The sequence below is a fragment of the Myodes glareolus genome, chromosome 20 (genome assembly GCF_982192425.1).
Source record: "Myodes glareolus chromosome 20, mMyoGla1.1, whole genome shotgun sequence".
NCBI classification, from domain to species: domain Eukaryota; kingdom Metazoa; phylum Chordata; class Mammalia; order Rodentia; family Cricetidae; genus Myodes; species Myodes glareolus.
In genome coordinates, this window is record NC_142045.1 from 61,101,135 (window position 1) to 61,173,223 (window position 72,089).

The 72,089-nt window shown below is 42.7% G+C and overlaps 1 long non-coding RNA gene across 1 annotated transcript; it reads left to right on the top strand.

The window, feature by feature from the left end:
• The first annotated feature begins 1,071 nt into the window (after positions 1-1,071).
• Positions 1,072-46,911, top strand: LOC146890008 (uncharacterized). The gene is made up of 3 exons (XR_014999234.2): positions 1,072-1,241; positions 18,220-18,424; positions 45,254-46,911. It is a non-coding gene; the product is annotated as an uncharacterized LOC146890008 (long non-coding RNA).
• Positions 46,912-72,089: the final 25,178 nt, after the last annotated feature.

The window sequence follows — 72,089 nt, forward strand, 5'->3', positions numbered from 1 at the left end:
TGTATGAGACAGCTAGACTTCAGGACTTCAGTGTGGTGTTTCAATATGCAAAGGATAGAAGATGGGGCCAGCCAAGAAACCACAAGAAAGAATCAAGCATGGTGATTCATGTATGTTATCCCAGCATTTGTTAGGTGGTGATTCATGTATGTAACCCCATCATGTGTCAGGTGGTGATTCATGTATGTAACCCCAGCATGTGTCAGGTGGAGGTAGGAAGTTCAGGCATCTTCCTGGAGCACATAAACATTTGAGGCCAGCCTGGGTTACATGAGACAGAGTTCCAACCAACCAGCCAGCCAGTCAGGCAGCCAGCCAACTAACAACCAACCAAAATATTGGCAAAACAGTGTTTGGGATGGTATAGACAGGAAGCGAGGAGGCGACCCAGTAGAGGGCCCAGGATGTAGCTCAGTAGAGTGTTTGTGTAACATGGCACAAAGATCTGAGTTCCATTCCTAGCACTTTTAAAATCTGTCTATGGTGGCACAGATCTCTGCTCCCAGCACTTGGGAGGTGGAGGCAGAAGGATTAGGAATTGGAGGTTATCTCCAGCTGCCTAGAGGGTACAATAAGGTCAGTCCAAGTTACTACGTGACAGCCTGTCTCAACAACAAACAAACACAGACACAAAATGGGGTAGAGAGCAGTACACCAGATGCTTGTTTATCTTTGAAGCTGATGATAAATCATTTAGGACAAGTATAAATCCATTCTGGGATTCCCTTGGGTGGAAGTCCTTCGTAATCTTTGAAGTTCCAATCGAATGTTTGAAGGCAAACACCTGATGAGTTATACAGAGGAGAAAAGGGGAGACTGGAAGGAAGACAGTGTGTCTAGACAACTTGTTTTCTTAATATCTGAGAAATCTCTGATGTATCCGCCTTTCTGAGGCAACATATTCCAATGACATGAGGAACTAACGTACGAATGCTCTTAGTCCAAGCTTGTTTCGCTGGCTGCACAAGTCTTTGCAAAGAGCTTGTCGTGTGCCTGTTATGGAACAGAAAGTAGCCTATGAGCTCTTCAATGAGCAAGCCTGACAAGATTGCTGCCTCCCTGCAGGTCACATGGGCAAGACAGAGAAACCCTGCAGCTGATTACCGCTTGCAATGAGGGGCATGGTGTGGGCCACACATTTGTAGGATATGGAAGAAAGTAAGCAGAGACATGGAGCAGTGGATGCCCGCTACTGCCCTTGAGAGGTACACGGGAGCTGCCACCTGAAGTGTATTTTGTAGGTGAGTGTGACCCCTCTCCACTTGCCCACTGAAACTCTAGTGCAATGGCACTTGACAGTGAAGACTTTGAGGGGTAATTAGGACATGAGGAATAGGCTTGGTCCTTTATAAGAAAAGACACAAGGAAGATAATTTCTGTCTCCTGTACACAAGAATGCAACAAGACTACATACACCTACAGACCAGGAGGACGGTCTTAGCAGAAACCTAATCAATTGGTCCTTTCCAACCTCCAGAATGGAAAGACATGTTTAACCCTCCCCAGTTGCCTTTTCAAAAGCCCATGCCAGGCCCAGTGTGTGTGTGTGTGTGTGTGTGTGTGTGTGTGTGTGTGTGTGTGTGTGTGTACACCTACCAGAATGTGTGTGGAAGCCTGAGGTTAGAAAACCCGAAGAACTCAGTTCTCTCTCTCTCTCTACTGCATGTGTCCCAGGAATAAAGCTCAGAGCAGCAGACTTAGCAGCAGGCATCAGGCATCTTTATTGAGGATCTAACTTGCTCTGTTACTTAGTTTTGAGTCAGGCTTTACATTGTAGCCCAGGCTGGCCTCACAACCATCTGAGTCCTGGGATTACTGGCCTGCATAGCCATGTTGGGCTTCTTTTTCTCTGCTTAGTGACTGGAGGCTTGAATTCCTTTTGAACTCACCTTTATTTCCTTGGCTCAGCAGGGGCAGTTTGTGAAGATAGAGGGGGTAGGCAGAGAGCTGTTCCTGATTGAGGCTGTCACCCAGGAGGAAAAACTGCTTTTGATGGGTTGAGATGTGATGCTGGATGCCAGAGAGGTGAGTTTGCGAGCCTGTTCTAGCAGGCAGCCATGTGGAACAGCTTCCACTCTATTCCTGGTGACTGCAGACTGCCCTGTGTTTTTAGGGCTAGAAGGGAGCCATGATAAGGCAGGGTGGAAACCTGACTCACTGGCATACAGTTACAGGCTTTTGTCTTTGATTTTGACTTGGAAGTGACTCATGGGTTGGAAAAAAACCTTTTGGAAGCAAATGTGAGGGAATGAAAGGCAGTCTGCCTTGACTGGATTTTATCCTAAGACAGCGTGTGGGCCTGCTCGCCCAAAAACTCGCGGAAACTTGAGCTGCTTCAGCCTTCCTCCTACCTCAGCATGGGAGTCACTCATTTTCTTCAAGATTTTTATAAAATGTAATTTAGAGGGAGATATAATCTTTCTTTCTCTACATTTCCACTAGGGCAGGACAGATGTGCTTCTAGAAGCCAGAAGCAAATGCCACACTCTTCTTTTACGTTAACCAAGTCTTTGATTCCAATAGGCATCGGGCCGCTTCCTTGCTGTTCAGACTTGCCCTGCTGTCTGCAGTGGATTCACTGAGCATCTGGTGGTGAGGACCGAGTCTGCGACACCAACGCCAGGGAACACAATGCAGAGCAGTGGGGCTCAGATGAGGTCTGGAGAGCTAGTTCTGAATTCCTCTGAGATCTTGGGCAACTTGGATTAAGAAATGCAGTTTGGCTTTGGGGGCTGGAGGTGGAAGTAACACAGAATAAGCTAAACAATAAGAAGAATTTTTTGTAAAAAGAAAAAAAATACTAGGCCGTCCCAAGGAATATGAGGCAGGCAAGGCTGTACCAGAGGTCCTGCTGGCTTCTCTGTTCTTGTTTCATTCTCTGCCCATCTCTGTCTTCACACTTGCTCGTCTTTTCTGCACTAGGCGAGGAAATGGGGTCACATAGAACTTTATAATTTTTTTTTTCAGTTTATCCCTGGGGAGAAATGGTCTTGTACACTTTCAATTTCAAGTTCCCAAGAAGGCTTGTGATTGGGTTAAAATGTGTCACCACTAGGATCCTGCACTAATTCTCTGGGGCAAGGTAGGAGAGTCGGGTGAGTTGGGGCACAGAGTGGTCAGTACCTCGTGAACTAAGGATTCTTCCAGGAACCCTGTGGGTGTGGGGAGATAAGAAGGGATTGCAGCTTCAACTGGGACTTAAGAAACCGAGGGTCTGTAGACTGTTTTCAGAACCAGCGACAAGATGTTTGACTGGACAAAAGCAATGATCCCCAAAGAGTTGCCCATTGGGAGAAAAAAAGCCTTTTGGAAAATCTAGATGCTGAGAGGACAGAGGCTGTCCCACAAACAGGTTGAGCACTCAGTCCAAGTTGAGAAAACTGAGGAGTACCTGTGTCTCCGGAGACATTAGCTTTCTTTCACCTCTGTTCAGGCCTGGCCTGAGTTAAGCTCGGCTTCTGGTAGCATTTGTACAGGCCTGGGGCAGGGGAAGGGCTATGGGCTGCTCCTCCCCTGGTGCCACTAGCAAAGCTGGGTAGGCTGGATGTGTGAGAGTGCCGAAAGAAAGCCAGGGCTGTACGAGGAGATGCCAGCTAGGTGGCACAGGCCCCGCCCTAGTTTGGAGCACAGGGCTGGGGTCTAGATCTTTCAATGCAAATCCTGTTAAGGGTAACCACGCCGACTGCGCACCTTGCCTTGAAGACGGCTCAGTGCCCGGTGGTCAGTTTGCAGGGGTAGCTTACACTGTGCACCTCTAAGGAAACAAGCAAACCATGACCCACAAATGTCACCAGCGCTGAGGTGCAGCTTCCTAGAGGCTCTCTATAGAGGGGAAGTCACCGGGGAAAGGGACACTGGGCTTTGCAGTCCGTGAGGATTGAATCCTCTGTGTGTGTGTGTGTGTGTGTGTGTGTGTGTGTGTGTGTGTGTGTGTGTTGGGGTGGGGGAGGGGCTGGGAGGCTGGGGACAAGGCCTTCCCAACCCCCACCCACCTTGGTGACTGCTGCTGGCTTTATAACCTGCTCTGCCACGTTGTAGGGACTTGGAGGTGGGTGTTGGCACCAGTTATATTAGCCATAGGAATTTTTGGTCGAACATAAGTCTTCCCCACTCCCCTCGGTCTCGTCCTCCACTCCCACCCCCTCTCCCCGCCAGCCCAGACCCCTCTTGACTCGGTGGCAGCGACCCTGCTGCGGCTGAAATCCAGCCTGGCCAGGCAGCCGCCACGGCTCCCCTCCCCCGCCGGCCTGCGAGCCCATTTTCGCTTGGCCGGTCCCCGCGCCGCCGGATGGATGGCGCCCCACCCCCCGCTCCTCTGCTCAGTCATTCAGACTTGGAAAGTCAATAACACGCTGACATCATCAGGAGTTTGTGTATTATTACAGGGCTACTTTCCAGAATACCTGGCATTATCTAAGAGAGGAGCACTCGATTGCACCAGCAAGGCCCAGAGCTGAGCCCGAAGCCTAGGGGAGGCGCGGCTGCTGCGGCCAGGCCCTTCTCTCCACCGGGAGTACCTCCAGGGCACCAATTAGGAACAGATGGTGGCTTCTGCTCTAAAAGCAGACGCACTTTATATATCGATGCAGATTCATTTTGGCTTGGGGGTGTACTCATCAGTCACCCTCGTGTGACCTCCATTTCTTCTGAATGCATACATGCCCTGACTTTTGCTCCTTAAAGAGCATTTTCAGTGATTCTCACAAAGGCAAAAAGAAAGGCATCTGTTCTAACCGGAAGCCAAAGTGAGCCTCCTTTGAGGCTTGGTTGTTACGTAATCGCCATCGCGGGGTAATCAGGACTTTGCTTTACCTCCAAGGCTGAACAGGCAGTTTTGGTGCCTGAGTTTCTCTTCAAGCTTCCTGCCGGGCAAACACAGAAAAACATGGCCCAGATTTATGGTGCAAACTGCTTTACAAGCAAATTGTCTTAATATTCTGTTTCGATTCTGGAAGAGGGGAAGTAGATGAATTTGGTGTTAATTTACCTCACTTTATCTTACTGCTCTGGAGTTTCCTTTACCTAGATTGAGTTTTTAAAAATTACTTTATGCATTTTATCAGTCTTTTCCCTCCCCCTTGCTGTCAACGGTACACGAAGTAGCTTTGATACTAATTAATTGTATAGCTTGCTGCCATTTTGCTCTGAGGACACGTTCATATGTTAAAGACAATCCACCTAATAACTCTCACAATATGGTGCCTTTTCTGCTTGGCCAAACAGGCCATTTATTTACAGACACGGGACAGGTCTCCTTTAAATTTTATCCAGTATTTTTAATTGGAAGAAATGGCAGCTAGTACTAATCTGGAGAACCACGGTAAAGGGCCTCCTTGGCCTCATCTTACCCCTCTTGCTCTGGCTGGGAGCCGCCTGACTTAAAAGTCCTTAAGTGCTCCCCAGGAGGAAGCAGAGCAGACAGCCTCTCAAGGAGAAATGTTTTCGCTCCCTGCAGTCAGTCATTTCAGTAGGTTAGGGAAACTTTCCTCTAGATGGTGTGACAGAGAAAGTCTCTTGTCTGAAGCTGTCGGTCCCTGAAAATCCAGCCACAGCTGGGGTGTGTACACTGAGTCAGAGCTAGAACCTCCAAGATGGCGGCGCCCTGACTGCCCCAGATGGATTTGAAGTGGTGAGAAGTGCAAAAAAGGAAATTAAAGGGTCAGAAAGTTAAAACAGGAGACTGTTTGAGACCATTAGCCAGCTGAAAAGCAAGGTCTGTTTTCCCATTAAAATCTGCTTTGAATGTTGCTAGGAACAATATTCTTGTGTGTGTGCATGCAGATCCAGTTAGAGTTCCTTAGGTGACTTCCACTTTTTGTTTGAGGTGGGGTTTTCTCATCTCCCCTCCCCCCTTTAGTATTTGTTTATGTGTATGGGCATTTCTCTGTGTGGATGTATGCAAGTGCCTATTGTGGTGAGAAGAGGCCGCTGATCCCCTGGAGCTGGAGTTTCCCTTGGATGGGAGCACCCAGACATAGGTACTCAGAACTGATCTCCAGTACTCTGCAAAAGCAGCAAGGTCTGTTAAGTCCCAGCTGCTGCCCTGTGGCCTACTTCTTGAAGCAGTCTAGGTTAACTGGCCAGAGTTCCAGTCATCTGCCTGCTTTTACCTCCCATTTTGCCGTCTTGCAGATTCTGTGGTCATGCCTGGCTTTCTATGTAGGGTCTAGGCAATCAAACGCAGGTCCCCACACCTGTGAGGCAAGTGCAGTACAGTCTGAGCCAACTACTCAACCCCTGAGATCCCTAATATTATGGTTTCGGTCTCTTTAAGAGACAAACCACGTCCACTCCCTCCCCCATCCGCTGAGCCAGGCTGATCTTCAGCTTCTGGCCTGAGTTCTCTCTCTCTCTCTCTCTCTCTCTCTCTCTCTCTCTCTCTCTCTCTCTCTCTCTCTTTCTCTCTTTCTCTCTCTCTCTCCTTCAGTCTTCCTCTGGGAGAGGCAGTTTCTCTTTTGCCTCTCTTCCCACTTCTCCGCCCCCTGATCCCCTCCTCCCCCTTCCTCTTCTTCTCCTTCCCCCTCCCCTCTTCTAAGCAATAAATATCCAATTCTGAGCCATACGATGTGTCTGCACACGTGGTTCCCACCCGCTTGCCCGCCTACCCGCCTGCCGCTGGGAACCTGCACCTTCCGGGGACTCACTGCCTGCTCAGGCCTGGCTGGGCCCTGCCCACCGCCAGCATTTTTAACACCTTTACCTAGAAATACTTCATGTTAAATTAGCAACCAACCATGCTTAAGCTTTATTTCTCTCGAGAATATGATTTGGGAAGCTCACAAACAAGATTGTTAAAGTCAGTGAGACAGCTGAGTGGAACAGGTGAGTTTTGTCCCACGTGGAAGGAGAAAACTGACTCCCCGGAGTCGTTCTTACATACACATGTGCACCCTGGCCTGTGATCCCATTGCACACATCGTGTAAATGTGTGAGATGTGGATCAATCTTAAATGATGGATCAATTTTAAAAATTGATCTTTATTTTTACGTGCATTGGTGTTTTGCCTATGTGTAAGCCTGTGTAAGGCTGTTGGGTCCCCTAGAACTGAAGTTTCAGACAGTTGTGAGCTGACATGTGGGTCCTGGGAATTGAATCTGGGTCCTCTGAATAGCAGTCAGTGCTCTTAACCACTGAGCCATCTCTCCAGCCCCCAATAATATATTTTTTAAGTAAAAAAGATTTTAATTTTGTTTGCAGTGGAGATATCATACCTTCTCGAAACCCTTAACCAGCGACTTTCCTTATCAATTGTAGTCCAGTCATAAGCTGCCCAGGGACAATCCTGCAATCCCATCTACATTCCCTAGCAACCGTTTAAAAATAAAATGTTAAAAACTACTCTTTGGAATATATCTGTATGTATGTATGTATGTATATACATATCCCCATGTACATATATGTCTATATGTATGTATATACACACACATACACATATATGTCTATAACTTTCCCAAAGACAATGAAGTGGGTTTTTTGAGGTGCCCATACCATTAAGCAAGCTCTGTTGTTCTGTTGTGCCCTGCCCCACAAGTGCCTGTCTTCTCTGTTGTTAAAAAATTTCCAACTCCGCTTCATACTGGCTCCTCTTGAAAATATTTTTCTGCATCAAAGTCAAGGATCTAGTTTTACCTGAGTCTAGGTCCCTAAAAGAGTAAACTACCAGAGTCTACTGTAGCTGCTGCCAGTGAGGCGGGTGCATGCGCTCACCTTCAGCCAACTTTGGACTAGTTATTTAGGGTTCCTGTAGCTTAACAGAGAGCAATGCTGACCTTGGTGCCAAACTTCTTTGGTCTCCAAGGTGAAGAGTGTCCTAAACCTCTACCAGGTGTGTCCAAACGTGTGCCATTATAATAGGCTGTTGTCATCGACAAAGTCTACGCTCTAGAACACAGACCCAAATTATAAATAAGTAAATCAATACATCGATCAAAGTAAGTTCATGGTTTTGTGTTGGGCTGCCTTCTCTGCTATCCTTGGCCACATGTGGCCCCCTTGGAGTGGGTTGGTCGCTTCTAATAGCATGACTGCTTGCTAGCTCAGCTGACCCCCGATCTTTGCTTCAGCCGCTTCTGTCTGAAAATGGCTGATCAAAGACTGACTGCTGAACAAGGATATCCTGCCTCCATCTGGTCCCAAGTGCCGATCTTCTGTGCCCTGCTATCATCTTCTTGTCCTGGATTTTTGCCTATGCAGAGGGACACAAGCTGGAAGCTGCGTTGGGCAGAACCTAATGGAGGAGGCCACTCCTCCCATTGCTCTGCTCAGAGCATCCACGGTCAGGAGTGAAACTCTGGTGTTTCTCTCTTTCTTTTGGAAAACAGAGTTTGCCCTCTGAGCCTTTACTGCCAAATATTTGCCAGTTGGTGTACTTTGGAGTACTGGGTGTACTTTGATTCACAGAATTTTTCTCTTTTAGATGGGCCAGGTGCAGAGTCCTGTAACCTTTGCTTTGAAAGAAATAGTATTGAAATCCACCCCTAGCTTTGAGAAAGACCATGGCAATCTTGATTCTTCACCCAAATTTGAGATTGGGTCTCACTGTGTTGTTTCAGCTGGTCTCGAACATCTTTGTTCAAGCACTCCCCACACCATAGTTTCCCCATTAGATGAGACTACAGATGTGTACCCCCATACCCAGGTGAGATACCAGGATATCCACAGACATTGTCACTGTATGCTTTATGGATAATGAAAAGGTGTGTAAGCCAGGCTTGGAAAGACAAAGCCTGCATCTTCTCTCTCATGCAGAGCCTGGCTTTTAGCTATTGTATGTGTATAAGCAGACAAGTGTGAGTAGAAGCCAGGAAACAGTAAATGGGCCCACAAGCTGGAGGAAGAAAGAAGATCCAAAGGAGAGGGGAAGGAGGGCATAGAACACATGTGAGGTGGGAGTGGAAAGGGACTACAGGGTACAAGCCATGGTGGGGGTCAGGAACAAAACCAATTCAAGCTAATTAAGTCTGAAAGCGCCATAAGGAAACTTGTTATTTTGTATGCTAAGTTAATACATAAATTACCAAATGCATAAACTGTGGGCAAGAGTTTCAATCCATTTCTCACTGATATTTTTAGTTAAAAATTAGAGAAACAAATTAGAAAAATAGAAATAGGATGTGTTGGTGCTTAACAATAGACCCAACAGGCAGGAGGCCGAAACAAGTGGATATTGAGTTGGAGGTCTTTATGTAGGAATAATTAAATATTAGAAAACAGGTAGAGTGGAACTTTTAGTAGACTTCAAAAATCAGATTCAGAAAATTTCTGTGTTGAGCTGTTACTATTTCAAAATTTTCTTGGCTGCTATGCACACATCAAGTTGTGGAATGCATCAAATAGTTTTTGAATGCAGGATTTTAGCTTTGAATAGAAGTTGTGGAGACATGACAAACTGGAGGGTCAAGGGAATGAATTTAGCCCTTCCTGGTATTTAGGGGTCTGCCTGATCAATTTTGTTTAGATTTACAAAACAAGTAACAATAACAACAGAAATTCAAACTAGAATCCAGAGTTTTCATTTCTTAGTAAAGAAAAAAACAAAACAAAACACAGTTTTTTTTTCTATAACAGAAAAAGCTTCAGGTAATAGAAACCATGGTGACCACTGGGTTGAACTGAGAAGATATGCCCCTTTCAAAGTCAGTGCCAGCCTCTGAGGCCGCAGGTGAAGCCTTGCCCTAATAAGCAGGCTCATTCTCTTTCTTCTCTGATGATTGCAAGCTCTCAAATCTGTGCACGCTTTTCCGGCGAGCCCTTGGAGATGAGAGCTTCCTCGGTGTTTTTCTTCTTTTCACAGGGAAATGTAGTTCTGTATAGGCCAGAGAAACCTTCCCATGTCAGCGTAGGTCTAGGACCACAGGCGGCCTGTGACTGTCAGGGAGCCCTGAAAACTAGCTTGACAAATGAATTTGACATTTTATCTCCATAAGTGTTAGCAGCTCTAGTTGCATGTAATATGCTAATGGGTGGATTTTAAAATCCATTTCTTGGGTTGGATGTAGCTTAGTTGGTACAGTGCTTGCCTAACTGTGTGCAATGTGCTGGATTTGATTTGTAGCACCTCATACAACTGGATAGCGAGGACAAGAGTCACACCTGTCATCTAAGTGCTAGGGAGATGGAGACAAAAGGTGTGAGGCCCAAAATGTGGGCCCATTCCACCTTTTCTGAAGGTTAAAGAGTTTGAGGTTGATCAAAGTTGTTGACAACAACTGTGGTTATACACTCTGACCTAGGATATGGTTACCTGGTGTTTTGGACATCAAGATGGCTCATAGAGGTAGATTCACTTCACTCTGACCAAAGATCAGAGAATTCAAGCATACTTCTGCTCCTTTATTTGAAGTAGAAGGTTTGACCTACAGAGTGGCTGGCTTCAGAATACTTGGTCTAGGGTAGACTTGTTGCCTAAACAACAGAATTCTTTTATCATGAATTAATGGCTTGACGTCTCAAAGCATTGAAGCAAGTAACTGTTCCAGTTGTTCTTTGTATCATGTTAAAGCAGTGTTTTTGCCTTCTTCCTCCTTTTGTATTGGGAATAAAAATGTATGGAAAATTAAACACAGGTGAACTCAGAACTCAGAATTCAGCATTCAGTATTTGCTGAGTTGCCCTCCTGATACTATCTTATGTTTCTGTGATTCTTTCTTATCTCTGTTCCTCCTACTTAACTTTTCTAATCGTCATGACTAGCTCTTTGTAGAATGAAAGCTATGTTGTTGAGGTGTAGCTCAGTGGTAGAGCATTAACCTTGCACATACAAGTTTGATCCCCAGTAAGAGGAAAGGACAGTTACTTCTTGACATACCAAATAGAAGTTGTCTCATAGGATATTACAAAATTACAGTGTATTACAAAAATTGACATCATAGAATAAAATTGTTCTATCATTTTTAAAAAAGTGTCTAACAAGGCTAAAAAAAATTACAGCACTCTAATACTAGTCCCTAGTCACTTGAAATTTCAAGAAGAAATGTGTCTCTAACATCACTCCCCTCCATGAATTTACGTAACATGTTCATAAATCATTGAGAAAATAGGCATGGAATTTAATTTAAAAACCATGTATGATTTATTTGTTTCTAAGTTTTATTATAATCAACAATGTATATATCCTTATCTATATATATTGTGTGTGCGTGTGTGTGTGCGCGAGAGAGTGCATTTTCAGGTGTGTGAGAGCCCGTGCCAGGGTGGAGCTATGGAAGTCAGACGGCACTGGTTCTCACGTACTCGTTGAGTTCTAGCATCACTGAACCCGAAGCTCGGTAGTGAGCTCCTTTCCCGCTCCTCTGGTCCTGGTGTTACAGGTGTGTGTCACTGTGTTCCGCTCCTCTGTGGGTGCTGGGATCTGAACTCAGGTCATTATGCTTGTGCAGAAGTTACTTTACTGACTGAGCCATCTCCCAACAATGTGTATCTTAATGAGGGGATGTGACTTTTAACTTCTCTAGCCATGGATGACTACTATACTACCTACCACTTGGATGAGCAGGCTTGGCATCAATCCTAGTTATAATTTTTCCCCACACGTGCACTTAAGTGTGTACACACATACATACATCTAAGAAATAGTGATGGAAATAGTATTTTTAATAGCAATATTATCTCAAGATTCTTCAAATGCCTTTTGAATTGTTTGCCAAAAACCTCAGGGCTTGTTAAAAATCAACTGTGGTTAGCTCTTCTTCATTCACTTTTGTGGAGAGCAGAGAAATAAGAAACACCTGCTCATCAAATGTATTTATTTTAAATCTTATATGTTCTTTGCTTCCTCAATACCTATGATTTAATTTGACCTTTACAGGTGCTTTGTCAATGCTCAGAACTGGGCCACTAGAATGAGTGTGAGGGTTTGATTTCTTCAGTATAGTAGGGGACAAGAGATATAGAGATCACCTTGACACACAGAACTCAAGAGGTTTGAGGAAACGGATTTCCTTAAAATGACCTTGTGCCCCTTAGAAAGCCTTTATGTGGACACAGGGTGTATGCACTCCCCAATTTGAAGGTGGCTGCCCTGGAAAGAGGTCCAGTTCCTTGCAGCAGAAGGAAAATAATTGCATATTGTGGTACACTGTCCTCTGGGCAGAATAGTTATGATGGTCTTAATCAGAGCAGCTTCCATTATTACAAAACCTCTCTCAAGATCGAATGTTGACCTTCCCTCATTTAGAAGGAGGAGATCAGCCAACAAGGGTCATTATTGGTTACAGTCTCCCGCTAATACATCCCTTCCAGACGGATGGCATTCTGCTCATCTGCACAAGGTTTGGGGACGTACTAGAGTGTGGAAAGTTAGCTGGGGGTGGGTGGGACTCCATCCATGCAACTATGGGAATGTTGTTATCGGTGCTGGGGCCTTCACCATGCTCTGGTTAATAATCCTCCATGTATGTGATATGTATGTGTGAGCCTCCTGTAGGTAATCCTTCACCATGCTCTGGTAAGTAATCCTCCATGTTTATGTGATATATATGTGTGAGTAATCCTCCATGTGTATGTGATATATGTGTGTGAGATGTTTTCATGTGTGATATATATGTGTGAGATGCTTGCATGTATGAAATATGTGTGTGAGATGCTTGCATGTATGTGCATTTGAAAGCTGAAACAAGATGTTCGGAATCATCTATCATTCTCTGCCTTATGCCTTTGAGTCAGGACTTCTCTCCAGATCTCTTTCATGCCGCACAGCTCTAGAGTTATAGACACATGTGAGTCCCACCATTGCATGGGTATTGGGATATAATTCAGGTCTTTATAGTTGTACACACTAAGCCATGTTTCTATCTCGCTCCCCACATTTTTTAAAAGATATCCTCTTTAAAGCAGTTTTTAATCATTTGGTTTATCAGTTTACTTATTGCATGTGTGTGTGTGCCCATACACACACGCGCCAAGGTTCTTATGTGGAAGTCAGAGGAAATCTTTTGGGCGGTGATTCTCAACCTTTCTAATGCTGCTACCCATTAATAAACTTCCTTTTGTTATGGTTGATCCCCAGCCATAAAATTAATTTCATTGCTACTTCATAACTGTAATTTTGCCTTTGTTATGAATTGTAATGTAAATATCTGGTATGCAGGATACCTGCTATGGAATTCCCAAAGGGGTCACGACCCATAGGTCGATAACCACTGCTTTTTGGAGTCAGTTCACTCTTCATCATGTCTTGGAGATAAAATCCAGGTTGCCAGGCTTGGTGGTAAATGTCTGTTTTATCAATTGAGCCATTTTTTCAGCACCCAAATAAAACAGACAAATTTTAATAACCTAGCATGTGTGAAGTCTTTCACAAGCATTATTTCTATAAATCTCTGCAATTCTCATGTACAGTAGATATTTACTATGCTTGTGTGCTTGTGTCTCTTCTCCCCCAACTCATATGGTAACCCTGATGAACTCCATACACAATGGGATTGAAAGGTGGGACATTCAGAAGATGGCTAAATGTCATGAGGTCACCATCCTGACTGTGGGATTAATGCTTTTATAAAAGAAACTCAAAGAGGTTTTACATTTTAAATGATCTCCTTTTTGGAGGTGAGGCACGTGCCATGCTGCATGTGTGGGCAGACGATGACTGTGCAGCCAGGTCCCTCAGCTCCTCAGGCTTGCAAGGCAAGCTCCATCACCTACTTAACTATCTCACCGCCCCACGCCAAGGGACCTTTTTAACCCCTCTGTTTTGTAGAAAGTTACCACCTACGAAGAGTGGACTTCTAGATCTTGAACTTTACAGAACCATGAACAATGCATTTCTATTATTTGCAAATCATGAAATTCAAGTTTGTTTGGCTTTGTTTCTGTGTTTTCTAACATGAGATTACCATCCCACTTTTCAAACAAAGAAAGCCTCAGAGGGCAGGAGAGCTGAATGCTGCTAATATCTTTCACCTGTCCAGGCCAACCGACTGTTGCAACACTCGTGACTCTATCCTGGTTTCCTTAGGAAAAAGGGTTGTAAGTTGGTGTACACAGATCTGCTTTAATATTTTTAATGCAAATACATGTAAAAAGCTTTTTTTTTTTCCTATGTAACCTTAAGGTTTCACAATGACCTTCTAGTTATCAGTAATACTCATCTGGATTTGCTAGCTGTTCTTTAGCAAGCGGCTGGAGACTAATAGTTATCCAAACTATTTATGTTAATATTTTTAATACATTTAGGTTTGCTCTGTGTTTTCCAAAGCATTTAAGGAGATTTTTATTTTAACACAATTGACTTTCAACATCACAAGACCTATGGGATGAGAGTATGAGTCTGACTGAGTAGTCAGTGAAGTAGTAGAAAATAGAGTACACAAAACTCTTTAAGATATTAGGAAGGGCTTAAAATATTGGGAGGGACCTGGGTGGTGGGTGGCGCACGCCTTTAATCCCAGGACTCATGAGGTAGAGGCAGGCGGATCTCTGAGTTTGAGGTCAGCTTGATCTACAAGAGCTAGTTCCAGGACAGGCTCCAAAGGTACAGGCTCCCTGTCTCAAAAAATTAATAATAATAATAATAATAATAATAATAATAATATTGGGAATGGCTGACGGTAGCACACACCTATACACAGCCTAGCACAAGAAAGGCTGTGTCAGGAGGATCACAATTCAAGGTTAGCCTTAGCTACATTAAAATAAATAAAGAAATACTTTGCCTACTCTGGCAGAAAAGTATAGGTGGATGGTCATATTACTCAATAAGGCCAGCAAATGTGGAAGAAAAGACAAGCTTTGGTGAATGTCTCACAGAGCTTCAGGGACAGCCACAAGTGATGGATCCTGATGCAGACCCAAGTTCTGAAACCTGAAGGAAAAATTGGCCTGTGACAGTCCATTATGGAATCAAGCCCTGCGACTTCAGTTTATCCCTAGGATCCACTTAAAAAGCCAGACTTGACTGCACGGGTCTCTTACTCCAACACTGGGACCAGAGATAGGTGGGTTCAGAGAGCTCCCTGGTGAGTCAATATGAAGTTTCTGGATCAATGAGAGACCCTGTCTCAAAGGCAATACGGCAGGGATTGACAGGTGAAGACATTTGATGTCTGGCCCTGGGCTCTGTATGTATCCACATGGTTTTGTACACTACACGGTAATTTTGCTATGAGTTGAGAACTGTCACTCTAGTGACTTCCCGAAAGTGTGGTTAGCCCCGAGCCTGGCTGGGATGGTGTGTTCTGCTCTGTGCCTGGCAGGCAGCATTGTCTCACATGTCTCACATGGAGGAACTGATCTTTCCTCCATGCCTTAAGCCCCTCCCACCTTGTGTCACTGTACTTAGGTGTTTGGGACCATTATTTGGCAACATAAGAATTACTTGAAAACAAGTATTGTGAAACCTAACAGTGATCTACTAACTACAAAGAGAGTCATATGTAAGTAGGTAAAATATACAGGGTAGACATGCTGCCTAAAGGGTTGATTCACATCCTGGATGGCGGGCGGGGATGGGAGGGTTTCAGGTCTCACCATTTTATTTAGAATGATTGTCGATTTAAAACATATGAATTAGTTATTTCTGGAATTTTTGTTGTAATGATTTTAGATCACAAACCGTGGAAAGAAAGCAAAACCTTGGTTAAGGAAGGGTTATTATCTGTGTCTGGAGGAGATTAGGGCAAGGGTGGGAGGATAGAAACCTAACAAGGAACAGATTTGAAGTGAATTCAACTCAGGGTCAGACAAACACAGAAACAGCACTAGAGCTTGATATAACAAACACTATTCAGGGATGGATCTCAGGTGGGAGAATTGTTGCCCAGCCTGCACCGGGCCGCAAGTTTGAGCCCCATCACTATATAAACCAGGCATAGTGGTACATCCCTGAAGCCCCAGCACTTGGGAACACTTGAAGGTGAAGGCAGAAAAATTGGAGTTCAAGGTCATCCTAACTACGTAGCAGGTCTGAGGTCAGCCTAGGCTACAGGAAACTATGGCAAAAGCAAACATTTTAAAAAAAGGTATCATCTACTCACCTTTCACAGCCTTAGAGTTTCTGAAGATAAGTTCTTTTAACTACATCTCTTTTCTGGCATTTACCTTAAATTTGCTATTAATACTATTCCTTTAAAAATTATGAATCAATTAATCTCAGCACTTGATGTGGGAGTCCCCTCTATGTGTTGCTTGTATTGGTTAGTGAATAAAGAAACTGCCTTGGCCTGGTAGGGCAAAACTTAGGTAGGCAGAGAAGACAGAACTGAATTCTGGGAGGAGGAATGGACCCACTGACAAAGATAGACGTGCTGAGACATTGCTGGTAGGCCATGACCTCGTGGGGATACACAGATTAATAGAAATGGGTTAAATCGATATGTAAGAGTTAGCCAATGAGAAGTTAGAACTAATTGGCCAAGCAGTGATTTAATGAATACAATTTCTCTGTGGTTATTTCAAGGCTAAGCTAGCTGGATGGCAGAGATGAACAAACAGTCCTATCTCCTTGCAACACACACTCAGGAGGCAGAGGCAGGCAGATCTCTGAGTTCCAGGCCAGCCTGGTCTACAAAGTGAGATCCAGGACAGCCAGGGTGACACAGAGAAACTTTATCTTGAAAAAGAAAAGAAAAGAAAAGAAAACAGAACCCAACCAACGAACCAACCAACCAAACAAACAAAAACAAAGATGAATCAAATCAAAGTTGAAGCTATTAGTGCTTTGTGATAGCAGATGGAGGATATTATTCTCTGCTGCCTTCTCTCAAAGTTTGGTCGTGATGCCTGTTGTTTTTTAGTTAAACCAGTGTAAACTGGAAGTCTTGCCCTAACTGAATCCTGCCCTCACTTACCCAGTGAAGAACATCTCTAGAGGGCTGGTTTTGTTCTTCACTGGCATGCACAAGATTCATGGTCCTGCTTCTGCCAGCACCCCCTTCGCCCCACACCTGTTGAAGAACTCTCCATTCTTTAAAATCCACATCAATTCTTTCTTTATCCATATATCTCAGCTGCTCCAGTGTCCTTTGGTATCTCTCTTCCAGGCTCCTTGATTCTGCATCACACAATTTAGCACTTAATTATGAAGCTTATTGTTTGTTCTCAAGCCTACTCCCTTTCCCCGTAGCTGATCATGGTACCTCTTGCGAGGCTAGTTTTTAGCAAATGTTTATTGAGCTGGATCAGTCTTCTCTGTAGTTGTCTGGGATTTGCTTTTCTGCCTCACTAAATTATAAACTTCACACGGTCTTGTACTTTCTCAGAATGTAGAGCACAGTAGGAATTCAATACTAAATGATCACTGGTTAATTCTACTTCTACTCTGTACACATCACCTGGTAAAACTTTTCCTGCACTTACAAGGAGATAGAAGAAGTGGGTGGAAATGTGCTATTTAAATCACTCCAGGTTATATAATATGTTTATTTTCATACCCGTTTTTGTGAGCGGGACTCTTTCTCCCACTCATTGCCTATCCTCCCAAAGATATTGGTAGACATGGCTTCACTTACTAGGAAGTTTTTGTGTGCAGAAAAAATTATTCAACTTTCAAAAATAACAATTAATTAATAAATCTACAAATGTAGTTCTTTTTAAAAGCAAATTCTGTTTGCAAATCTTGTTTTCATTTGTAAAACCAGCAAATTTAACATTTTTAAAGGAGATATTGACCAATCCAATTTTGATCTTTTTTTTTTCCCAGAAATAACTACACTGGAACATTTAAAATTCTTATTCTCTCTGACTCTACTTTGAGATAGACTCTCACACCACAGTCTTGGCTTACCTGGAACTTACCATATAGCCAGGCTGACCTAGAATTTGCACCAATCTGCTTGCTTCCACTTCTCAAGTGCCAGTTTTACAAGTATATACAATTCCACCTAGTTTAAAATTTCATTCATGCTCTTTTAAGAAAATATATTATCTTTAATATCTGTCTTTCTGCATGCAGGTGTGATCAAATGCTTGTGGATGACCTTGGGGTACTAGGTATTCACATCTCATGGACTTGGTGTCTCAGGCTATTGTAAGCCACTCAGTATGGATGCTCGGAACTAAACTCAGGTTCTCTAGAAGATTAATGGATGTTTTTAACTGCTGAACCATCTCTTCAGCCCTATGTCTTTAAAATTTAAGACAGGCTAGCTTCAAATTTTCCATGTTTTCATTTGTCAGTTGCTTATGGATTAGATATTGTTGATGTATTTATTGCATGTATATAGTTATTGTACTTACTGTATATAGTTTTTCATATATTATGAACTGTTTTTTTAAAATTTTAGACAAGAAGGGAGGAATATGGTGATATCTTGCTTGTGCGCTAATAAAGCTTGCCTGAAGATCAGAGGATGGAGCTATCCACTAGTTAACCATTGAGGTCTGGAGGTCTGTACAGACAGACAGGAAATGCCATGGCTGGGCAGAGAAAGGAATATATGGCAAGAAGAGAGAAGGTTCAGTCCTTTTTTTGGCTGAAGAGTTATCAAGGTAAGAGTTGATTGTGGTTTTCTCCTTTGTCTCTCTGATTTTTCAGCATTTACCCCTATACCTGGCTCTGGGTTTTATTATTAAGACCAATCAGAACTTGTGTAACAGTGGTCTTGAACTCTTATCCTGAAAACTACCTTCACAGTGTCAGGATTATTGACTTGTGCCATTGTGTTGACACGGTACTGGGGATCAATGCAAGAGTTACAGGCTAGATTGCAGGCTAGAATCTACCAACCGAGCTACATTCCCAACCCTCATTTATAATTTAAATACTATTGACTTTCCTTTTATAGACCATAAGGCTTTATTTTGGCTAGCAAAACCTTTCCTAAGTACTTAGATATCTGTTGTAAATCCAACAAACCATATTTATAGATCAAAACATTTTATGTATGAATGAAAATGTCATAATAAAGCCCATTATTAAAACTAATACATATTAATTGAAAAGCAAACATGAAACCTGTGATATCTTACCTCAAGAGATATGTTCAATGTGCCACTGAGACTATTCATACCTGAAGCTGGCTTCCTTGTAACAGTGAAGCTTCTTAATCCAATTGAAAATATATATTTGAGTGACTCAGAGTCATGATTTAGTATATAACATTGGAGCATATAACATATTTTTAGTATATAATGTATCCCACAGTAGGGTGCCATGCCAACCTAAGGGAAGGGCTTACACAGCAACAGAGCTTGACTGACTTATTGATTTGACTTCTGAGATATGTCAATTTTTTTTACTTTCTTTTTCCTTCTCCTTTCTCTCTCTTTTCCTCTCAAAGTCTCAAGATATTGGAATATTAAGACCTTAAATCTAATGTATTTGCACATAAATCTAATAACACCCTTTGAATGGGAGAGAAGCATTCTTCTCGGACATTTCTTTCTTTTTCTTAAAAACAAAGCCAAGTTATCAGTCTACCTTTTAGCTGCAACTGTTACTGTGACCACAACATAGCCTATGCTTGAGGTGAGTTGGCCACAGGTTGAGAAATGAAATCCAGAAGCAGGCACTCTGTACAAATTTCTGTCTCCTACCCTGCTAGATCTGCAGTGTTACATAAGAGAAGAGAGCACTGGCCATCATTATCAGCACATAGCTACAGTTGCCTTTGGTGACTATTAGCATGGACACAGCCATGCTTATTTGAAAGTTTGGCTACAGGTCAGGAAGGAGTTGGTGTTCATAGTATGGAGTTCATGCCTGCCTTGCTTATGGGATCTACTTTAGAGCCCAATACAATTCACTGTAGGTTATTTATAAATATAAATGAAAATAACATAAATTTAAATGGGTTGATGGATGGACAACCAACTTCTCTAGGTTGGCCCTATCTTGTGCATTTGAGGGACATGTGTAAGATCTGACCCTATAGCTGCTGTTACATGTGGAGCTAGATATCCATGAAACCCAAAATTCATTAGGACAGCAATAGAAGCTGACTCACTTAGCAAAGTATTGAGATGACTTTAATAAACACTCTACAGTGATAACAACAAAACCATGGGACCTTGCTTCTATGAGCAGAGAAATATTTTCTGATGTCCTTGATGTGATGAGTATGATGTGGAAATTTTGATCATTGTCTGGTGTTTTCTTATGGAATATATAGCCAACAACAGTGAAGAAAGCTTCCTGCCAGTGAAAACAGGCAGGCACACTGTACTGTTCTTCCTTGAAGCCACTGAGATAGCAAGTGTTGATTTCATATTTTCTTAAATGCTGCTCCAAGTACTACTGATGCCAGACTGACTGAGAAGATAAATGCTCTCCAATAGTTGGGCAGATATCTCTGTCCTAATTATGGTGTCTCTCACTGTGTATCAATGGTAGAGGACAACTGACCAACAAGAAGCAAATATATGAAATGAAGCCCTTTTTAATCCACTGGTGAAGATGGACTCTGTGAGGACTCAGGAAATGCATGGTGTTACCCAAGTGAGAAATTAGCAATTCAGGAGGACAGGGTGTTAGGAGCATCTGAGATCTTAATCAGGACGATGACACTGGAGCTGTAGGGTTGGGCCTGAGAAGGCTGTGGGAGGACCAAATGACAGGAAAGTTGTCACAGAAGGTACAGAGAGGGTTTCTGAGAGTAAGGGGACTTACTTTTGCAAAGAAGAATTAAACATTAATGTTGAGGACATTTGCAAAACTTGGGTTGTAAATCATAAAAGATCAAATCAATAACCTTTTATTTGAGGTAGGGTCTTAGGTCTTAGGCAACCTGGGTTAGCTTGGAACTTGGTATATAGATGAGGATGACCCTAACTTTCTGATTTGATCCTCTGGTCTTATCTCTTAAGTGTGGGATTATAGGAATGAGTCACCACACCTGCTTATTGTGGCGCTGGGATGAAAGACAGATCTTTGAAATGTTAGGCATATTCTCTCTACCAACTATGCTATATCCTTAGCCCGACTCTCCTTAAATTTATTCTCTCTACCAACTCTGCTATATCCTTAGCCTGACTCTCCTTAAGTTTATTTGTTTGGTTTTTTATTTTTTATATACCCATTTTTTTGGTAGAACACTGGGACACCTTCTGTATTTCTTTTTTTATAATATTTTTGAAGTGCTAAGGATAGAACCCAGGTCCTTGTTCCAGCTGACAGGAGTCCGCCACTGAAGCTCATCCCCAGCCTCCAGAGTTCACACTCTTGTCTCTTCTAGATGGGCATGATGAGAAAAGAAGGAGACTATGAGTCTACAAGGTCATCTTTCTCCAGGGCACAGACCAGGAAAGGCAGGAGCAGCCTTGGTGTTCACTCCTCATCAGACAGCTTTCAGTCTAATCCTGAAAACCAAGTCCTAGGATGCAGGAACTGTGACACTCCCCACAGCTTTCCACAGCACAGAGATTTCTTGAAGTGAGTTCTTTCTTACTAGACAGCCCCAAAACAGTGAGATGATAAAGTAGACAACAAGAGAAAACAGAATTTGGTTCTAGAAGGATGCAATGGGGAGAAAAATATCCCTTCCCCAACCCTGAGCTTTAATCAACCCTGTTGATGCTGCATCCCAAACAAGCCCACACTTCACTGCTTAATTAAATCATTTTAATTTAATGAATATAAGTGGCAAGATAAATGGGCTTAGCAATGAGTCAGGAGCCATCAGATCCCAGTGGCTGCAGAGCAAGCTCTGCCATGCCGGGACACGTAAACTTTTCCGCTGCTCTTCAAGCGACGCCCTGTGCGCACTCTGGCCTCTGTTGAGGTTTGAGTAGGCGACTTTCCCTGGCAGGCTCCCAAAGGAGTTCGACCTCCTACACACCTTCACCTTTTGCCTGATGAAAGCCAGATCCCAGAAACCTGAGAGGGCCAGGGAACAGAGCCCAGGGTGCACTATGTTCTCCAGGACATTCCCCTGCTGATCTGGGTTTTGGTGGTAGCAGGTTATTGAAGAAGGTGGGTCCCAGGTTCTTTGATCTTGGTAGCCATAGAAGAGAAAAGTTCCCAGTGCTCTTCTGTGTTGTAACACGAGATCAAAGGTGAGTTGTGGGTTGGAGACATGGTTTAGTCATTAAAATGCTTTTGGCCCAAACATGAGAACCTGAGTGTATCTATCTCCCTGCACCCACCTAAAAAATTCTACACTTGTAATTCCAGCATTCAGGAAATGGAGACAGGAGGCTCCCTAGAGCCTGATGTCCAGTCAACCTAGCTGAATTGTCAAGCCCAGGCGTCAATGAGAGAAACTGTCTCATAAAATCCAAGTGGGGCGCTGATGGGGCTCAGAGATGTTAAAAACACTAGCTGCAGGCCTGACCACCTAACTTTAAACCATGGGACCTGCATAAAGGTGGAAAGAGAGCATCTACTCTGCCTTTTGTCTTCTGATTTCCATAGGCGCTATGACACACATGTGCCCCTCCACACACAGACAATATAATAAAAATAAATTAAAACACACACAAGACAGATGGTTCCTGAGGAACAACACAGTGTGACCTCTGACTGATACATGCACAATCAGTCCTACACATCTGTCCTGAAAGAATGAGTATCTCCTAGGAGAGGTTAGAAGTGGTGGGAAGTAAGATCAGTTTCCTCAATATGGAAGGACTTGCTTGACTTTTTAGATGCCTCTGTGGCAGGGGATTCCCATCTGTCACAGAGCAGGAAAGTCCCTTCTCACTGTGTGACTTTCAGAGTGTGAGACTATTTATCTCCACACTCTTGTGGTAGTGGGGGTTGGGGGATTCGTTTTAAATCCCCTTGATACTAATGGAATAATAGCAGGGAAAATTGCTTTGGAGCAATGTTGCTAAGAGAGTATTTATACTGTGGTGGATTTTGTCCTTACCGTGGATACTGAGCCTCTGCAGGTGGAAGCTCTGGCTTACTTCAAAGGAAGTTTCACGGCAATTTGACCCCCAAACATCTTCTACCTCCTGTCCCATTCCACCCAGAAATCATCTCTTCCTTTTTTGGTGTGCATGTGCACATGTGTATTTAGGTGTTTATGTGTATGGAGGCCAAAGGACAACCAGGGGTATCATCCCCTCTAGCATCAGCCACCTTTTGTGTGTGTGTGTGTGTGTGTGTGTGTGTGCGTGCGCGCATGAGTGTACATCTTTGTGGGAATGTGTACATGCCCATGTGGAGGCCGGAGACTGATGAAGGTATCTTCTTCAATCATTTGCCACATTATTTTTGAAGTAGGATTTATCATTCGCCCTGGAGCTCACAGAATGGGTAGACATACTGGACGGCAAGCCCATGTCTCTACCTCCCCAGCCTTGGAATTATAGGCACATACCATGAATTCAGTTCTTCCCATGGGTTCTGCAGATCCAATCTCAGGTCTTCACGATTGCAGGTCAGGCATTTTGCTCCCCAACTAGGATATGCTGGTGACCAGGGCATTCCAAGGATTTGCCTGTTTCTGCCTTCCCAGAGCTGGAACTACCCATGAACCCAACAGCAGCAGCATGGCACTGACATCTTACTCCTCCACCTCTGCTGTGCTTATGTAGATACAGCCCTTGAGCGTTCCTGTAGGATACTGTCACTCATGTTAAAGCAATTTTGTTGCTAACTAAGGCAGATTCAAGAAAGTGCTTCAAATTTCATATGCAACCCAGAGGACAGTCAGAACCCCAACTTGTATAAAGTTTGCTGCTGGGAGACAAGAAATGGGGCTGTGAGCACAAGCATTTGGCACGAGAAGGGCCTATTGCCTTTGATTTAGTATAGGGCTGCCAAGAGACAATGATGCCTCAACAGGGGGGTGGAAAGTGTTTGCCATTAGATAGTAATTTGAGGCAAGGCACACAGATTTTGATGCCATTGGTATGTTAGATAATTGGATCCAAGAGCATTCATAATACCCTCGAGAGAAGGTGGAGAGTGATGGCTCTCAGCTTTGACAGAAGAGAAGAAACTTTGGGGGAAACATAAAAACATGATGCCCAGGACCTCTACCTCCTTAGATTTTGATTATAAGAAAGCTTCCAATGAAAGTCAGCCATGGTTTTACTCAGCTGTGAATCCTGTGAACTGCTGTACAAAGCTGACAGGCAAGATATGCATTTGAAACATGGTGCTTAAGATAACAAGCCCACTGCACCAGTGGAACCTAGCTGGCAATGCAAATCGGGTCAAGCACTGTGACTGCATAGGTCATAGGCCTGATGCAGGCTTACTTCTACTGTTTGCTAAGTGACTGTGATGTCATCTGCCCTCTAAATATTTATGTTTGTACCCATAATCACTGCTGTTAGCTTTGATCAGGGAAATTTCTCTTTGCAGTGGGTAGCAGTTAATACAGAGATTAGTAACTAGTCAATGTGCTATGAACAAGTGACTGTTGGGTGTTCAGCCCTAAATGGGACATCTATGTCACCCCCACAGGACTCAGGGAACATTACAGAAGAGTCCAGAACCAGTGCACGAGCTGGAGGGCAGGAAGAAGGGCTATGAAATGCTATTCTGGACAGGACATGGCTGTCGCACCTAGAACTCACTGCAGCAGTGGCAATCTGCACAGGACTGCATAGCAACACACCATCATGGATGAGGGAGGGCCTCCTAAGGCTCCGCCCCTTCCAGAGGAGTCTTAGGCTGTCATAGGGGAACACTAGTAGGCTGCCCCACTTATGTGAATACCACCAGTGTCCTGTAGATAACCCTAATTAAATACACACACACACACACACACACACACACATGCACGCATGCACACATTCACACAACATGTTTACCTAGACACACATCTTAGGAAAGTAGGAAGGGGACTTAGAAAGAAGAAGGAATTGGGAAGGGGAAGAGGATAAGTAGGGGGAATTTGATCAAAGGCCACTGAATGCTTGTATGCAATCGCCAACAGTAAGATAGGACTCTTTCTTTTCCTTCCCATTTTCTTCACTTTGCTTTTCTTCTTTCCTTCCTTTTTCCCTTTTATTTTTTCTTTTTTGATATGGGATCTTATGTATCTAAATCTTAAATTGGCTGTGTAGCTTGAATTCTTGATTCTCCTGCCTCTACTTCTCATAGACTGAAATTGCAGGCATGTGCCACCACACCTAGAATAGTCTTCTTTTGCTAGAATTTTGTTGAATTTTATCATGTCTTTTAGTGGTTGCAGTTATTGAACTGGTCATAATATTTCCCCTTTATATCTGTTATTGCAGTGATTTATGGTGCATTTTCCTACTATTATCTCTGCGTTCCTCTAACAGCTACATCTCCATCACAGAATATTTGACTTTGCTAGAATGTATTGATCTACTATTTATTTGTATTGCAGCAGAGTCCACTATGGCCTAGGCTGTCATGGAATTGATAATCCTCCTTCCTAGGTCTCCCGGGTGCTGGAGTTAGACCTGTGCACCACCGTATGACTTTGTTTCTGATTTTAACTTCTTTCTTCATCAGCAAGGATGGCCTGCAGATTGTCCTCTGGAGCCTTCACTGTGCTGTCTGTGTAAAACCATGTAAGGAATCAAGTTCTCCTCCTCCTCTTCTTCCTCCTCCTCCTCCTCCTTCTCCTCCTCTTCCCTTTCCTCTTTATCCCCACCCTTCTCATCTTTCTCCTCCTTGGGTTCTTTTCTTAGCAAAGTGTGTTAAATTGTTTTAATTGAAAATAGATTCTTCTCTCATACAATACATCCCAACCACACTTCCCCTCCCGTTGTTCTTCCCAGATCCCCCCACCCCCGTCTCCCCCAGATCCACTCTCACTCCTTTTTTATTTAGAAATGAGCAATGACCTCCCAGAGACAACACCCAAACAGAACAAAACAAGATACAATAAGACAAGGCAAAAATGTTACATCCAGGCTGAACGAGGCAACCCTATGGGTGGAAAAGAGTCCCCAAAACAGGCAAAAGAGTCAGAGACACACCTGCTCTCACTGTTAAAGTCCCACAAAACACCAAGCTAACAACTATAGCATATATACAGAACACCCGTGTAGCACAAATAGTAAAAACCCAGAGACAGATACTGGGGTTCAACCTGAAGACCAGAAAAGCAAAGCAGTCAGCCGCTGACTCTTAATTCTACTTCAGTTCAAAAATGGCGATCCTGTTTCCAGTAATCCTCAGAATGAGACTGAGACCAAAACCTGTCTCCTGTTTTATAGTCCTCTCTAGTGCTGAGATTAAAGGTGTGCACCACTACTGCCCGATTTCTATGGCAAACTGGTGTGGCAACTGGGATCAAAGGTGTGTGCCGCCACTGCTTGGTCGGTGTGAGTGATTGTTGCAGCTGTTTTACTCTCTGATCTTCAGGTAATATTTATTTATTAAAACACAAATGGAATATCACTATACACCTGGTGAAGATCCATGCAGGTCTCATGCTTGCTGCTTTAGTCTTTGTGAGCCCATGTGAGCCCTGCTCAGTTTATTCAGTGGGCCAGGTTCTCCTAGTGTCTTCCAGCGTTCTGACTCTTATAATCTTTCCTCTCCCTCTTTCATGGGGTTCCCCAAGCTCCAAAGGGAGGACTTGATGGAGACCTCCAATTTAGAGTGTTTCTGAATAATGCCTGGCTGAGGGTCTTTGCACTTGCTCCAATCTGCTGCTGGAGGAAGCTTCTCAGGTGATGACTGGACAAGGCACTGATATGAGTATAGCAGAATAACATTAGGAATTATTTAATCAATTATTATTATTATGTTTATCAGTCATGTTTGGTTCTACCCTAAATATCAGGACCATCCAGTCTCTGGTTCTTGGTCATTCCTGGCAGCGTTGAGCATGGGCTTCCTTTTGTGGCATGGGCTTCCTTTTGTGGCATGGGTCTTGAGTTAAACCAGATATTGTTTATTCACTTCTATAAGTTCTGCACCATCATTGCATGGACACATCTTGCAGACAATACAGATTGTAGGTGGAGGATTTTGTGGCTGGGTTAATGTTCAAATTTCTTTTTCCATAGCCTACAGAGTATCTTCTTAAGCCAAAGAGACTAGAACACAGGGGTGTAGTCTCCATGCAGGTACCAGCTTGAATTCTCTACATTCAATGAGCTGTGTGGGATGTTGTTCTTGGCAATGGGACACCACTGGTCAGTTTCTGGAGACAAACCAACTGTTCAAGCATCAGCCTTGGTTGTTTGGGGATCTCTACAGGATCTCCTTTGCAAACAACTAAACTAAATGCACCCAAGTCCACACCACTGGAAGCCTTGCCTGACTACAAAAGATGGTCAGTTCAGACTCTATATTCTCTCTTACTAGGAATCCTCACTGGGATCACCCTCAACTATTCCAGGAAGTTTCTACTGTCCTAGGTTTCCATCCATCTCTCATCACACTTTCTCCTTCCATCTCATCTCCCCCAAGCCTGATCCCTCTCATTTCTACTCCCAAAGCACACAAAATCTATTCTATTTCCCCTTTCTAAGGAATTCTACTGCTCCCCCTTAGGGACCTCCTCTTTACCTAACCCCTCTGGGTCTCTGGATTGTAGGTTGATTATTACTTAACATCTAATAACCGCTTATAAGTGAGTATATATCTTATTTGTCTTTCTGGGTCTGGATTGCATCACTCAGGACAATTTTTTCTAGTTCCATCAATTTGCCTGCAAAATTTTATAATGTCATTTTTTTAAACAGCCGAGTAATACTCCATTGTGTAAATGCACTGCATTTTCTTTATCCATTCTTTTGCTGTGGGACATCAAGGTTATTTCCAGTTTCTGGTTATTGTGAATAAAGCCATAATGAACATGGTTGAGCAAGTGTCCTTGTAGTAGGATAGATTGTCCTTTGAGTATATGCTGAAGAGTAGTGTAGCTGGGTCTTGAGGTAGGTTGTTTCCCAATTTTCTGAAATGTTGTGGAATATTTGTTTACATTGTGTGAAGATGTGTCACTGTGATTGGTTTAATAAAGAGCTAAATGGACAATAGTTAGGCAGGAAGAAGGTAGGTGGTACTTCTCAGGAGAGAGAAAGAAAAAGAAAGGTGGAGTCACCAACCAGATGCAGGGCAAGTAAGACATATAGAAGAAGAGGTCAGGGGAAGTAAGACATGCAGAAGGAGAGGTAACAGCCCTGAGTCATGTGGGAGCATATAGACTAATAGAAATGGGTTAATTTAAGTTATAAGAACTAGTTACAAACAAGCCTAAGATAAGACCAAACTTTCATAATTAATAAGCAGAGAATAACCTTGAATGCATGAGAATAGGATGCAAGATTCTGAACAGAACACTGATAAAAAGTCCTGAAGATATGAGTGATATAAGGGACATACCTAAACATAATAAAGGAAATTTACAGCAAGTCTATAGCCAGCATCAAATTGTTCACTTTTCTGACATCTGTTCAATATAGCACTTGAAGTTTTAGTTGGAACAATAAGACAACTGAAAAATCAAAGGGATACAAATTGGAAAGGAAGAAGTCGAGGAACTATTATTTTTAGATAATATGATAGTATACATAAGTGATCCAAAAGATTCCACCAGGGAACTCCTACAGCTGCTAAACACTTTAAGTATAGTGCCTAGACACAAGATTAACTAAAGAAAAAGTCAGTAGCCCTCTTATATAAAAATGTCAAATGAACTGAGAACGAAACCATGAAAATAGCACCCTTCACAGTAGCCTCAAATAATCTTGGAGTAATATCTTGGAGTAATTCTAACCAAACAAATGAGAAACCTGTTGATAAAAACTTCAACGTTTTTAAGAAGGACAGTGAAGAAGACATCAACCTTATCTTGTTCTTGATTTTTGTAAAATTGATTTGAGTTCTTATGCTGGCATTTGGGCATCTGTGTTTGGGGAGAGTATAGTTCTACATGCTGATTTCTGGGTTTGTCTTTTTTGTGTGGGTATTTTGCTTCTTGGTTTCTGTTTCCTTTCTAGATTTTCAGAGAGTGTGTTTGTGGAATAGTATTTTTGTATACTGTGCAGATGTGTCTTTTTAAAGGCACTTTCTGATTGATTTATTAAGGAACTAAATAGCCAGAAGGAACTTTGCTTTATTTATTAAGGAACTAAATAGGCAGAAGGTATATGTGGGACTTCCAGGCACAGAGAGGATTCTGGGAAGAAGAGAGGCAGAGTTGCCAGCCAGATACAGAAGAAACAAAACATCCAGTAGGAGAGATAACAGCCATAAGCCATGGGCAAAATGTAGACTAATAGAAATGGATTAATTTAAGTTATAAGACCTAGTTAGAAACAAGCCTAAGATATAGACCAAGATTTTGTATGTAATAAGAAGTCTCCACATGGTTATTTGGGAACTGGCAGGTGGGACAGAAAAATCTGCCTACATGTATTTGCTGTGTTACCTGTTTTCCTAGTTTGCTAGACTGGTGTATTCATGGGGAGTACTTCTGAAGTTGGAGGCTGAGGGAAGAGGAAGCCAGTGGTGGGTGGTCTGTGGGATCTTCAAGAAGCCTAGACAGGGAACTGAGGAAGCTGCAGCTGGTGTGCCATTACAGCACTAAGGACAACCCTGAGAATTGGGAAACAAAGAGAGAGGAGAAGGTCCAAGGGCAGCTCACCTGTTCTTCTGGGAAGGCATGGCCTATGGTTGAGAAGGGCGTGTTGCTTGAGTTGGGAGATGGGAAACCAGCAGAATTTTTCAACAAAGCCATTTAAGTCTGATGTTTTTATTGTAGAAATGTTGACTGTTTCAAAATAGGGATTTAAATTTTTTAATAATTATAATATTATTCAGGGTTTGTATATTTGTTGAAAACAGTTTTAGAGAGTTGTATTTTTCTAGTTTCCAACTTGTTACTTCTTTATTAATTTCAGATGTTTTCCAGTCAAATTTGTCTTCCTCTCTCTCTCCCTCCCTTCCCTCTGCCCCTTTCTCTATCCATCTGTCTCTGTCTTTTTCTTAGACAGGTTCTTATGTAGGCCAGGTTGGCCTCAGACTTTCAATGCAGGCAAGGTGACTTTGATCTTTGGATCTCGCTGCCTATACCTTCCAAGTGCTGCGATTATAGGCATGGGCCATAGAAACCAGCATCTCCACTCTGTCCACTTCTTTCTCTGAGCACACTGCGACTGACTGCCCCTTTCACTGAAGTTGCTTTGACAAGTTACTAACGGATCCCTATGGTGTTAGCTCAAAAGAATTGCACCTTTTCCCTTAACTTTCTGGAACTTCGTGTTTTATTGTGACCGTTTTCCTAGGTTCTCCACCCTGAGACTCCTTCTGTGATCATATACCATATTCTCACTATAAACCTCACCTCTGCTCTTCTTTCTCTGTAGTCAGAAGTTTTTCTGTACTGATCCCCCACTCCTCCATCCTGACAACGGCTTCCAAATTACCAACAGAGACATAATATTATTTATAAATGTTTGGCCAATAGCTCAGACTTTTACTAGTGAATTCTTCCATTATAATTGACCCATATTTCTATTTATGATTGGCCAAGTAGCTCATGGCTTATGAGCTTATTTTCTACATGTCCTGCTTGTTGACTGGCATCTCTCTGACTCTGTCCTTTTTCTTCCCATCATTCTCCCAGTTTGCTTGTCCCACCTATAATTCCTGCCTGCCTACTGGCTGATCAGCATTTTTAAAACCAATTTAAGTGACAAATCTTTGCAGTGTAGAAGAAGATTATTCCACAGCATTTCTCTTTCTCTCTGGTGGTGTCAGTGTAGGCAGACATTTGTAAGTTTTCTCTCTATTCTTTTGTGCTTTTCTTCTATGTGGTTTCCTCAGATAATCTCATCTATTCTTAGAATTTAAACTTTGAGACTGGAGAAATTGCTCAATAGGTAAAAGAGTATGCTATCCAAACATAAACACTTTAACTTGAATTCCTAGAATCTATGTGAAGACCCAGGCGAGGCCACGAGGGTCTGTATTCCAAAAGATACTGGGGACCAGATACAGGAAAATCACTGGAGCTTGTTGGTTTCCAGCCTCTCTAGGTTCAGGGAGATATCCTGTCTCAAGGGAATAATATGAGGAATGATGTAGGACACCTGAAGTCATTTTCTGGGCTACACACATGCACACTTGTGCACACACACATGAGCACACACACGTGCACACACACATGAGCACACACAGCCACGTATATACAAATATGTCTTTTACACCACACACATTCTCACTGGGTCTCTGTCATTTTCTCCCACACATAGATTCAAACTTAACTCAGAGGAAGATTGGGTTTATGGTGTCCAAAGTGTATATAATATTGGAGTTTCTCTCTTTAAAGAAAAGTGTTCAAAATTCTACATAGAGTTTCAACTTGGACATAAAAGGTCTGGAATGCAAAGTTCACTAAAATGGTTTATCTCTCATAAAAAGTTCTTTTCTAGACTTAAGATTTGTAAGTTAAATTTATGAATTGAATTTTTCTGGCTCACAGTGGGATTTACCACGTCTTGTAATATGGAAGCTTTAAAACTTTGCACATGCATATACCAATACTTTTAGGAGTACACAAAGGAAGGTGGAAATTTTCATGTTAACCTGTGCCCCATAGAAAGCCAGTCTGGACTATATAATAACACAATTTTATATAAAACCAAACCAAACCAAACCAAATAATAGTGAACAAACAAAGCATGGCCACAATTATTTGACATTTCTCCTTCTGAGAGGCATCAACTGTGACCCTGTTTCTGAGTCTGAGCTTTATGGCTGCCTGCCTGATGGAATCTCCCAGAAGTACTCGGGTGCCGTGTAGTTTGTACTGTTGGAAGGAAGTAGGTTGTACTGTTGTAGAGTCTGTACTTTTGGTCCCAGATACCCTGCTGGGGAAAAGGCAAGCAGCCACATGGGAAGTCCACATAAGTTGTTCCAGCTAACGGCCCACCATAGGTTGGCACTAGTACCAGCTTGTGTTCTTGTGAGCAGGCTGGCGACGGAGAAGCCTTGTCCTTCCAGTCCAATGAGCTGCGTTGACAGCACAGAGAACAGATGTGGGAGTCACCCATGACCCTGTACTTAGTTCACATTAGGTAACTATGGTTACTATTTTCAAACCTTGAGTTTGAGGGTTATTTCTTACGCAGCACTCAATAGGTAGAACACACAGTCACCTTGTCTTACTTTTTCTCCTGAAGTTAATCTAATTTGTGATAATACCAGTATCATTGTCACCCACACATAGGTAAGACGTTCTGATTTTCCCTTATTCTTTTTATCTTCTTTATCTTTCAAGATAGGGCATCAAGTAGCCCATGATAGCCTCAAATCTTCCATATTTAGTCAAGTATGACTTTGAACTTCTGATCTTCTTGTCTCTGCCTCCTAAGTGCTGGGGTTACAGGTGTTGCACCATTCTTGACTTTATTACCTTGATATTTTAAAATTCTCTTATTCATGATTCTGGGAGGAAGAGGAGAAAGGGAGGGTTGGTTGTTTCTGATTCCCTAGAAAGAAACATGGGGTCAGGAGAGAGAGCACATATTTTTTAAAGGACTTAAGCTATGAGGCTTGTGAAGGTTTGGTTTAGGCAGAGCTGTCCTTCAAGCTGATGAGAAGGAGAGCAGGCCTGGGAGGCCTTCTGCTCCATAAAGGGATCCTGTTGTGGTCTAGGGATATAGTTTATTTGGTAGAGCACTTGTTTAGTGTAACCCAGGGTTACCCCTGAAATCCAAGTCCAATCCCCTGTCCTTCATAAAACTGGATGGGTAGTCCACATCTGTAATCCTAGCACTGCAGAGGTGAAGGCAGGAGGACCAGGAGTTCAAATTTATGCCTGACTACCTAGGGAGTTTAAGGTTAGCTTGGAATACAAGAGATCCTGTCTCAAAAACCCGAGTCAAACAAACAAAAGGCTCCTCCTAAAGGATCTTACTGTTAGCAGGTTGGGTTGAGAGTGAGAAGAATCAGTAGATGCAGCCCTGAGTTCAACATTGATCTATTTCCCTCACACTCCTAGATGCAGTAGATGGTGATGCAAGAGGAAGAGCAGGTCAGGTGACTGCTTAGTTTGCTTTTAACATTACCTCTACTAAACCATGAAAGATGGATGCATCCCGAGATTTCTCATGCAAGTAACTTGTTGATGCCTAGTTCTTTGGGACATGGGGGGAAACCCCAAAGTTTTAGGACTAATTTGGTGATTCCTCTCAAGTCTCTTTTAGGTTAATTTGAATGTATTAAATTAAATACATTTAATTTAATTTAATACTAAATTAAATACATTTAATTTAATAATTTAATACTAAGTGAAATTCGAATGTATAGGAGTCTCCCTAGCTTGTGAGCTCTGGTCTACTGGCCGTTATTACTTATCTCTATTTAGGTTTTCTACCATCTAATTATACAGTATGACTTACACTTGGATTACACGAACAGGGTGAGGCTTCCTCAATTTCATCTGGTGATTTCAACAGTCTACCTCACTGTTTGTTAATTCAGTCTACGGTTGCTAACTCCTTTGCCAAAGGTTAATTTTAAGGTTAATCTATTATCATCTTGGGCTTTTGGCCAAAATTACAGCCTTGTAAGGATTTATTTTTGCAGACAATGGGCTTCTTGGATCCAAATAGTGTGAGTAACTTATGAGGTGGTCCCAGGAGCCTTTGTAACTATGATGTGTTCTTCCAAAAACACTCAGTGGAGATAGCTCTCTTGATAAAAGTGCTTACCTTCAGAACACAAAGAGCTGAGTTTGTTTCCTAAAGCCCACGTGAAAAAACTGGGTATGCTGGCTTGACGTCTGTAAATCCAGGCAAGCAGGTACCTATTCAGGCAGCCTATCCTATCTGGTGATTCCAGCCTGGTGAGAGGCCTTGTCTCAAAAACAGGTAGATAGTGCCTTAAGGTTGACATCTGAGCATGTACTCTGGCCTCCAGACACATGTGCATACATGAACACCCTGCATAGTGCACCCCATATATGAACATATGCACACATTCATATATGTACACACAGCTTATAACATGAAGCTTCTTCTGCAGACATTTTGATGGTAGAGCATTTGTAATTCCCCAGGGCACACAGAGAAAGGGCCCTGGCAGAAGTGTAGAGCAGTGGTTCTGTAGGGTTCGTCAGTCCAGTTCTCAGTGTCAGGGGAAACTTGTACCTTTTTTTTTTTCATAACTTCCCACAATGTATTTTCCTTGTATGAAAAGTGAGTATTCTTTTTGTTTGGGCTAGAGGATGCCAGGAATGTCCTTAATCCAGACAAGACTGATGGGGGGAAAAATCTATTATCACTTGTAGAAGGTATCCTGGTCTGGCATTACAAGATCTAGAAAAGAATTTCTCCAAAATATGTACTCAAGTGGCTAATGTTAGCTCCATTTTATAAATCAGGAAGGGGATTTCTGTGAAGAGATGAAGCAGAGCCTGAATCCTGATTGTAAAAAGTCTGTCTAAGATGACTGAGAAAAAGTTATGTAATTAATTGGGAATGTGAGGTAGACATATTTCCTGCCTTAGCAAATACAGAACTAGACTCAAACACAGGCTTTAGGGGGTAAAAATGCTCTTGTTTTATTGCCTATTAACTATTGTTTTCTAATGAGAGACAGCAATAAAGGATGTGGATTTGGGTCAGTGGGAAGATGGGGAGGATATGGGAAGACTTGGAAGAGGGGAAATTATAACTAGAATATATTATATGAAAAAATCTATTTTTAATAAAAATTGTAGACAAATATTCAGCACACATCTTTCTTTCTGTTGTTAACTGGTACAGCTGGGGAGCTTATTAAATACTCATCATGGATTATCTGTCATATGCATAAACTTTTGCTAAAATGGAGTTGCTGTTACCCAGTCATAACAAAGTAACGTAAAGGTTTCTCGCTGTCTGTTTGGGGAGTGTGCCTTACACAGGTTTGAAGAAACAGCTTGTGAATTGGTGCCTCTTGGAAACCCTTCCTGAAAGTACCATTATTCATCTGCTTCTCGAAATTTCTGTCTATAAACCATCCATTACAGACATATCATTGACCATGTTGACTTGTTAATATATATACCAGTTGCCTTCTGTGAGACTGAGGCTGTGAACCTCAGGCCACAGGACCTGGCTCCCTTCCCACCTAATTTTCCAGTGGCCATGTCAGCCTGGCTCTTAGTAGCAGCTCAATACAGTTTGCTCAGTGTGTGAATTACTCTATACACCAGCGTTCCAGATAAAGTAGGGCTTTTCTTAAAGGCCATTTGTACTTTTAACAGACACAATTAGCTGAGTATCTGCTTCACATGTATAATTTAACCTCTCTGCAAACCAATGAGAGTAATTTCATGGCTCATTCATTGATAAAACAGCTCAGAGATGTTAGATTGGAAAGTGAGCATCCCTGAGCTAGTGACTAACATGCAGCAGGCACTGGGGTCTAGTCTGCCACACTCTGCAGTTCTGTGTATTCACCAAGTTCATTGAGTCCTATGTATCAGGAGGACCTGTATCTTATATGATCATTATCGGTTATCTTCTTTATATTTTTTCCACAGCAATATATACTAGGGCCTTTTAGCACCCCAATGCCCAGTTGCCACCTTACATGTACAGAGAGCTACTTTTACATATCTGGATGCATACAATCTTTTAGTGTTTAGTTGGAGAGTAAACTCGTCTGTGCTGTGGATTGTATGTGAAGTGTTCCACACAGGCTCATGTGCTCAAACATTTGTTCCCTGGCTATGGTTTGAGAACATTTAGGAGGTGAAGATTCTCTTGAGGAAATGAGAAAGGCGTGGGAAGGGGACCTTGAAATTGTATACATATGTATATATATACTTCCTGTCCTCTCTCTGCTTCCTAAGTAGAGAGTCCATGTGCCCTGCTGCTTCATACTTCCCTGTCACAACTGTCTCAAACTGTAAGACTAAACAAACCCTTATATCCTTAAGTTGATTTTGTCTGCTATTGTGCCATGGCAACGAGACACGTGACTAATAGAAAATGTTTCCAGGACACTTAGCACCCAAAATACTTTTAAGCACTCTCCAGAGGAGAGCACACCACACCCACAGCCTCTGAAATGACATTGAACTTTGAGACTTGAAGGTTGAGATAGTTCCGGAACAGTCCATGAGCCTGGTTTTTGTGATAGGCAGGTAGACCTGGGTATGTTTATTCTGACAAATGGTGAATCATGTGTAGTAAGGCCTCAGTTTCTCAGTATTTACAGACCCATGGCACACAGGATGACCCACACAGGCAAGAGTATCTGCATACAAACTTGCCCATGGGGAGGGACAGTATCCTAGAGAGGTCACCAGCTCCACTCAAGTTGAGTGTTCTTCAGGCTAGAGAGGCCAACTTTCTTTGCTACTTGTCTACTTTATGTAGAGATCATAACACTACCTTGCTAAGTGTTTATTGAAGAAGAAGCATCCATTGTCATTGAAACCAGCAAAAACTCTATGCCAAGAAAATAGATATTGCCATAGAAACGTAGATCACTCTAGATATAAAATTAAGTTAGATTATGCCCACCAAGTTTGATGGAGAAGTCAGCCTTGGGAATACAAAATCAGGATAAGCATCTCGACATCCTAGGCTAGAGAAGTAGAGTAGTCAGTGAAGCGCTTGCTATGTAAGTGTGAGAACCTGAATTTGATCCTTAGAACCCACATAACAGAGCCATACTGTAGGAAGATAAGACCTACAAGGTCAAGAGATGAGCCAATTTGGAGTCTGCCTGAGGGCCTAACACAGGTGCTGTCAGAAGTCCTGATCATGCCAAATCAATGAGGGGTGACCATGCAATGTCAATGGATCTTAACGCAGCCTGGGTGCTGGGAGATGGGTTTATAAGGCTCTCCCCATTGCTAGATAAATGAGTCTTCTGTTTGCCTTTTACCTGACCCTGCACCTTCTCACCTCCTCCCCCGAGGGAGACGTTAGGACCCGGAAACACCAGACCAGATGAAGTGGCTCACAACTATAGTTCCAGTACTGGGGAGGTGGATTAGGTATGTCTGTAAGGAAAAAAGTTTTGCTTGTTTCAGAGGGTACTCAGCCATGCCAAACTACGTAAGAAAGCATACCCAGTGGATTCTCACAGGGTTTTTATTTCTAATGCAAAGGGGTCCCTTGCCTCATTTTGAATGGTCAGAGCTTGGCCTCACATTCTTACATGACTGGCAGATTTAAAGCAATGCAATTAATAAGCAGAATGCAAGTTTGAGCATCAAGTACAAGCTTGAGCACATATTTTTATTTCAAGGATTGAATTGTTGAACCTGTAAGAATTTGAATTTCTGCCAAGTGGCTTCTTTAGACTTGTTTTTATTGTTTATTTTTTAAAATGAAGATTTGTCTTACTTAACCATTTGGTAGAAAGAACAATACATTTCTTTTACATTTCCCACACTGTGTGTGAGGTTCAGCTTGCAGGCTGGAATTCCACAACATCTTAAAGGGAACCAGAAACCTGTCTCAAGATAGGAGAGGAAATAAGAGAGCATTGATTTCCCTTAAACCTGACATAAAATGTCATTTTCCTTATCAAACCCATTAATCCATTTATCTCAAGCAATTCCAGGTACCTGACACCTGGAGGAAGGGGCCAGTGTGCTTTCCTGGGAACGCTGAGGCCATGGCTGCTGTATGACATTCCTAGTAAGACACTATTTGGGTTTCGAGCAGGTAATTATAGAAATAATATGGAAATAAAGACAAGATGTTTTTCAGAACTCTTGATAGTGTCATGTCCTAAAGAAGAATTACTCAAGTGAGGTGCTTCAGGCAGGTATCACAGCACCCAAAAAGTTAAACAGGAAAGTCAGAAGTTCAAGGTCATTGTCAGCTACCTTGTGAGTTTGAGGTAAGCATGGGCCATCTCAACGGAAAGAAAGATAAACAAAGAAAGAAAGATAAAGAACTAAAGAACAAAATAAAGAGAGTCAGGAGAAAAAAGATAAAGAATTTTCTAAAACATTTTGTCTTTATTATTGCTATGCATGTATGTTTACTTGTGGGTGTGTGCACTCGAGTGCCGGCACTCAAGCAGATCAAAGGCCTGTTTCCTGGAGCAGTATTACGGGAGGTGGTGAGCCACCCAGTTTGCAATGGGCGCTAGGAACTGAGCTTGAGTCCTCTAGAAGGGAAGCACATCCTCTCAACCACCAAGCAATCTCTCCAGGACCCCAAAAGAATTCTTAATATTTTGGTGACTACATTTATGGATCAGTAAAAATAAGCTCATGCTATGAATATTGTTTAAAAGCATATGCTCATTTATAAATATATTGGCCACAATTCTGTTGTGTGATATTTTGATTATGTTCTGACAAATAAAGCTTGCTTGTAGTCAGAGGGTGGAGCTAGCCATTAGCTGACCACAGAGGTTTGGAGGGCAGCAGACAGAGGGGAGACAGGAAATAATAAGGCAGGGCTGAGAGTGGATCCTGGCTCTTTTGGATCAAGGAACCATAGAGGTAGGGAGCAACTCCGGTGGTTCCCTGTTCTCAGATCTTTCAGGTTTCTATCCAATATCTGATTCCCAATTTTTTATTGATAAGATTAATTAGAATAATGCTTCATAATTCTTCCTATTTTGTAAGATTGTATGTATGTTTGTATATATGTATGTGTCTGTGCTCATGAGTGTGCAACAGTTTGTATATGGAGAACAGAGGGTAACTGCAGCATAAATAAGAAAAAGCTAGAGACATATTGGGGTTCAACCTGAAGATCAGAAAAGCAAAGCAACCAAGCCCCGTGAGAACTCTTACCTCTAAGAAATTCTCAGACTGAAAGAGAATGAGTTCCTGTCTCATCCCAGCTTATATTCCTCTCTAGTGCTGGGATTAAGGTTGAAGGTCACCACCAACCATCTGCATCTGTTTCTTCATTAATCTTCCGTAGCCCAAAGTGGCCTTGAACTCTGTCTCCCACATCCTGGGTTTAGTGGTGTGCAGCATCACTGCCTGGCCTACAGTGGCTTAGTTTTACCTTCTGGTCTTCAGGCAAGCTTTATTTCTAAAACATAAATAAAATATCACTATAGGTGACTTCTGGGAGTCAGTTCTCTCCTTCCACGCAGTGAGTCCTGGAGATGGAAGTCAGTATCAAGGTTGGTCACAAGTGTCTTTACCTGCTGAGTCATCTCACCAGCCTAAATTGTTCTATTTATTTCATTAACACACTGCCAAAATTGGGAAGGCACCATTGTATCAAAGCACAATTTAAGATAATTTAAAATGTTTATGGTATTTCATTCTTTGGGGATATCATAAGTTATTTAACCTATGCTTGGTCTCTAGAAATATAAGATTTCCCTCCTTTAAATATCAGGGAACACATATTGCTTCATATGTCCCTAACTTACCTCCTTAGGATTAGTAACTAAAATTTTAAATGCTGTTTATATAAGATGAACTCTAAAAATATATTAATTTCTACTGCAATGGTTGCATTTTTAATTTACAATTTTTTCTATAATGTAATAATTAATACTTCTTTAAATTATCTCATGTAGAAGAATTTTGACTTTTGCCATTTGTCTTTGAAACATGTGTGCGTGCATATATACACACAGTTGTTCTCATTCACAGAGTCTCTATTTACAGTTGGCTACTCACTAGAATTTTTTGTAACTCCATAATCAATTTTTTTTAAAACAGAATCTTTTCCAGCCTACACTTGTTGATTATTTGGGGGTATGTGCAGAGCTGCAAAAGATTTAAGTCATTTGATGTGCATGTTTCCAGGTGAGATAGACCACACAGACTTTACCTTCTCATTTTATCCCTCAGATTAAACAGAGGACATCTCCTTATAGTATATTTTGTGTCACAGTCTTTCATTTTCTTTTCTTTTCTTTTTTGTCTTTTTAAAACGTAATTCTTTATTGATTCTTTAGGAATTTCACATCATGTACCCTAATCCCATAACCTCCCAGTCCTTTCACATCTGCCCCTTACCCCTGCAGCATGCTCCCCCCAAATTAATTAAAAACAAACCAAACAAACCAAACCCCATCTCACTCCTGTCTTTCCAACACTTCTCCATTTTAGTGACATTGGGAGCTTTGGTGTGTCACACATTATACCCTTTTGTTCAGTCAGCTACACTGCAAAAAGTGTCACTGGTCTGGCACACCATCATCACTGGATCCTCTCTGAAACTCCTTTCAGATACCCTGCTGTTGCTCTGAGTGGGGGAGATCCTGTTGTTTTCATTCTGTAGGACCAGCTTCATGCACTCCAGCAGGTCATAAATGAGGTAGATGTTGGGGTGGGTCAACCAAGGACTATGATGTGGGTCTGCGTGGTAGCTTAGCTGGTTGGTTTTAGTCACTGGGACTGAGCCCTTAGGCAGGGACAGAGCCAACCCTCTAAGCCTTTTGTCATGGGATGGGTCCAGGTCTCCTGTTTCAGTGTCCAGAAAGGGTCAGAGCCAGCTATCCTAGGGCCAGCGAGGGGTGGGGCCGCCTCAGCATGACCCTTGATTTTCAGTATGCATTGTTCTTATTACATGGGCCCCCGACATCACCATGGACCCCAGTTGCAGCAAGAACACAGACCCAGACATGCCCTGGTCAGCAGTTTGACCCAGATGACACTATGGCCCCTGATGGCAGCACAAAACACCCAGATCAGTATAGCCCTGGTGGCAGCAAGGCTCTTGGACACCAAAATGGTCTTAGGTGGCTCTCCAGACCCTGGGCATGTGATCAGCCGCCAGGGGCAATAGGAAACATGGACATCAATCCAGATCCTGGCTGCTGCTGGGTCTCAGATCCAGATATGTCCCATTGCAGCTGCCTGGGCCCAGACATGAGCATAGCACCTTGTGATAGTGTTGGCCATCCAGATTATCACAGCCCAGATTGCAATATAAGCCTCAGGCATGAATAAGGACTCAGGTGTCTGACCAGACCCTGTTATCCACACACCTTCAGTGGTTACTGAAGCCATGCACATCAGCATAGACCCTGGCTGTGGCAGGGCCATACACATTCTTACATTTTTGAGGCTTTGTTGCTGACTTCGTTGATGAAGATAGTTCCTAAATATAGCAAAGAAGTGCTGTCTGGTGACTCTTCTTATGGTTAGAAAACCTTTGGTAAGTCTTGAGTTACAGCTGTTGGTCAAGTATACCATATTTATGAGTTCATCAAACACATTAAATAAGGTATCTATCTGTAAGCAGAGACAAGGATAAGAAGAACATATATTGATTAGTTGACAAAATGTTGGAATCAGGAGCTTGTGAGAACCAAGCCCTCCATCCTCTCAGGAGTTCTGGTTTAGGATCGGCTAATCCCCTGACTGTACAAAAGTGAGGAGGAGCCGAGGAGCAGCACGCAGTCTGTCTCCTGACTAAGATGTAATGAGAGCAGCAGCTTCCTGTTCTTATGCCATGACTTGCTCAACATGATGGGCTGTGTCCCCTGCAACTCTGGGCCAAGACAAACCCTTCCTTCCTTAAACTACACCTTGTCAGGTATTTGGTCACAGCAACAACAAAGTAACCATTACAACCGTTTACTTAAAAAGTCCCTTTTGGGATTGTGAGATCGTTCAGCTAGTAAGGCTCTGGCCACCAATGCTGACAAATAGTTTGATTCCCAGGACCAACATGAAAGGAAAATCTGAACCCCACAAATTGTTCTCTGGCCTTGACTAGCACAATGTGCTGTAGGAGAATGTGAATAAAGAAGTCCCACACAGTTCAGAATTGAGTATAGAAGGGACTCACAGATCACAGTCCTCTGCACAAACAGGGACAGGAACTAAATCTAGCATCCAGGCAAGAGAGGAGAGAGAGAGAGAGAGAGAGAGAGAGAGAGAGAGAGAGAGAGAGAGAGAGAGAGAGAGAGGGCATGTGAGTGCACACTATTTTGGTACCCAAGGCCTTGCCCAACCTCGTCCAGCTTCTCAAAGGTCATTGGCTAAAGGAGGTTTCCCAGCAATGTGACATTCTTCCCCAACCCCATACAAAAAAAAAGAAAGAAAGAAATGTTAACAATAAAAATAAAAAAGTTTCTTTTCATATTAGCAAGTATGGTTTCTATTGGTTATGTTGGTTCTTCCTTTGATCTTCTCTGCTTATCATTATGGGGCATTGATGCTACCCTGAATAAATCCCTCTATTTCTAAACAGGATGTTGCATGCAGGCCCTCTCTGCTTTTAGGTGTCTGGCACAATAACAGTTTTCAGTGTTTCTAGTGGCTGTGTTCTCTGGTCACACAGGAACCTAGCTCTGCATTCTCCTGGGAGCAGGGGTTCAGCACTAGCTAACTCAGTATTCACCCCTGAGTTTGTCAATGCAAAGCAGCGACAGCTCACCCTGACTTGTTAGCAGGCAGGATTTCTAATCTTGACTCTAGAACTGGCTTGATACTTAACTTGATTTCACATGACCACAGTCCCAAAATTTTCCTGTTGCTTCTTTTTTCTTGCATATATGTATCCTTTAGATAGCAACGCTTGGTTCCGACTGCAGTTAACATGAAGTAAGCGTGCATTAGGCACTGCACTACAGACGGGCTTCCTCAGGCCCCACCTCCAGCTGCTGTCACCCATCCTTTTCTATGCACTGGGGCACAGATTAAACCCTGGGCTGCTCAGAGTCCCCTGGCCTTGGAGATCCCTTGGTCTCTTAGTCTCTAACCCCACTCACGTCTATTAAGGAACTTGTGGTCAAAGGACAGTGAAGGGCTTGGGAGATGGCTCATTTGGGAATGTGCTCATTTTGTCACACAACATCTGAGGGCCTAACTTTGGATCCTCAATAACCATGTAAAAAGCCAGGCACAGCAGTGTTAGACTAAAATCCCAGGACTGGGGAGGTAGAGACAGGCTGATTCCTGGAGCTGACTGGCCAGCCAGTCTAGCGGAACTGGTGAGCTCCAGGTTTAGTTTCAAACCCTGTCCCAAAAAGTAAGGTGGAGAGCAACTGAGTGAGATACTGCCTGCCATTGGCTTCTGTGCATCTGTGCACACACGGATGTGTCACACACACACTCCCCCACAGAGAACACAATTAATAAGATTCTTATTTACTATTTCATTATCTTTAATTCTCGGAGTGCCTTTTGGGGTCCTCCTGCCTATTTCCCTTCTCTTCATAGATGCTCTGGAATTACAGATGCCTTGTTACTGCGTTAGGCTTTACATCAGTTCTGGAGTTCAAACTGAGGCCCCCATCCCTGTGAGTCAAATGCTTTGTGTGCTGAGCCACCTTCATTGGCCTTATAATTAGTACACCTTCTGTAGGAGGACAGAATGTTACCATAGGAAGAGTCTTAGACTTAGACGTGAATAGAAAGTATTCTTTCCCTCTCTGGACAGTCCTCTATTTTAGTCCCTTCATGCATAAAATAGTCATAATAATAATTATCCTCTGAAAAAGTGAGACAATATTTATAACCTTGGAGCTGAGGGAGGGATGGTGTCTGTTGGGTAAACGTGCTCTCTTTTCTCTTTCCTTGGCTTCTGCACTCAGCAAGATTGCATCCATAAGCTCTTACATGTTCATATTAAACATGTTCAAATCATTCTCCCTATATCATTAATAAATGATCCTGTTTCGTTCTGTTCTATACATCCCTGGGAAGGGTCAATACATCAGGACCACACCCAGGAGACCATACTTTTTCTGGGGTCCTGTTAAATGCTGTGTTCCTAACCTCCTAGTCACAGAAGGTGTGTGACCTCATGCTTCTGGATCTCTGTAACTTTGTTCTAGGCTCTCATCTGGCCTGGATCACCCTTTCTACTTCTTGACCCAAGCTCTGCACTTGGGAAACAGCCTTCAGGGTTCTGCTTTAGTAGTATCTTTGGGGCACTGCCTTTCCTTTCTCCCCTCAGATTCGCTTGCTCCGTGTGACCTGGTGCTCTATCTGTGAGCCTTACGTGGAACCCAGGCAGTGCGCTGTGATGTCTGCACTTAATACCGTCTTGCACTTATTACCGTCTTTCCCGTCCGTGCTCTAAAAGCAGAGGAGCACTTGGCATTGAGCAGGTGTTTAATAAATGACCACTGAAGGCATGAGTGAGAGGTTAATGAGTGGTGAAAGACAGCGTGGTCATGGGAGAGAGCGTTTCCATAGCAACCGGCCCACACAGTGACTTCAGCGTGGCTCTGGGCTCACACACAGAATATTTACTCAGGGTGTGAGCACCTGTCTCCGAGGAATTCAGTAATCATTTGGATGACCAACTTTGAAGATTGCTTAGGATGTTTGTTAGAGAACTAAGTGTTTCAGCCAGAGTGTCAAGTAGTTACTTGTTTTCATCAATGTTTGGATGATGTACATTTGACAGGGGTAGATGGGTGGGTGTGACCTCATGTGCACGGTTTTCATGTGTCAGATTTTCCACAATTATTAACTATTAATGATTGCAATTAGAGACAACAATATTGCTTTGAAAATTAAGACTCTGTGTGTGTCAAGGTCATAAAAAACCAGAATTGTCTCAGACAGACATGGGGGACTGCGGGAGTTGAAGCCCAAAGCAACATCTCATGGTATGGACCCTGGAACAGAAAGAGAGCAGGATGGTGAATGAAAATTGAGCAGAGCTCACACAAACTCTGGAGTTCTATTACTAATAACCCAATGATGCCAGTTTTCTAATTTTGACAGTTGTACCATGTCAATAAGTTGCAAAAGGAGGAGGAAGATAAGGAATGTATGCGTACTTCCTGATTTACCATTTTGACTTTTCTATAAATCTACAATTACTCTAAATGCTTTATCTCTTTAAAAATATTTTTATTATTTGAAAACTTCATACATTTATACAGTGTATTTTGGTCAAAGCCATCTACCACTGCCTCCTTCCAACTAATTTCTTCCTCATTTCCCTCCTAACTTCATGTCTTCTTTCTTTATTGCTATTAATAAGCCCCTGAGTTCAACTAATACTACCCCTCTGTGTAAAGATGGGTGTGGAGCCATCCACAGGAGCATTAGCAAACTGTTGTTGGTCATGTTTCTCTTCATTTCTTCTAAGCCTGTCATTAAGTGATGGAGAAAGCTTCAGTGGTAGACAGGGAAGAGGAGCCTTTGTAGCCAGCTTCATACTGGGAACTCTGGTGCCTTATAAATTCAGCCAAACATAGCAAAAGCTATCTAAGGGAAAAGTTAGGAACAGACAAACAAACAAGACAAAAATAGAAAGGAGCTGGGTCACTTGTTATCCTGCTTGTAATTCCCCTTAGGAAGTGGAATTCGGGATTCAGGATTATACTTGTCTACATTTGAGTTCTAGGTCAGCCTAGGCTACATAATAACCTATTTTTTTAAAGTTGCTGATGTTGGGGGCACATGCCTTCAGTCCCAGCATTTAGGGAGGCAAAAGCAAGTGGATGTCTAAGTTCAGGGCCATTCTGGTCTACAGAGTGAGTTCTGTATTTCTTTTGCAGGTTACATAATCTGTACTGGCAGTTCTTTAAGATAAAAGCAAAGTCCTTCCTTCCTTCCCTCTTTTCTTTCTTAATAGTAAATTTCAATAACTCAAAGATGGGTAAAGACCCTGTATCAAAAGAGAAGAAAAGAAAAGAACAGAGCAGAAAAGAAGAAGAAGAAGACAGAGGAGGAGGAGGAGGAGGAGAAGAAGAAGAAGGAGGAGGAGGAGGAGGAAAAGAAGAAGAAGAGGAAGAGGAAGAGGAAGAAGAAGAAAAAGGGAAGAGTAGTGCTCTCCCACCTTTAAATCTCCTACAATTGTCTGGCTTTGGTTATTTCTGTGAGCAATTTAATGGATACGGCTTTGGTGGTCTGAAAGATAATGCCTTTTCTTCCTTTCTGTGTATGTGCAGGTGTGTAATGCACATCTGGGTGATGTGAAACACATAAGTTTGTGTGCATTCACAAGAAGGCCTGAGGTCAATCTCAGGTTTTATTCTTCTGGGGCTATGCACCACGTTTTCTTGAAGACAGGATCTCTGACTGGCTAGGCTAGCTGGGTGGTGAACCCCAGGGACCACCTGTCTTTCTCTCCCCAGTGTTGAGCTATGCATACCGGCAAATTAGGTTTTTTTACATGGGTGGTAGGATTGAACTCAGGTTCAGATGTTTGAACAGGATGCACTTCACTGACTGGACAGTCTCTATAGTTCCACCCCAAGATAATTTCTTATTTAAACCCTTAAGTCATCAGAAATTGTAATATACTTTTTCTGAAAACATTAACTTATATTCTTATATTCAATGTGTGTTGCAGCAGAAGGCGTAGTAGAGAATTTCGTGGCAATCTATCAAGGCTTGTGGAGACTTGCAAATTTTCTTGTGTACAGATTGAGTCCTCTGAGCCCATATCACCATTCCTGAAGTGCGATTGGGCAAAGAATGAAACTTTACACTGTTTACCTCTTCTGACTTTTTCGTTTGCAGTCCAGCTTTAGCTCATTGGGTACAGATCAATTTTCATCCTTGAATGTGTGTGAAACCAACCCAGGGTTCTCTGGAGCTCTTAATTGCTATGTGATTTGATATCAGTGCAGTGAAGCTAGGCGAGCTAATTGTTTTCCCGACTGAATTTTCACCCCTCCCCCATCCTGCCTGGAGGGGGCTATAAAGCAAAAGCCAAAGCAGGGAACGTCTCTGGTATGCACATCTTCCTTTTCAGAAGCATGGTCTGTGCTGAGTAGAGCCTCTGCTTCACACAGGCGGCCATATGAGGGATAATTATAACCTTTAAGTGCTTTCAGCTTCAAGTTATTAGTAGCTGGAGCAAAATGAGGAGGGGTGGGTGTGTGACAGAAAATATGGTTTACTCAGCTCACATGTGCTCTTGGAGCATTTCAGACCTAGAGGAAGAAAGAGATTTCTCTGTGTCTCTTGCTAGGGAGCTGAATTACAGTCCACAGTTACATTGTGTGATAATGAAACACAGTTACTGGGTTAAAATTTATGGAAATAAGCTAAATATTTGATTAATCGCTTTAAATATTGATCCATTTGTATGGCTTCCTGTAATTGCCTTTTTCATAGCCATCAATAGCTTGGGCGATGTATAAACAGCAGTCTTCTGAAATAAATAATTGCATTATGTAATGCTGGTTAAATTTAGAAATTGCTGCTTTATTTCATTTCTTCCTCATAAAATGTAGTGCCAAATAGTAATTGAGATTGAGTTTATAATGCTTTACTTCAGATCGAATCCAGGAATTGTTTCTCTCAGAGGAATTACAGAAAAAGATTCCTGGAGCAAGGGTGGGTGACAGGGCAGACCAAAGTGTGTGGGGGGGGCAGTCGAGATGTGATTGGTGGGGAGGAAAGGCGGGGCAGAGAAACTGCGAAACCTGGTGTGGCGGATTTAGAACACAGTAAACCATTGTGATGGAAAATAGACAGCAGGCGAGGCAGAGCTCAATCGGAAGGCTGAGGTGCAAGCCCAGGACCCCAGGAGGGCAAACTGTCTCTGACAGTAAGACGGGAGACTTATTATAAAGAAACAAAATGCTGTTTCCATCTCCCCAGTGTTTTAAACCTCTTAGCCTGATGGGATAACCGGGGCTCCAGTTAGCGCTAATCACTTCGGGAGCGTCCCCAGTTGCTTTGAGACTAAATGTCTGTTGGCCGAGAATCAATTATCTCCCTGCTCCCACCCCAAGGATAAACTGTTTTCATCTTTATTTAGATAACTCAATCATCTCCAAGAAAAATGGAAACTTCCTAAGCAGCTAGAAGCAGAATGGGGGCTGGAGCTCTTGCACACTGGTGTTGACGCAGGGAGGACACCTGTGTACCAAAGGAGCCGGTGAGGTGATGACTGGATTCCCTTCAGCACAGTTATCTGGGGGCTTTCCATTGAAAAACGTGCAGTAACTGTATTTAAGACATTGTTTATAAATCCCAATACGTTTTCAAAATTATAGCACGTATTTGGAAGGAAGGGAACAATGAGAAAAGGAAACAGAAAAGGGTAATGGAGGGTGCTGTGACCTAAGTACATAATATTCACCGTGAAAAAGACCATAATGAAACCAAGCATTTTGTTGATTAATAGACTGACGAATAAAAGCTCTAATACAGGGCTGGTGGAGTGACTCAGCAGCTAAAGAAGCCAGCCTGACAGGCAGTGTTGGATCCCCAGAGTCCGTGTGGAGCTGCAAGAGAGAACTAACTTCACAGTTGTCCTATGGCCTCTTGCAGATGTGCCCTGGCACATGTACAGAATCCCACCATGTGTGTGTATGCATGTACAGAATCCCATTATCCCATTATGTGTATGTGTGTGTGTGTGTGTGTGTGTGTGCATCTGGCTTGCACAACACTGATACTAATATGTGAATACAATATTTTTAAAAGTCATGTTTGACTATGTTGATTTCTAAGCCAACCTTGAATACATTAGTTAAAAAAATTCTAAAATATTAATTTGGAAAAAACCCAATATTTTAGCAAAAAAAATTTAACTCAAGAATTAAGACCAATTGGAAAGGGTTAAGAATCAAATGAAGACAGCTGCTGAACATGAATTGTTCCTGCAAACCCCTCACTGTGGTGCAGGGAGAGTCGTTGCCTCCTGCAGTGTCTACAATTTACCTTCCCTTGTCTGCAGGCTGTAGTAAGTTTTCTTATTCTTGGCTCATCATTCAATTCGGCCTCTTCTGCCAGCTCAGCTCAGAATCTGTCCACCTTAATGAAACCTATTCTCAGGGGTTTTCTTCCTTCCTTGATATTTCATTGAAAATGCCAAGTGCTGGGATTATAAAGACACCTTATTTTATTTTTCTTAAGTAACTGTCTTTTCTTTTTTAAAAGACAATTTTGTTTATTTATCTTTTTGGTGAAACAATGAGTTTAATTAGAGTCCCTTACAGAAGCATGGGCAGGTTATATTTTATTGGAGCATGGGCAACTTATCGGTGGCTACACCACTAAGGAAAATGTTAGTTTCGTTTCTCAGCAACAATTAACTGCCTATAAATCCTTTCCACCCCATGAAGGGATTTTAATGGGCCCAATTTGTACAGGTCATGTGTAGGTAGTCCCAGCAGCTGAGAGTTCAAGAATATAATGGACACACCATGCCCAGGAGATAGGACATTCTACCCCTTCCTCAGCTCCTCCATTCCTTCTATTCCTTATTCCACAATGGTGTCTGAGCCTCTGCAGGTGTGATGGAGCATTCAAACATTTCTTACTTGCATCATGCTGACCATTTGTGAGTCTCTGTAATAATTCTTGTACACTGCAAACACTATATAGTGTTTTTAAAGGAGAGTGAGTTCTCTGAGCAAGGCAGTCACATCCAGTGGTTTCACTCAGACACTGATCTCTGGTAAACATCAGACAATGGCTATTGAATACTTGGTTGGTTGGGTAAGTGGTGTGGGACAAATATCTATATTCTGTCAATTATATTTTAAATAAAAGTTGATTGGTCAGTAGCCAGGCAGGAAGTATAGGTGGGACAACCAGACAGAAAGTAGAGGCGGGTCAAGGAGAACAGGAGTATTCTGGGAAGAAGGAAGTTCTTTCTACAGTCCTGATCCATCCACAGAAGAAGCAAGATGTGACTGCCCTGCTGAAAAAGGTACTGAGCCATGTGGCTAACACACACTAGAATAATGGGCTAATATAAGTTATAAGAGTTAATGAGAAGCCAAATTTCTTTTTTTGACCATCTCTTTCCTCTGTCAAACTTAGAATGAATGTTAGTCAACAGATCTAAGTCTTGCTAGCTCTAAATTACTGACTCAGAGGCTAAAGAGGTGAGTGACTTGAACAGGGTAGTTTTTAGAGGCCCTGTAAAACAAAATCACTTAATATGTAATTGGAGTAAAGCGGGGACCCAAAATAATGGATGGTTTGGAACTAGTCATAAAACAGTGAGGAGAGCAGATGCAGAAACAGAGCTCAGTCATGCATGCAAATACCACTGACTAAAACGAAACAGGGCAGATTCATACATGTCTGAGTCTACGATTTACAGGACAAAATGTGGGCTCTTACATGTTTGGACCCATGACTGATAGGATACAGGGTAGATTCAAGCATATTTGTGTTATGATTGACAGAACACAGATTCATATATGTTTACATCTATGATGATAGGACATAGGGTGGGCTCATTTTGCCTCGTGGCAACATGGTGGAGATGCCTTCAACAACATCTGTTTTAGAAGCCATTTGTCCTTCAGTGTTAAGAGTTAATGTTCTGCCATTCAACATTTGTTCTTGCTTAATCTAAGACCAAAATTTCAGTTGTCTGTGAGAATTGACAACTGTATATCCTTCAGATATCTTTCTGTCAATATTATTTTAGACATGCTCTTTTACCTATGTGAAGTTTGAAGAGGCCATGTGGCAAATGGTTAAATAGCAGGCTTTGGGCTCAGACTTCCCGGGACTCAGACGACCCGAGACTCAGACTACCTGGGACTCGGACTGCCCAAGACTCAGACTGCCCAAGACTCAGACTGCCTGGGACTCAGACTGCTTGGTGGGTTCAAACCTCAGACTCATTATCATGATGTTCAACTTCTTTTTTTTCCTTTCATTCTTTTTTTAAAAATGATTTTTATTTAACTTTTATTTATTTGGTGTGTGAGTGCGTGCTATGGTGTATCTATTATAGATGCCAGAGAATAACTTGTAAGAGGTGGTTCTTTCCTTCTAATAGAGTTCCAGTCTGGGGACCCCCATATAGGAAATGAGAACAGACTCCCAGTAGCTGTCCTCTGACCTTCACAATGCACCCCACACACTTGTTTATGCACACTAACACATACACACACACAGAATAAACAAAATGTAAAAATATTATTAGGTGAACTTGACAAAATATTTTCCCACCGCAGGTAATCCTGTACACATAGAGTTTGGATGAGAAATGTCTCCTTTTAGTCTCATGTGTCTCAGTACTTTGTCCCCAAGTGGCAGCTCCTATTGGGAAGGTTGTGGAACTTTTAGAAGGTGGGGTTTCATCAGACGAAGTGAGTCACTGGGGGTGGGCCTGAGATTTTATACCTTGACCCTCTCTTGTCCATTCTTAGTTTCCTCAGACTTGCTGCCATGCTACCTGCCGTGATAGACTGTACCTGGCAAACAGGGAGCAGAAAGAAACCATCCCTTAGGTTGCTTCTTGTCACTGGAATTTGGTCACAGCAGAGAGAAATGGAGCTACACACAGGGAAAGTGATATGGCTGGTCTGCGAGGACTCCAAAAGACCACCAGGGAGACTGACTTACCAAGATGCAAAAGTGAGGTTTATTGTGTGCACAATACAAGCCGGCATGGACCTCAACAAAGCAACTGGCACAGCAGCAACAAGAGGAGGTCCCCTACCCTTCTAGAGGGCATTATTTAAACGCAAAATCCAGAAACATTACATTAGCACTGTGTGGGATGACAGGTTCAATCCTGATTGGCTCATGTCTAGGGACTTTTCAGAAATTTTATTTTTGTACCTTGCCTCTTGCTTGTCAAGTTTTCTTATTGGTTGATCTTTGGGTGGGGACATTCTATGGTTATCTATGGTTTCCAGATGGCTATCCTGTTACTTTTACCCCTAGCTATTTCTGAAGACTGGAATATTTTATGGGAAACAGCTTACACAAGACACAAGATCAAGGCAGAGGACAAAATGGAGGAAATTTGGTTCTTCGTTCCCCCCTGTTCTTGTAACTATAATGAACCCAATCATGGGATCCTGACAGTTAATTCATAAGTATCTTCAGTCCTGAGGGGTCTGTATGTTTGTGATCTCTGAACCGTAAGTTGTATTGTACCCAACTAGGAACTATCTCATAACACAGCCAGCAGGCTTTGGTCAAATTGGGTTGGGAAGCATTCAGTACCAGGTACAATCTACCCAACAGATTTATTAAAGGGTGCTCATGTCCCACCAACGGGTTGATGTTGATGTGATGTTCATGAATTTTACTAGCTAGTTAAGACTGCAAGGCCCAAAAGTTTGTAACAAAAGCAGAATTACCAGGGTAGAGATGAGAGTGGTCAACCAAGAAAGCTATTAAATTAAAAATTTCAAACCAACCCTGGCTGATCTCACATTCTCTTTTCTGCTTTGCCAGTCCTTCTCTGACTTTAGCCATGTTGTCTTTGATTATTCCCAAATGATCAGTGACGAAACAACATTCTTCCCCTAGCTTAGTTGGTCTGGTGCCTGCTTAAGAATCCTCTCTTACTTGTGAGGGGTGGCAATAGTCAGATTCTGTCCCACAGTTAACTTGTCTGCATCTTTTACCAGCAGGGCTACAGTTGTTATAATGTGGACACGGGGAGGCCAGGTTGCTGCCACAAGATCTAACTTTTTGGGCAGGTAGGTCACTGGGTGCTCTCATGGTCCCACTGCCTGAATGAGCACCACTTTTGCTATTCCTGTGTGCTCATCCATGAACAGGTAGAAGGGCTTATTTACATCTGGGAGGCTGAGTGCTGGAACCTCCAGGAGTTTCTGTTTCAGAGTGTCAAATGCCTTCTGCCTTTCCTCGGTCCAGGTGAAGTCACCCTTGGTGGCTTCATACAGAGGTTTAGCTATTTCAGCAAACTCAGGAATCTGATCCAGAGGCCACAGAACCTGGCAGTCCCCTTACTTGTTTGGCAGAAGAGGGAGTTGGGATCTTTAGTGCTGTCTCCTTGAGGGTCTTGGAAAGCCATCGTTGTCTTCTTTAAGGATGTATCCCAGGTATTGCCTGTTGTTGGCTGATCTGAGCTTTCTTTGCAGAGGCCCGGAATTCCAGTTCCCCAAGGGCATGTAGTAGATGCACAGTTCCCTTTAGGCACCTTTACCAATCCTCGGCTGCAATTAACAGGTCATCCACATCCTCTAACAGACTTACTGCCAGGTTCTAGAATCAGTACTTACCAAGTCTTCATGTAGTGCCTCATTAAAGATGGCGGGAGAGTTCTTAAATCCTTGAGGCAACTGGGTTTGGGTTAGCTGTCTGCTGATCCCAATCATCCCAATCCCAATGGTCATGCCATTCAAAGGCAAAGAAGGTCTGACTCTTAGTGGGCAGTGGCAGGCTAAAAAAAAATGCATCTTTTAAATCCAGTGCAGTGTACCATTGCTGATTGGGAGGCAGGGTACTCAACAATGTATAAGGATTGGAAACGGTGGCATGTATGTCCATAATCCTCTTGTTCACTTCCCGTAAGTCCTGTACTGGGCAGCAGTCATTGGTGTGAGGCTTTTTAACTCATAACAGAGGCGTGTTCCAGGCTGACTGGATAGGTTTTAGGACCTCAAGTTTCAATAGCTTCTGTATGTTGGGGGTGATGCCTCTTTTAGCCTCCAGCGGCATGGGATACTGGCGGACCTTAACGGGATCCACGTTTGCCTTGATCTTAATGTAGGCTGGGGGCCTGTGAAGGGCCAGTCCCAGGCCTCCTGCCTCTGCCCAAGACCAAGGGAACTTCCAGAACCAGTCTTCTCTGTCGGGCTCAGGTTTAGTTGGTTCTTGGTAAAGTTTATACTCCTCATTTAGGTCACTTTTAACCAAGACCCAGACCCATTATGGTAAACTAATTTATCTCCCTTGTTAGAAAAGTAGATTTGAGTTGTCATTTTGGACAAGAGGTCTCGGCCTATCAGAGGGTAGGGGCATTTGTGTATTACCAGGAATGAATGGGTTACCCATTCCATTCCCAAGTCTACTGTTCTTCGGGTAGTCCATGAGTGAAGTTTAGTCCCTCTGACTCCCTGGACCCAGGTAGTTTTGGTGGACCTGGGTCCTCCTGGTTTCAGCAAGACTGAGTTTTCTGCCCCCATGTCTACCATAAAATCAAATGGGTTCCCCTCCACCTTTAAAGTTACCTTAGGCCAAGGGAGGGAATCTGAGCCCCGTCTCCCCTAGTCGCTGTCCTCCTCATTTCCCTTGTAGGCTGGCAGGACTTGGGTTGTCTGTGGAGGGCCCCTTCTTCTTTGGGAAATTTTTGACCCAGTGTCCCTCCTCCTTACAACAGACACATTGATTCTTTCCTACCTTTGGTTTGTAGCGCTATCCCCTCTCATCCTGCTGGGTTGACATCACCTTCCTGGAGTTTGTGGCCATGAGGAATTCTCTCAAGTGTTGCCTATTCTGAGCTTGCTGTTGTTCTAGGGTCCTGGCAAGACTCTTTTCCTGCCTCTTTTCTTTCTTCTCATCTCTCTGTTCTGGTGTCTCTCTCTTATTATAGACATTTTCCGCCACTGCAACTAGATCCCTCAGATTCTTTTCCCCTAACCTTTCTAAAGACTGTAACTTTTTCTTTATGTTTGGTGCTGCCTGGTTTATGTAAGTGAACATTACCATCTGGGCTGACTCTTCTGCCTCAAGATTGTATGGCGTGTATTGGAGGAAAGCTTCTAGGAGTTGCTCTAAATAAGCTGCTGGGCTTTCCTCTGGTCCCTGCCTGACATCATAGACCTTAGACATGTTGGTCAACTTCCACCACTTGGAGACCAATAGCAGACCCTGGTGATAGACCTGGAGCCTCTCCTTACCTTGTGCTATGTTATAGCCCCAATCAGGTCGGTAGAGGGGAAACCAGAATTTATTATGCCTGGATCCATGGAAGGGATCTCCTTAAGCTTTGGAACTAATATCTGAGCAGCTTCCAGAATCCGATTCTGTGCCTCAGTGTTGAACAAGATTCTCAGGAGTTGCTGGCAAGCATCCCAGGTGAGCTGATGTGTGAGCAGAACAGTCTCTAAGATGTTAATAAGATCTTGGAGGTTTTTTGAAAAAGGGGCATTCTGGGTGCTCCAGTTGTAGAGATCACTGGTGGAAAAGGGTCAATATTGGAAGAGTTGGTTCCCATCTCTTTTAGGAGAGCCTGCTGACCAGACAACCAACTAAGGTTATGGAGTTGATCCCCTCCAGCTCCTAGTGACCTGTGCTGGCCCTTGAGGTGGCTGCAGGGGTGCAGGTGGGTCTTCCTGTGGTGGGACCTGAGCCTGGGAGCCTTCAGTTCTAAGGAGGAGGGAATATTCCTTGTCTCATCTGATCCCTGGAGGACAGGCTTGGCCTCTTCTTGGAGTTTTAAGGGAAAAAGCTGCAAATGTGAAGGGGTGCAGTCAGATTAGGCAGAAGGAAAGACTTAACCCACAAGAAGGGGTCATTGACTCAGTAGATGAGACCCTTCAGGTCACGATGTAAGGAATCTGGTCTGGGTGTCCTGTGCAAGGTTGGAAAACAATGTCCTCAACCTTAGGGTGTGGGGTGACAAGTTCAATCCTGATTGTCTCACATCTAGGGACTTTTCAGGAATTTAATTTCAAACCTTGCCTGTTGCTTGTCAAGTTTTCTTAAAGATTGACCTTTGGGTGAGGACATTCTGTGGTTATCTGTACTTTCCTGGTATAGGAGGTTCTTCTGTCTATGTGTTGCTTTCATTGGTTGAATAAAGAAACTGCCTTGGCCTTTTGATAGGGAAGAGCTTAGGTAGGCGTGGAAAAGGGAACTGAATGCTGGGAAGGACAGACAGGCAGATGCCATGGTTCTCCTGCCCGAGAGGGACGCTGGTTAGACTCATGCTGGTAAGCCACAGTCAAGTGGCAATACAGATTAATGGAAATGGGTTAAATTAATATGTGAGAGTTAGCCAATAAGAGGCTAAAGATAATGGGCCAGACAGTGTTTAAATGAATAAAGTTTTGTGTGATTATTTTGGTTATAAGCTAGCAGGGCGGCCGGGACAAAATGCAGGCTCCTCTCCTACAACACTTTCCAGATGGCTACTTTTGTCCCTAGCCATTTCTGAAGATGGAATGTTTTATGGGAAATAGCTTATACAAGGCACAAGATGGAGACAGAGGACAAAATGGGGGAGCTTTGGTTCTTCAAAGGCTCATCCTTCCCATTGAAGGGCAGATAAACAGCAACAGAAACCAGTTCTTAGTCGTATGTCTGCAGCAGGGAGCAGATAATGAAGAGGACGGCTGGAGGGAAGGAGGAACAGGCTAAGAGATGAAGAAAAGATGACCACTTCCAGGTGTCCAGACTGCCACAGACAGTCTTCTGAGGATGCCAAGGCCTGGAAGCAGAAGTCAAGCGGTGAACACAGTTCAGACCAAGGGGATATACTGACCTGTAGCTGAAGGTTGCCCTGTAGTTCAGAGCATCCTGCACTGATCTACTCTGGTCACCCCCCACCCTCTGCACCCCATATTTGGGGAGTACACCTCAGACCCTGTACATGCTAGGCAAATGCTTTACCACTGGGCTATATTCCCAGCCTATTTTTTCTTTTTTCATTTGAGCCAGAGTCTTGATGAGTTATCCAGGTTGGACTTATGTCTTACTTATATTTCTATTGCTGTAATAAAACATCATAACCAAGAGATGTCATTCAGGAAAGAGTTTGTTAGGGGCTATGGCTTCAAAGGGTTAAAATCTATGGCCATCACAGTGCTGAACACGGCAGCAGGCAGGCAGACATGGTCCTAAAGCAGTAGCTGAGAGCTTCCATCTTGCTCCAAAAGAGTGAGGCAGAGAGACTAACTGGGAATGGCTTGGGATTTTGAAACCTTAAAGACCACTGCTCCCCTCACCCCTGAGGGACACACATCCTTCAACAAGGCCATATCTCCTAATCCTCCCCAAACAGTTCCACTGACTAGAGATCAAGCATTCAAATATGTGAGTCTATGGGGCCATTGTCATTCCAACAACCATACCTTGAATTCATTTTGTAGCCCAGGTTGATCATGAACTTTTTATCTTCCTGTCTTAGCCTTCCAGATACTAGGATGGCAAACAAACCTGGATCATCAGACTCAGCTATTTTAATCAACTTTTATTCTTGGTCTCATAAGGCTTTACATACACCGAGCTACCAGTTCCAGACATTTATTTGACAATAAATGTATGTTATAATGTATCTATTAAATTTATAAATTGAAGTAAGATGTGGATATATTGAATGTGGAACCATTTCTGGGAGCCTAAAGCAATAGACTCGTCTGTATTCATTGAAAGAATATCAACATCACATGGCAGACAGTACATAAACAGTATTCACCAAGGGGAGGGGCAGCCTGGGAAAGGAATACATTCATGGAACCCTGTATTCAATCACCTTCACCACATAAACCAGGCATGGTACTACACACCTGTTATCCTAGAAAATCAGGAGGTAGAGGCAGGCAATGTGAACATGGTAAGTTCAAGACCAGTTAGAGAGTTGAACATTTTTAGATTTGTTTTTTAAAATTCCAAATGTCATGATCTATTGTGATTTGTGTCACAGCCTGAAGGAAGTTCTCCTGTGAAGCACTTCTTGTCACCCCCTTTTAAATTTAGGAAAGCACCCTGGATCTGAATTATACAAGGGGCAGTTTTCACTTTCTAAAATGTTTACTAGGCAATTTTGTATCTTCCTAAGTTTTTAGGGACTGTAAGAATGCCACTGACTTCTAACCAGCTATGTCTAACCTCGCACCTGTAAGACACTCTTTTTGTACCTCCATCACAGTGCTGATGACTTTCTGAAGTAAGGCATTTACTAACACGTGAGTGGCAGGTCGTTCTTGGAGTGGGCTGCTGCAGCGGCACTCACGCATTCCCACCCATCCACATGCAGGTTGTTCCTGGAGTGGGCTGCTGCAGCAGCACTCACGCATACATTCCCACCCATCCACGTGCAGGTTGTTCCTGGAGTGGGCTGCTGTAGCGGCACTCACGCATGCATTCCCACCCATCCATGTGCGGGTCGCTCCTGGAGTGGGCTGCTGCAGCGGCACTCACGCATTCCCACCCATCCACGTACGGGTTGTTCCTAGAGTGGGCTGCTGCAGCGGCACTCACTTTTTTCTTTCCATCCACGTGCAGGTCTCTTCCCTGCTTAATGCGATTCCATTCTTCATCAGTTTGCTTCAGGGACTCCCCATCTCTTTAGGTTGCCCTTTCACCCAAGTGCATTGGAACACATCTAAGCTATTGGCTGAACTGTCATAATTAATAATAAGTCTCCATGTCATTTTTTTGTGAGCTAGCACTCCCTCCCTCAAATTCTGCTACAGATGCACCTTTGTATTTGTCCTTGGTTAGCCATGGTGGTTTTCCTCAAGCCCCAGTCATGTGCCTGTGTATCCAGCCCTCAGACTAAGTAAATTTTCTGTTGAAGAATCTAAAAATTTCCAAAAGCTGTAAAATTTAAAGCAACAACAACAACAACAACAAAAACCCAGTTCAACAAGGGCCATTAATGGAGCAGCCAGTTTGTTAAACACACACACACACACACACACACACACACACACATACACACACCAAACCAAGACAAAAACAAGACTGAGCTTTGACCAGGAAAAGCTCTGTAGTTCTGTGAAAGACAACAGAACTCACTGAGCCAACACCTAACAGAGAATTGTCAACACTAGCTGTGTGTTAAATGAAATAGTGCAGAGTTTGGTGTTCAAAGAAATGATTTTAAGAATGAATTTCTTCCAGGCAGTTCTTTTCTCAGTGATAAGATGGGGGTGTAATAGCCTTATTTCTGAGAGACAGCTGGTTGCTAATTAAATAGAAATATATAAAATCACATGTGGGTATTTTCCCATAAACAACAGGGAAGCAGGGAGGCTAAAAAGTTTCCAGGAAAGAAATGATTATGGTCAATGTGATGACTAAGCTTGTTTGTCAGCTTGTCAAACCTGGGAAGAAGGAACCTCAGCTGAGGAATTACCTCCCTCGCCCTGGCCTGTAGGCATGTCGGTGGGGCATTTTCTCCATTGTCAGCTGAGGCAGAGGAAGAAGAACCCAGAACACTGGTGGTGGTGCTGCCAATGGGTAGGTGGGCCTGCCCTGCAGGAGAAGTCAGTCAGTAAGCAGCATTCCTCCCAGGTCACTGCTTCAGTTCCCGCCTTGGCTTCCTGCTCTGACCTCCCTCAGTGATGGACATAAACCCTTTCACCCACAAGTAGCTTTCTGTTGTTATGCTTATCACAGCAACAAGAAGTGGACTAGAGCCGGCAATAAAGTGGGTGGCAACTTAGGTTGTGTTCCTGCACTGACTTTGTCCCCTATGGAGCTGACCTGTTCTTTTTCAAGTTCTTACGTGAAAAAGTGAAAATGTTCACATCTCTGCTCATGCTTGTACGCCCTTGGCGTGCTTGGCTGTTGCGTCTTAATTGGGATATCTCCCACATTTCCAACAGCCTTCTCTGCCTGTCCAGGTGCTCTTCCCTTCTGCTGGGCTTAGCTTAGTAACTGCACTAACCTTAGTCTGTGGTGTTTCTCTGTTTATGTGCCAGTCTCCCTGTTACAAGTCATCAAAGGCATAGCCCAGCAAATGGAAGGTCTTCAACAAACGTTTGCTAGCTGAATGACAGCACAGGAACGATGGCTGAGCAGTTCTCTTTCTGAGTGATTTGTCCGTCAGCACGGGGACCACAGCACGGGGACCCCAACATTTAATGTTAATGTGGCCATTCCAGCTCAGGACAGTGAGAAGCCTCTCAGACTGACTCCTCCACAGTGAAGCTTCAGTTGAAAGTCAGAAATAAAAGTTTCATTGCTCCAGCTTTGCTGTAGATTATTTCTTTAGAGCATTAAGTGTGAGAGAAGTTCAGAAATTTATCATATCCCAATCTTTGCTTTGTATTATAAAGTTTCCCACAAGAATGGAGTATTTGTTACAACTGATTCCCTCAAGTCGCTTTCTGACCACCACATGCCCACTGTGGCATCAGTATGGGATCTGTGCACAAATAAATAAATGTTAAGAAAGAGTCCTAAGTATATTCTGAATGTCAGCCTTCTATCAGATAGTGTTTAACAAATATGTGCTCCCCTTTCTGTGGCTTGTCTGCTCTTTCTGGACATAAATAATGTAGTGAACTCGACTTTATCACTCCTCTTCAACGCTCATGCCTTTGGCTTGGCATGTGAGCCATCATCATGTGAATCCTGCAGACTTTCTCCTTTCTCATCTTCTAGGCATGCTGTAGTTTTGGGAGTTATATTTAGATTTCAGATGCGCTTTGATTTGCTTTTGTGAAGGTTTGTCTCTAGATTTATTTTGACATACAGATGTCTAGTTGTCCATCTTCCATGACACTTCCTTACAACAACTACAAGCACTCTACACATTGGATTTGAAATCCCATGGTGCTTCTGCAGCCTCGTGTACAGGATTTGATGGTAATTTTCTTCTTCTCATTCAACAATCCTCAGTGAAGAGCTGCTGGTTTGTCAACGACACAGCCTTTGTAAGGCCTGCCCACACCTGCACAGCAGCTAATTTCCCTCCTGCTGGTCTCTGTATTTTGACAGAAGAGGTAGGTTTGAGAAGTGGAAGAGCTGACTATTCCATTTGGTCCAAAAGAAGACTGAAACTTGTTTGGGATATAGTTCTAGTACCTGACAAACGTTTATTCAGTGTCTCAGGAAAAGGAGTGATGACTACACCAACCCATTCATGGTAGGCCAGCCCAAAGCTGCTCATTTCCTATTTATTCTCCATCTCTATGTGTGCGTTCATGTATATGTATTCATACATATGTTTGGGCACAAGGGTGTGGTGTGTGTGTGTGAGTGTGTGCACGTGTACGTGTGCATGTGTGCATTCACGTGGAGGCCCAAGGTTCAAGCTAAGAATCATCTCCCATTGCCCTTCCACCTTTATTCACTGCAGCAGGGTCTCTCAAGCTCAGACTTCTCAGATCTTCTAGCCCAGTCCACATGGGAGTTACATGAGTTCTGGGGGTCTGAACTCTGGGTTTTAAGCACACATTGCAAGAACTCTAACCCCTGGGTTTTCTCCCTAGCTCCTCCTCCTCCCATAAAGGCAGTTTTGTTCTCCTGCACAGAAGAGTCTCAGACTATGGGTTTTTGACCCTTCTATAGCCTCTGCTGTAGAGATGAGTTATAGAGACAGTAGGTCCACTATAGGGTCTCAGCATGATTTCATGTCGCGGGTGGGTCACAGGCAGAGCTGGTCAGGTAGGGACTTTTCTTTCATTGAGACAGTCTCCTATAGTCCATGCTGTCCTCAAATGCTACAAATAGGAGAGGATGACTTTGAACTTCTGATTCATTTGCTTCTATCTCCCAAATATTTGGATTATGTGGTTTATTTATGTGATGCTAGGAATGGAACCCAGAGCTTTGTGCATTCAAAGTAAATACTCAACGAACAGCCACACCCCTAGCATGGAACCAACTTTTCAGCATAATTGTCTTTGGGCTGTGCATCATCACAATTTTCTTCTAGGCTGCCTTCTGAACAGGAAATCTCAAGGGTAGTTTTGGCTTCTGGATGAGCTAAGAAATGGTTCCTTTTGGGTCTGTGGTATTGTATCACTAAGGTACTATTCAGGAGCGCAGAGCGCAGCAATGTGCTGTGAAGGTACCTTCTATAGCGTAGAATGACGTCATCAGCCGCAGTCGCTCATCTTCAGGTTCTGTTTTAGCTATGATTGCTTTTATCCAATTTTCAGGAGTTTCTGGGGCACTTGATTTTGTTTTAATGAAGATATTTATAATTTGAAGATAATGGCACAGATCACTAAACGGAAAAACCTGTCTTGTTTGTGTGAGGTCCTGAAGGCCACAAGGTAAGAGTTTGGCACTACAGGATAAATCACCATCACTTTCTCACGAGGTGGGTAGTGTACTGATTGGCTCCCTCTCTGAAGATCTCTGAACAGGAACGGAGCGTGCAGGGAGGACTGGACTGGGCTCCTAAAGGAGCTCCATGTTTAGCACAGCAGTTCCAGCATGGAAGGAATGACTGTTAGTGAGGGAGGTGGCCACAAAGGCTAATGATACCAGTGTAAATCATAGAGGAAAAACTCTCTGTTGAGTGAATTCAAGGTGCACCATGGGAGAAGTGGGTTTGGAAGTATGGATAATTATTGTAGGAAAAATAATCCTTGGTCAAAATGCAAAAGGCAAGGAAATGTGCATTTTGCTGGGATATATAGTACTTCCCAGAGTCAGAGGAAGAGCGAGAAGGGGATGTAGGGACCGAGAGAGAAAGATACAGGAGACAGAGATAGAAACAGAGTTGAGAAGGAGAAGGAAGGACAGTGGGAAAGGAAGTGAGACACCTAGGGACATGAACCCAGTGATTTAGGTCAGCTTAGAGCCCATCTTTGTTCTCCAGAGTCCTAGATTAGAATCCTGATATCAACCAGTGGCACTGACAGAAGGTGGTGGAGCCTTCATACAGCCTACCAGAAAGAAGTCAGGTATCTGAGAGGGTATTGAGACCAGGCTGCTTCTTGTTTCTGTCATTGTGCAGTGCGTGTTTTCCTCCACCATGTGTTCTTTACCATAGATAGACTCATGGCAAGAGACCAACCCTATTATGGCTGATAGACTTTGAGGCTGAGCGAAAATAGGCATTGCTCCTCTTAAGTTGATTGACTCAAACATTTGTAACAGTGAGAGGAAGCTGAGTCCATTTGCATTTTTGTCATTTGTTTGTTTTGATTTTAGAGGTTGGATCTCATGTAGCCCAGGCTAGCTAGCCTCAAACTCCCTACATATCTAAGGATGACCTTAAACTTCTGATCTTCTTGCCTTTCCCTCCCTAGTGGTAAGATGACATTAGTGTATCCCAAGCTGAGGATCAGAACCAGGGCTTTGGATAACCTCAGCAAACTCTCTAACAGATGAACTGTAACCCCAGCCAACACCACCCCATTTATGTCTTCTCAGAAGATAAATATTTGTCTTAGTTAGGGTTTTATTGCTTTGAAGAGACACCATGACCTTGGCAACTCTTATAAAGGAAAACATTTAATTGAGGTGCAGCTTACAGTACAGAGGTTCAGTCCATTATCATCATGGCAGGGAGCATGGCATCATGGAGGCAGACATGGTGCTCGTTAAATCTTGATCAGAGTCTAGTTTGATTTGGTACAGATGTTATGAATACATTTTATTTTAAAAGGGTGAAAGCAAAAAAAGATTCCTTTTTGGGGTATTTAGAAAACAAGGACATTGGTCTTTATTGCTGTTGACTCACAGATATAACATAAAAAATGATTCTTGAAGTTAAAGAATGGAGTTGAAATGATGGAGTATGGACAATTAAAGACAGAGGTGAACCTTGATGGTGGTGCTTTCTTTGGCTTGTGCTGAAAACCAAGGGACCTTCTTTTCTGGTGTTTGCTTTACTATAATCTTTAACAAGTTGCTCAAGAAATATTTTCTGTTCAAGTTTAAGAATGATTTAGGCCTGTCATATTTTCTGCCTAGCCTCTCTTGGGATCCCTCCAGTAACGCTGGTATGTAGGCCAAGTATTAGGTTTGTTTAGTCTTGTGCTGCATTTAAATATTTAATTTTGAAATAATTTACACTCAAAACTTGCACAAGTACTGCAGTTTCTAAATTATTTTCATTCATCCTCTCTTAATGTTATTATCTATGTGTTTGCACATGTATGACCTATGTACATGTTTAGGAGTGTATTGATGCATATATAGGTGTCTGTATATTTCATTTTATATATTCATTTTATATATATTTCACTATATTTCATGTAGTGTTCAGAAGACAACCTTAGGAACTGGTCTACAGTACATTTGATTTTCACCTTTGGATTGAGACATGGTGTTTCATTGGCCTGGGGCATCACATACAGGCGCAGCTAGAAGGGCTACCAGTTTCCAGGATCCACGTGTCTCGGCTTTTTATCTTCCCATTGCTGGAACTATAGGCACATATTACTCTCTGGCTTTTTAATGTTGTCTGGAAATCTGGAAATGTAGGTTCTCTCCTTGAGAGGCAAGTGCTGTACAAATTGAACTCAGCTGCTGCAGAAATTTTGTACATGGTATGAAGATGTGTTGCTGTGATTGGTGTAATAAAAAGTTGAATGGTCAATAACTAGGCAAGAGAGTATAGACGGGACTTCTGGGCAGAGAAATAACTCTGGGTGGATTCATCAGTGAGACAGGGTAAGCAGGATGTGTAATACAGAGATGAGGTAATGAGCCTCTGTAGAATAAAAAGATGAGTTAATTTAAGTTATAAGAGTAAGTTGGAAACAAGCCTAAGCTGAAGTACAAACTTTCATAATTTATAATAAATTTCTGTGTCATGATTTGCGGGCTGGTGATCTCAACAAGAAGGTATAACCATATGTGGCATCCAGTGTGGAGACTTGAGTATCCTAACATAGAACCTGACCAAGCTCGAAAAGTTCTAGAGAAGGGGCTGACTGTGGCTTCTTAGCTCCACAGTCTCTCAGGCAGGCCAGTGCTGGTGGCATACAGAGGCACGCCTCCCAGTTGTTGTGTGCAGAAGTGAGGTGTGGCTCTCACAGACCAGAGGGGGCAGAGCCAGTCACCAGAACCACTCTATGGTGGTAGTCTAGCCATTTTAGGTTTGGCTTACATAGTCAGAGAACACTTCAGACACACAGTAAAGCAAGATTCATATCAAAAGACAAAACATAACAAAGCCCTCTAAAAAGTACAGTTTGCTTAAAAAAGTGCTTAGGTGCTGAAGAGAAAGAAAATGGACATAGACAGTCATAGAAAATATAGTTTAAAAATAATAGTAAAGTCTTTAAAAAGAGTAAGTAGTATAAAAAGGATAATCCACATAAAGATGGGAAATATGCAGGGAGTCTGGATCCTGTATTGTGCTTTGTTAACTTGGAAATTTTTAAACACTGCTGAGTGAATGGCAGCTGCTGAGAGACACTGCAATGTGGAAGGAACTGCTGAATTAAACCAGCTTCTATACTTTGAAGATGTCTTGGTTTCAGAACAGAAGTCAGGAAATGTGTTCTACTGGGGGAGATGATGTGCTTTGTTTCCACAGGAGTGACAAGCTACGGATTCTTTCAAAGTTAATTGAGATCAGAATTGACCAAGGGAGACCTCCTGAGGATCATGGCTGTAGACATGAGGGAAGAAACTGGAAAGATTACAGATCTCTCAATGTTTAGTTTTCTTCCTTTGTAACCTGTAGTGATTCCTTTAAAAGACAGCCCGGGACCTCCTCATGGTTGCAAACTACCTCCTGCAAAGCTACAAACCAACTGAAAAGTTTTGCTGCATATTTTCAAAGAATGTCTGTGTCCCTGAGAATTTTCCTTGTAGTGTGTGTGTGTCTTTTCCAGTGTGTGTGTGTGTGTGTGTGTGTGTGTGTGTGTGTGTGTGTGTATAACTCTCCTTTCAGTTTGTTTGGTGACTGACTGTTCATGATGAAATTAAAGTTCTGCAGCCAAAATCAAACTAAATGAAGGAAAACTCAAAGTGATCCCTTTGAAATCAGGAATAAGACAAGGTTGTCCACTCTCTCCATAGCTATTCAATGTAGTACTTGAGGTTCTAGCTACAGCAATAAGACAACAAAATGAGATGAAGGGGATACAAATCAAAAAAGAAGGCGGCAAACTTTTCCTTTTTGCTGATGGTATGATAGTCCCCATAAGTGACCCCAGAAGTTCTACCAAGGAATTCTACAACTCATAAACACCTTCAATAATGTAGCAGGATATAAGCTTAACTTAAAAAAAGTCAGTAGTTCTCCTTTATACAGATGATAAATGGGCTGAGAAAGAAATCTGAGAAACATTACCCTTTACAACAGCCACAAATAACATAAAATATCTTGGAGTAACTCTAACCAAACAAGTGGAAGACCTATATGACAAAAACTTTAAATCTTTGCAGAAAGAAATTGAAGAAGGAACCAGAAAATGGAAAGATCTACCATGCTCTTGGGTAGATAGAATTAACATAGTAAAAATGGCGATCTTAACAAAAATCAATCTATAGATTCATTGCAATGCCCATTAAAATCTCATCAAAATTCTTCACCTGGAAACAGCAATTCTCAACTTCATATGGAAAAGCAAAAAACTCAGGATAGCCAAAACAATCCCATACAATAAAGGAACTTCTGAAGGCATCACAATCCTTGACTTCAGACTCTACTACAGAGCTATAGTACTGAAAACAGCCTGGTACTGGCATAAAAACAGACAGGAGGACCTAATGGATCCAAATCAAAGATGAGGCTGTTAATCCACACACCTATGAACATCTGATTTTTGACAAGAATCAAAAAAATATAAAATGGAAAAAAGAAAGCATATTCAACAAATGATGCTGGCATAACTGGATATCAGCATGCAGACGAATGAAAATAGATCCATATCTACTGCCATGCACAAAACCCAAGTTCAAGTGGATCAAAAACCTCAACACAAAACCAACCACTCTGAACCTCATAGAGGAGAAAGTAGGAAGTAACCTTAAGTGCATTGTCACAAGAGACTGCTTCCTAAATATAACCCCAGTAGCACAGGAACTGAGAGAATAATTAATAAATGGGACCTCCTGAAACTGAGAAGCTTCTGTAAAGCAAAAGACATGGTCAACAAGACAAAACAGCAGCCTACATAATGGTCACCAACCCCACATCGGACAGAGGGCTAATCTCCAAAATATACAAAGAACTCAGAAAATTGGTCATAAAAAGAACAAATAATTTAATAAAAAATGGGGTACAGGCCTAAACAGAGAGCTCTCAACAGAAGAATCTAAAATGGCTGAAAGATACTTAAGGAAATCCTCAATATCCTTAGCCATCAGAGAATTGCAAATCAAAACAACTGTGAAATTCCATCCTGCACCTGAATGGCAAAGATAAAAAACATTGTTGATATCTTATGTTGGAGAGGATGTGGGGTAAAGGGAACACTCCTCCTTTGCTAGTGGGAATGCAAAATGGTACCGCCCCTTTGGATATCAGTATGGTGACTTCTCAGAAAATTAGGAAACAACCTACCTCAAGACTCAACAATACCACTTTTGGGTATATACCAAAGGATGCTCAATCATACCAGAAGGACGTGTCTTCAACTATGCTCATAGCAGCATTGTTTGTCATAGCCAGAACCTGGAAACAACCTAAATGCCCCTTGACCAAAGAATGGATAAGGAAAATGTGGTACATTACACAATGGAGTACTACACATACTGTAAAAAAATGACATCTTGAAATTTGTGGACAAATGGGTGGACCTAGGAAACATCATATTGAATGAGGTAACCTAGACCCAGAAAGACAAATGTAATATATACTCACTCATAAGTGGCTTTTATACATAAAGCATAGAAAAATCAGCCTACAATTCACAATCCCAGAGAACCTGGACAACAAAGAGGACCCTAAGAGAGACATACATGGATCTAGTCTATATGGGAAGTAGAAAACAACAAGATCCCCTGAGTAAACTAGGAGCATGGGGATCAGGGAAGAGGGGCAGAAGGGAAGTAAGGAGGAAGGGAGGGAAGCAAAGAAAAATATATAGCACAATAAAAACAATAAAAAATGAAGCAATAGAAATTAAAATTCTACTCATTCAGCTTGAACACTGCAGAATGACACTTGGATCTTTCTCTGGGCATCAGGTTCTTCATGGGCCAGGATGCTCAGTGCTGGTGACACTCTATGGTGTCTAGCATGTAGATCACTGTGGAGTTAGTGAGTAGAAGGATGGGTTGGTATCTGGTATCTGCTGCTCTGCTGGAAAGGTCTCTCAAGGCCTGGACCCCTCTCTGAGTGCTATAAGAAGAGGACCCTGGTCCCTTTTGGAGAAAAGAATAAACACAACCCCAGGCATGACTTTGATTTCTTGATCCTAATCAAAAGGCAAAACCACATTTTTTTTTGTGTGTGTGTAGCAAATGCAATTCTTACTCCGCAGAAAGTATTAAATTTAATCATTTCCAGGTAAATCCAACTCAGTGCAGAATATTCTCTGCAATTTCATGCTTATAATGCACTTATATTCACATTGAAATCCCCCCACCCCTTCCATCTTCCTCTTCTTTGCCCCACTCCTCTCAGTGAATGGTGAGGCAGATATTCCTGTTGACTATCCTCGCTCAGCTGTCTCCTTGCTGAATGCTCCTCTTTCTTTATTTCCTTTGGACTTCAAATGCTCTAGACAGGCACTCTGATGGCCTTCTGGAATTAGGGAGACCTAGTCTGTTCCAGGCAACAGTGCATGGAGCTTTCTGATTTCTCCTGAGTGCTCTTCATCTGGGCCTTCTAGAACACAAGGTGGCCCTTCTTTATACACTCACAAATCAAGAAACAAAAAGAACTTTCTACAATTATATATTCTCATATTGATTCTCCCAAAATATGACTTATCAATACTTGAATTATTGGAGAGATTGTTGAGATGTTATTTCAAAAATTCAATCAATAGATTTTGCTCCCATTGACACACAAATGTACCTGTACACTTATTTCTCTTGCCTGGATCATGTCTATGCACACATTTACTGGGTTGTATGACATATTCTTCACTTTCACAGATTTGACATTCTCAGTTTCAAGTATTTGCTGATGACTTTGAAGATTTATGATGAGTAGTAATTTATTCTTTTGCTAAAGAAGATTTGAGTCCCGTACTGCCCAAGAATCATTTTGCTGGTATGTGTGCTTCCTGGGCACCCTCCCTGGATCATATTCATGCTTCAGCACATCTGCTTTATGAGGTGCTGGGGACAGAACCCAGGGATTCATGTGTTGGGCAGACTTCGTATCAACTGAGTTCTAGCCTCATTCTAGCAACACCATTTTAAACAAAACAAACTTTCTTGTGATTCTGGCTGTCAGGATTAAAAGCCACATTTTGGGTTTTCTCAAATGGAAAAACTGCCTTTGGCCATTGGTGGCACAGATCCTGGCATGCCTGGCTGGAGTGGTGAAGGGGTGGAGCATGGGAAGATGGGATGTGGTTGAGTGTGGTCAGGGCTGGATTCTGCAGGTCTGCCTGCCCCTTGCCATTCCTGTTAGAGACATACAGTCGTGGTCATTCCCAGCTCCGGCTACTCCAGCATGCCTGCAAGCATTTCTTCAAGGATCAGCACATCCTCATTTCTAGGGGGTGAGGGAGTGGGGCATGATGTTTTGAATTCAGACCCTCTGCCCAAGGGGCACATGAAATTACCTATCAAAAGCCTCTTTCTGTGAGTTCTGCCATAGCATACAGTAGAATTTCTCTTGTTAAATGCAGCAAAATGAACCAAACTGCTACAATCTGATACCCTCACTAAAGACTTCTAAAGAAGCCCAAGAGCCACCCTCCCCACAACTTCAGACTCTGGTCCTGCTGCTGAATCTGGCTGTGCTGTCCAAAGGAATCACTAGTGTTTTCCTCATCTTCAAATCTCCCAGCTCTGTACTCTGGGATTCCTCATAGATTTTCTCTTAGTGGGTGAAGAAGAGCACAAAGACCCGAGTTACCAAAGAATTTAGCATTCTATTCTTTGGATAAAGAAATGCAAACATTGATTAACCTCTTTTAAAATGGTTTATTGATTTTATTCTTCTCTCACCACTATTATTATTATTATTGGTGGTGGTGGTGGTGGTGTGTATACATGTGCCATGGAGCATGTGTGGAAGTCAGAGGACAGCTTGCAGGAGTCAGTTCTCTTTCTCCACCTTTTAGTTCTGGGGACGGTACCCAGATTGTCCAGTTTTACACGGCAAGTGCTTTCCACAGGACTGTTTTGCCTGTTCACTTTTCTTTGGCTATTGAGACTGAACCTCAAGCAGCCTGGTTGGCCTTGAATTTACTATGAAGCTGAGGATGATCTTGAACATCTCATCCTCTTTTCTACACCACCAGGCCCTGCTTCCTTCCCCTAGACTGGTCCTTGTAAGGAAACGCTCTAGTTGCGTTTTGGTTGCCATGACTGATTAGGTGTTTCCCACCCTTTGGTATTGTGACATTTGACTGCTGCCACCTCTAAAGTGCTCGGGTTACAGGCCACTGTCATGTCACCCTGTCTGACTCTGTGTCCCCTCCTCCCCCCAATACACCATGTCAGTACAATATTAAAACCACACCCTCAAGTTGTCAATCCTACAAATCACATTTCTAGATAGCAAGACACTGTCACAGCCATTTGCAGCATCCTGACATTGAGTTACAAGCAGCATACACTAAATTTCATATGCCCTTTAATTTTTTTATCTCTTCATTTGCATGCATCTGCTTTATAATCATTCATTCTGGTGATAAAACCTGCAGGGTTTCAAATTGAGTTGAAGTCTCAAATGCTTTGGAAGAATTTATGTTGCATAATTGTACTGGTTTCCCTAAAAACAAGCAGTAATGCAGCCCTTAAGTATTCTACCCAGGGGAGTCAAAGTCTTTCTCACATCCTAGAGGTTTTGGTTTGGAAAGATGGCTCTTTGGGTAGAGCACTTGTCACCCAAGTGTGAGGACTGGAGTCCAGAGCCCCAGATATGAAATATAAAAGCAGGGCAGGCGTGGTACCCTGCCTGTAATCTGCAGATCTCATGAGGTGGACAGTGAGTCAGTGAGGCATCTGGCCTCCGTAAACAGAGTGGAGTGCAGCTGAGGGGACATTCCTGCATACGCATGTGCCCACACACATGAGCACACACATACATATGGAAGAAAATTCTCTGGGAACTGGTGAGATGTCTCAGCAAATAAAGGACCTCTTCTGCAAGCCTGATGATCGAAATTGGATGTTGGGAAGGAGTGAAGCAGCTTTTGCCCAGTGTCTTCTCACCTCCGCAGGCAGGCCCCTCCACACATGTGAATAGTAAGAAAAAGTTATCTGGTGTTTGCTATTTACCAATTGTGAGGGAACAATTCAGAAAACAAAGAGAATGTAAACATAATAGAACAAATAGTGCAGTCATTGGTAGTTTTCTGATGATTTCACCAAAGAATGTGTGAAGGAGTTTCATGGCACACACCTGGAGGAGCAACTGACCAGTGCTTTGAAAATAACTGAACTGTGAGGTCATTGAAGAGAAAAGAAAATGTTTCTTCCTTTCATGAGATCATCAGGATTTGGTCTAAGTTTTACGTTCTGAGTTTGTTATTCATGATTACATAACAAGTGGTATGCAAATTTAGTAACTTTAGTAAATATCTGTAGTAGGTACTTTTCAGTTGCTGTGCGAAAGCACTCCGGCCAGAAACAGCCTGTAGAAGAAAGAGTTTATTTTGGCTTATGATTCCAGAGGGACGAGAGTCCATCACGGCGAGGAGGCATGGCTGCAAGTGCAGGCACAGCACTCAGGGCAGGAAGCTGAGAGCTTGTAGCACTAGAACTCAAACCAAGGATCCCATAAGCTGAGCCTCCCAGTCTCCCAGCCTCCCCACCACTGGTTTTGGGGATCTGAGAGGTGGGCTAGACTAGATCTGGACATTAGCTCGGGTCTCAATAAGCAGGGTATGAGGATGGGTGAGGATGGGTGGGTTCTGGATAAGGAGGATTGAGACCTGAGTAGTAATTTCTTTCATTTGCAATACACACCCATACCCCCCCCCCACACACACACATTGGCATGATGCTTTAGAGAGAAAGGAAGAAAGGAGTTGCTGACTAGCTGTAGTTATAGCGCTGTAAAGTTAGGGAAAGGGTTTAGTTTAAAACAAAAGGAAGGAAAGTGTGCTTCTTCGGAGCACACACAGATTTTAGTTCATGTTTTTAGTTATCTCAGACGAGGAGCAGTTTTCTCTCATTCAAACACACTGAGGACTGGTAGTGGTGGGTGACCAGGGGCCCAGGGTCTGTCTGCGGCTGGAGTGGGACATCAGAGCTGCTTTGGGCCTCTCTGAGTGTTAGCCTTTCTCTGTGAACACTTTCTCATGCTCGTCTTGACCTGCTTCTCTGTGTGCTCGTCGCTCATGAGGCTCAGCCAGCCGGGCCCAGGCTCTCTGGAGATAAAGAGCTGCCCCAAGGGAGAGACTAAAGATCTCCCAGTTGGGTTCTTGGAAGCTTTCTGGAAGGAACTTGGAAACAGTTACATTATATACCAGTACATGATTTCTTTATTTTTTAAAAATATTTTTTTATTTTTTATTATTTATAACATTTTAACTTTAAATATGTTTTGATCATATTCTTCTCTTTCTCCAAGATTTTCCAGATCCTTTCCACCTCCCTACCCACCCAAGTTCAAGTTCTTTTTCAAAAAAATGGAAAAATAAAAAAATCAATACAAAAAAACCATTAAACCAAGAAAACAAAGTAAAATACAACCTAAACAAAACAAACAAAAGCACCCCACCAAACTGCAACCAAATAAAACTACCCACACGCACAAACATGTGAACACACACACACACACATGCACACACATACGCTCACATGCACACACACACACCACTGTGGACCACCATATGTGTGCCAGCTGCTCCTGAACATGAGGCTTGTCCTGCAGTGGTTGATACACCCAGTATTACACCATTGGAAAAAATTAATTTTTCCTCTCCTAGCAGATACAAGTGATAGTTCAGTTGTTAACCTTTACCATAGTGGCTAGGTTTTTATCCATTCATTTATTCATTCATTAAAAACATAACTAAATAAAATATAATAAGATAAAATAAAAACTGAAG